The 72,089-nt window shown below is 34.5% G+C and overlaps 4 protein-coding genes and 2 pseudogenes across 4 annotated transcripts; 2 read left to right on the forward strand and 4 right to left on the reverse strand.

Annotated features, from left to right (window-relative positions):
* Positions 1 to 879: 879 nt before the first annotated feature.
* LOC131642204 (transcription termination factor MTERF4, chloroplastic-like) lies at positions 880 to 7,072 on the reverse strand. Its single transcript, XM_058912475.1, has 2 exons — positions 5,462 to 7,072; positions 880 to 4,889 (listed from the first exon to the last, which is right to left on the reverse strand). Exon 1 carries the CDS (start codon positions 6,843 to 6,845, stop codon positions 5,646 to 5,648), a length of 1,200 nt encoding a protein of 399 aa, XP_058768458.1. The 5' UTR covers positions 6,846 to 7,072; the 3' UTR covers positions 880 to 4,889; positions 5,462 to 5,645.
* A 318-nt stretch (positions 7,073 to 7,390) lies between these two features.
* On the reverse strand, positions 7,391 to 10,487 carry LOC131642201 (uncharacterized). The gene has a single exon (XM_058912472.1). It carries the CDS (start codon positions 10,395 to 10,397, stop codon positions 9,294 to 9,296), a length of 1,104 nt encoding a protein of 367 aa, XP_058768455.1. The 5' UTR covers positions 10,398 to 10,487; the 3' UTR covers positions 7,391 to 9,293.
* Positions 10,488 to 12,039: 1,552 nt separating this feature from the next.
* On the forward strand, positions 12,040 to 15,413 carry LOC131642203 (zinc finger BED domain-containing protein RICESLEEPER 1-like; annotated as a pseudogene).
* Positions 15,414 to 17,532: 2,119 nt separating this feature from the next.
* LOC131642205 (uncharacterized) lies at positions 17,533 to 20,132 on the forward strand. The gene is made up of 4 exons (XM_058912476.1): positions 17,533 to 17,710; positions 17,792 to 19,342; positions 19,430 to 19,548; positions 19,638 to 20,132. The coding sequence occupies exons 1-4, from the start codon at positions 17,533 to 17,535 to the stop codon at positions 20,130 to 20,132; spliced, it is 2,343 nt and encodes a 780-aa protein (XP_058768459.1).
* Positions 20,133 to 28,390: 8,258 nt separating this feature from the next.
* On the reverse strand, positions 28,391 to 30,481 carry LOC131642202 (uncharacterized). Its single transcript, XM_058912473.1, has one exon. The coding sequence runs from the start codon at positions 30,355 to 30,357 to the stop codon at positions 29,257 to 29,259; it is 1,101 nt and encodes a 366-aa protein (XP_058768456.1). The 5' UTR covers positions 30,358 to 30,481; the 3' UTR covers positions 28,391 to 29,256.
* Positions 30,482 to 40,225: 9,744 nt separating this feature from the next.
* Positions 40,226 to 42,915, reverse strand: LOC131642206 (zinc finger BED domain-containing protein RICESLEEPER 2-like; annotated as a pseudogene).
* Between the last annotated feature and the right edge of the window lie 29,174 nt (positions 42,916 to 72,089).

Here is a 72,089-nt window from a genome sequence, read left to right on the forward strand (position 1 = left end):
CAACATCTATTAAAAATTATTAAATTTTTAATTACTATTAACATCTATTTAAAACGGTAACAATTTTTATTTTCCAATTTTCATTCAATTTTTGTTATATTTTCAGATATTCTACCCATTTATTATCCTCACATATTTCTCCTATTTTTAATCAACCATTTTTCTAATATTTTTTTCATTTTATTTTCTGATTTTCTTTTAATTTTTGTTATATTTTAAGATATTCTACCCATTTGTTACCCTCTCATATCTCTCTCCTTTTTTTTTTTTAAATCAACATATTTTTTTTAAAACTAAAACATTTTCCAATGAATCACATACTTAGTAATTATTATAAAATAATATTATTATTTTTCATTTAGAAATTTTTTTTCGTAAAACTTTAAAAATATTTGAAAGACATAATATTTATCAATTTTTTTTCATTTTTCTATGATATATAATACTTTTTATGTACATAATTTAATATATTGAATTTGAGTCGATTACACACCAAATCAATAATTACTAATTTGATTTCAACATCTATTAAAAATTAGACTAAATTACAGCTTAGCCCCCTATTTTGTCTAACTTACGAAATCAGTCGCTCTATTTATTTTTTAAATAGTTTTGGTCTCATGTCTATTTTTTATCCAAAAAAAAATACTGATGTGTAATATTTTTTAAATACGCATATATGTTGCTGACTTGGCATGATGAAGGTTAAAGAATCATTTTCCATATCATTTTATTAATTCATTTATTTATTAAATAATTTAAAACTTATTGATATTATGTTTATCAAGTTTAGAAATCAAAGTGAAAAGTTTTCTGAGAGGGAACATGAACACGATAAACTAAAGATGAATTTGAGATCTACCTTTATGCTAAGTTTAGATTATTCTCTCTTTTCTGTTTTAACTATCTTTTTCATTTTCATCATCTTTCTTTCTTGCAGTAATTATGCGTGTATCTCAAATTTTGATTTGGGTTTTAGGGATTTGAAATTCATATTTAAAGATTCAGATTTGAGTTGTATGCATAAATAATTTGGATTTGTAATATGGATTTGGGATTTAGAGATTCATAATTTGAATTCAAGATTCAAATTCAGAATTGGATTTAGAGATTTTATCAGTTTCAACAAACTATTTTGAACAAAAAACTAAGAAATTTTTTAGTATGTATCTCCTCTACAATTCCACCATGGCTGAACAAACTGAGAAAGCTTATCTCAAGCAACCTATGAAGCGCCGACACGCCATTCAGAAGGCGTGTTGCCGCATCAGACATGGATACCCGTACGATACGCGTATGACACGTATCTGACACGTCTTTGCAGTGTCCAACAAAAAAATATAGTTAGATGTGTTCCCTCCATAACTAAAAACCTCACGAGTGTAATAAATTCTCAAGAGATAACAATACTGCTGATAAATGCCTTGTTAAATTACAAGTATATGATGTTGTCCTTCTAGAAGGTCGTGCTGGAAGTGATGACCTTTATGAGTTACCTCCTATAGCCATGTCTAATCCTGCTAAGTCCACTATATTGTCTACTTCTATTATGTTAATAAGGTTGTACTTAGTGCTTATTCTACAAGTGTAGATGCTAATTAGCCTAACATGGGGCATCTTAGACTAGGGCATCCCATTGTTCATGCGACACTTGTGTGGCAAAGTTGTAATACTTCTTTTAATTACAAAGATTATACTCTATTTTATTCAGCCTGTTGCATGGGTTAAGCCCGTAAACTACACTCACTTGCCTCACACTCACATATTCTCAACCTTAAAATAAAATAGGTATCGTGTTGACAGTGCTCTGTAATAAAAATAAAATTTTCACATTTGAAAATAAGAATTGTGTCTCAAAAAATGCAATGATTAATTAAAATAAAATAAGTATTTTGTTGAAAATGTCCCGTGAACAAAAGTTATATTTGAAAATAAAAGTTGTGTCTCAAATAAAGGCAATTGTTAATTAAAATCAAAAAACATTTTGCTGATAGTGGCCCATCAGTAAAGTAGAAATTTTGACATTTAAAAATAATTTTTTAATAATTATGAATAATTTTTAATAATCATAAAATAATTATGTTTTCGGTTGAGTAAATTTTTATGTATTCCTCTTCGTTCATTAAAAAAAGATTTAATTTGTTAATTTATTTATGGTTAGAAAAATTAAAAGGGAAAAAGAAAATTGAGGGACAAAAAAATTAAAATAAAAATTGTGGTGTGTAGGGTGTTTAATAGAGAAAGTGAAAGATATAATTAATTTAATTTGAAAAATGAGGGAAAATATAATTTGAAATGAGAAAATGGTTTTGTATTGCCAAGTGTCAACACTTTATTGAATAGAGAGTGTGATTATATTGATCTTTATGTAAATACTCATATACCCTTTTTATTTTGTAAATTATAAAAGAGTGAAGGGCCTTTTAGGTAGAATGGTGGCATCTTTCATTTCATTAATAGCTAGATAGTAGACTTCAGACTTTAGCACTAATTATTCAGTAAAAAAACAACTCAATTTAGCTCTCAAAATGGCATGATGACCAAAGTTAATTTAGATCAGAAAAGGAAAAGGCCCAACAATATTAATCGACACTAATTCAACATTTCCAACAAAGCTTTTACTCCCATATTTCTACCTCCACGATCAGATCCTCATATTACAATTGACTAAATGAAAGTGAAACTTACATTATGTGTACCATTATTTTGGACAGCACATAAGGCATGACTCATTGAAGGATGTTTGAAGTGAATGACTAAAGGTTCCATAATTTCTTGTCAGGAACAAATGAGTACCCGTGAGAGTGAGTAAATTGAGAACTACATTTGCTTAAGGGAGTTTTTTATATGGTGAAATTAGAGACAAAAATATATGTTTTTCATCTTAGAGAATGGGGGAAAATATGATGCTTCCTGCAGATATATGGTATGACATACATTGTCATTTTCTACCAAAAAATATGTTTTATTTGCTAATATGCCTGTTGTATGACATGCATTTCCATTTCCTGGAGAAAAATATGAGCTACATATTATCATAGAGAATAACTACTCCAAGGAGAAAAAGGTGAGAAGGTCAAACAACTCAAATAACAGTTGGCTAGCCAATATTTGGTCTAAAAAACATAGTTTGTCATATAGTTAATCTAGAGAAAAGAAAGTGAATGCAAATCAATTATGGCAATTTCAAGGAAAAACAAACTATACTTGCTTAACGAAAATAAGACAGCTTTACAAAGTTTCATAACAAAATTTACTTGGTAGTGATTAAATTTGTATACTTTAAACAAAATGTTTAGGCAAAAATTTGTACTAAAACATGGTAAAAGAGGTACCACTGTTAGATTGGGATCGTCAACCTTAAAATCGAGAAATATTGGTAAAGAGTTACAAAATATCCTATATACAAAAATGACACATTCATAATTCTTAAACTGCATAAATAAGGATGTTTGTCTTGGTAATGAGATGACAACAACAACACAGATAAAGAGTAGTGAGAGCGGGAAGGACAGTGGTTGAAGCAGATATAAATGAAAGTAAAGTCTAATGATAAAAGTGAAAAAGGTTTAGTGAAACTGAGATAGAAAAAAGACTACTTTATATTACATCAACTCTCTTTGTCATTTGTCAACACAAAGTTAAAGTCTCCCCTGCCACTTTCAGGCATTAACTGTTTCTAACCTTGAAGAAGATTATTAGTTTTTCACCCATTTTTTATAAAAAACTTAGTGCTTTCAATCAAATAACTGTAAAGAATCAGAAACAAATTAACATTGAAACAGTATTTTCAATCAAATAATTAGCTTAGTTTACTTTGATAAACTAATGAGGGAAAAGAAACACTAGATATCTCTAATACTTCGGCATGTATGATGGAAGTATGTCTGAGCCTAGGACCTATGATGTTAATCTCAGATAGAGTTGCTTAGCATCGACCCCCTAAAATGCGATAGCGACATAACAGATGGCGGGATAGCCGCTTTTCTAAAGACTAAAAAACAGTATATAAAGAAAACAAAAACTACTAAAAAATAGACTAATTCACAAAATTAAAGAGATCATCATACTTAATAGTTAAAGAATCTACGGTATTTGTAATAAAACTTAAGCAGAGAAGAATAAAACAAAACTGAACTAAAAATTGAGGAAAAACATAACATTACTCTTCAAAGGGTTCGGATTGTAATTTATTCCCTTAAAAAAGACAACGGTTTTAAAAAAAATTGAGAAATTTATATCCAAAAATCTAATTGCGGCTGCGATAGCGGTTTGGGGCGCAATTAACGGCCGCTACAGCTGCTATTGTTGACAGTGGTTCACGGACCAGAAGCGTTGCGCCTAAGCCCTACCACCGCTACACTATTCCGTTATAGTGGTGCTATAGCGTGCTATTGACAAGATTGCCTAGGACCTCCAGCTGTGCTTACTGTCCAACTCCCTCACCACTAGAACAATCATAGAGATTTTAGATTTAGCTAATTTGACTCAGAACAAGGAGCCTATTAGGGAAATCACATTATTTTTATTCATGAAAAGGGAAACCTCATGATAAAACTATTAGGTAACTATGAGCCTAGAGCTATGACTTGTTATAAGGGGCATTCAATTTTGTTCTAGTAATGTTAGAGCAAGTAAATTTGTACTATAACACCAACAGACCATAAAATAATCAAATATTCTAATTTTGAAAATAAATAATTCTAATTATGTAATAAACTCCATACTATTGACGATATTCAAGAACAATGCTATATAAGCGAAAACCCAAAGCCTAGTAGATAGTATATTACATAATCATCTCATGGAATGGAATCATACCTCTAAAAAGATTGCTTTTGCAAAGTCATGCCATTTTATGCCAAATCGCTCTCCAATTTCAAAACACACTGCATATTGTTAGAACCAATAAATCAAAGTACTAAGAAAACTCTAGATTCTGATATGACCTCTGTTCTCAAGGTACCTTTGTTCTATAACACCGTGAATAGTTTAGGTGTTTTTGAGTTTTCATAGCAGAAAAAACCATGTACGCCCAAACGATTGTGCAAAAAAGTTTTTGTATTTGTAAAATCATTATGGCAATATAACTATGGCAATATAACCATGCAAAAGGTTACTGAGACAGGGCACAAATTTTTTGTCACGCTCAAACATAATTTACATAATAAGTTTAAATTCAATGGTTTTAAGATATTTCAATTTTGACCAAAAACAAGGATAGAACTTATATTAGCAAAAAAATCATTATAACTACCTGAATCAGATTTAAATCATTCTATGTGCGGGATGATTATTTAAACATATTGATTTCCTTCAATAGAATTAGAAATGGTACGCACAGATATGCAAATAACACAACTCACAAGAGATTATAGCATCAGTGGCCTAAAGGTATTTCACAATTTCAACATATTTGTTCATCTCAATGCTATAAACCTATATAAGAAAGAAGCCTTACTTGTATACAAAAAGTAAAGACATTTTTCTTCCTAGTAGAGTCGGCTACATGAACCAAACCAGATCATAAACTCCTGTCCTCGTTTAAGTTTAAGCATTGTGATAGATAGGATCCAAAAGGAAAGATGAATTATGTAACACGGTAAATTAAAGAAAATGAAATGAATTCAAAACTTATCCAAGCACTATATGCTAGCATCCTTCCCCTGATATAGCCTTAATAGCCTAGAGGCTTCTTCTTCCTCATAACAACTCACATATTTTTTCATGAACAACACATCAGACAAATTAAACGGTGTATACAAGCTAGCACTCTTTTTTATCAAACCTTTGGATAACAGATACCACACAACTGAAGCCCTTGGAACAAGCCTTTTCTCTAGACTAAAACTGAATAGATCTGGTGCTGCCAAGAGCACTGAAGGATCCCATTCAAGCTGTTTGATCCAAAAACTCACGACCGCGTTGAGTTTATCCGCAGACTGTAACATAATCTTAGGGTTCCTTTTAAATGCATTAAAAATTGCATCTTCAGAATAACCCCAGCTCTTCAAGGTATCAACTTTGGCATCCCATTGGGATTTGGTGATAGCCCTTTTGGCTAATAATGCAACACCAAAACTGATTTTGGAAGGGTGAAACCCTAATTCCTTAATGATTGAAGTAATGGCTTTTCTCAAATCATTAGAACATAGTACAGAAGGTCTAGAACAAAGCAAACGGTAAATACAAGAACGGGTTACACCGAAATCAATTAAAAATTGAAGATTTGGTTTCATGCGACTATCACAAACGAAAGATGGACAGAAAATGATCGGATTTGGTTTCATGCGACTATCACAAACGAAAGATGGACAGAAAATGATCGAAGTAATAGCTTTTTGATCAGACGGACAGAAACTTCTTACTAATTCAAAAGTTTGAATAATGCGTTTGAGGCTTGATCTTAGGAAATGGGGGCTTCCGGTGACAGTGGCGACTATGTCGGTGGGAGAAGCGCCTTTGGAGGCTAAAAATTGAAACTTTGGGAGAAGAGTTTTGATGGGGTTGGAGAGGATGAGCTGAGGATTCCTGCATATAATGGATTGTATCTGGTCATCGGAGAAACCGTGGGTTTTGAAGAAGGCGATGACGAAATTGGGTTTTTTGGGGGTGTTGAAATTGATGCGTTTTGATGCTTTGAGAGCTTCTTGTGGAGATATACCACAATTGTTAGTGAGGTAGGATATGGTGAAAGAATTTTTATCTGAATCTGAAATGGTGGTGGTGGTGGTGGTGGTGGAGAGGAAGTTGAAAGAGTGGGGTTTGAGAAGATGAAGGTAACATTTTATTTTTGGGGTTGAAGAAAGTTTGTTGAGGTGTAGAAGAGGTCTGATATGAAACATGAGATGAGATGATTCAGCAAGATTAAGATTACAACAACTGCCGCAGTAATTTGTGGCGACTCACAAGCTTCTCTCTTGAGACGGGCAGACAGTGACAATGAATCATGAGATAGTGATTTTGTTTTAACTTAAAAATTAAATTTGTTCGGTAAAGTTGGACCAATGGTGTTCAGTGGAAAGACTTGCAGGCGAATGTGGGCCAGCGATTGTGGATGTGATGTAATAGAGAATTACATAAGCATACTTCCAAAGATCGCATAGTCCAGGGCAGCATGTTATGCAAGGCTAAAGGAACCAATATTAATATAATGAAAAGATTAGATCTCTTGCATGAATAAGTTGGAAGCCTCTAATTAGATCTCTTTTGTTGCTGAATTATGGAGCGTTTGGGAAGGGTTAAATTATGCTTTGAGGTTTGAATTGGATGGTGTGGAGCTGAATTGATTCCATGGTAGTTGTGAATGTCATTAAGAAAGGAGCCTCTAGCAATCCTTAGTCAACAATATACATCGATTATTAGATTTTTACAGTGGGAGGTGATTGTTGTTCATTCGTATAGAGAGGCTAATCAATGTATTAACGCTTCAGCTTTCATTTTATTTAAATATTTTTATTTTAAAAAAATAATTTAAAAGAAGTTGAATTTGAACTTAAAAAAAAAATCAGATTGAATTCGAAGCGAGTTTCAAGCTAAACTAATGTACTTTATTAGTCGAGCTGAATTGAGGTGAGTACGACTCGACTCGATTCCAACCCTAAGTCAATGTTCAAGAATTACGTTTGCAATAAATTGAGAGAGACAGGGGATAGTGAGGCTTATGGAGGGGGTCATTACTCGTGATGCTTTGCAATGATATTGTTATTTTTAATTAAAATTCTTTCTAGCTATTGGTTTATTTGCTTTAGTTGTTAGATGCTCTTGAATTGCTTTGTTGATTTGTCTGCCCCCGGCTGTGTTTTCTATCTTATCCAAATCAAAGCATAAGGCATGCAACGCTACACCCAATTAAAACCCCTTATCAAACAAATCAACCCAAAACAGAATGAACACAATTGTTATCACTAGAACTAAAATACAATCACTGAAACTTTTGAAAAATCTCCCACTTCTCCAAGGACATTAAACCACCAAAGACAAACATAAATTGGTTTTCATGTTAACTGACAGCCAGCCTCCAAACCACACAGCTCAGAACACCTGCTCACAAGGAATTTTCCGGTCGGACCAAATTACCAGCTTGGCTCCACTCGATCTAGATCTGCAAGCGAATGATTAGTTCTGCTGATGCCAAACTCAGAAGCAAATCTGCTGAGACTAATCAGTCTTTTGGTGATGCGGCCAACAAGAATACACTGCTGAACCAGTCTGCAACATCAGACTGCAACACCATTGAATAGGAAAACAGCAAAGAATCTACATCCTATCGCAGGGAGCAATAAAGACAGAATCTTAAGCCGCAAAACTGTGCAGCTAAATAATACAAACCAAACTGAACGCATCTAGCTGCACAGAGCACGTGAAACTCGCCAGAATTAATCAATCTAAATCAGAGAGGCCTGCTGGAACAAAAGCTCACTGCCCCCCAAATATAAAGACATTTACATCTCCAACAAGTAACTACCAACTGCAGCACAATCACAGAGAAAACACATGGATAACAGAAGTTCAAATTAAAATTTTATGACGCCTAGACAAACCCTTGGATTCAAGCACCACACTGTTGTATTGTACTCCATGCTATTTGCTTTGAGAAACACTGGAATCTGACCTGAAGCTATTAGTCTTCTTTAACCCCGTTGTTAGAATGCAAAGTCATATGTAATAGATTTCAAATAGTAGTATGATTTTATATCAGACAAAACTGCTGCTTATCAGCAATTTACATTCAAATCAAAGACAAATAAATACATCACAAGTAGAAGAAAAATGCTAACTCAAATAGCATGTAAACAGACACTAATCTGATATAAATCAGTATACAACAAATTGCTCACCATTCCCTTGCTCTCATTATAATCATCAAGAGCCTGTAGATATTATGATGAATTCAACCCACACCAGTGAGCTAAATGGTCATCCAAACTTGAATTAGCTTCTAAAGAAAAACCTGAATCAAAGATTTATATTCTTCTACTATCTGATATCAATACAAAAAACAATAAAGAGCAATATATGCTTACTCACACATTCTAAAAATATTTCTACTTTCTTGATCTCCAATTCCACACTTATTTTTTTTGTTAGAAACTAAAGCATTGTCCTAATTCCCTAGTACATGAGGATATAAGTCAAAACTGTGACCAACGACAAAAAAGGTTCCAACTTACTGAGCAAGTGGAACAGCACAAATAAAGTATGACAAGATGAATAAACATAATATGGCTGGTTTATTCAGTTACAACAAAATATGTTTTTGACAACTTATCCAAACACCAGATGCTAGCATCCTACCCTTGATATAGCTTTAAAAGGCTAGATGCTTCATCCTCAAACCGTTTCACATACCTTTGCAGGAACAACTCATCGGACGGATAAAACGGCGTTACTAAGCTAGCATCCTTCTTCATCAAACCATTGGAAAGTAGATACCTAACAACAGAAGCCCTCGGAATAAACCTTTTCTTTATACTAAATCCAAAAAGATCCGGTGCTGCCAGTAGCAATGAAGGATCCCAACCAAGCTCCTCGACCCAAAACCGCATCACCGCGTTGAGCTTGTCCGGCGACCGTAGCATAAAGTTAGGCTGTCTTTTAAAGGCATCAAAAATCACATCTTGAGAACAACCCCAACTCTTCAAGGCATCAACTTTAGCATCCCATTGGGATTTAGAGATAGCCTTCTTAGCAAGTAATGCCACACAAAAATTGTATTTGGAAGGATCAAACCCTAATTCCTTAATCTCCTCCACAGCCTTTCTCAAATCAGTAGAACAAATTACAGAAGGTCTAGAACAAAGCAAACGGTAAATGCTGGAAGGAGTGACACCGGAATCGAGTAAAAATTGAAGATTTGGTTTCATTCGGATATCAGAAATGGAAGAGGGACAAAATATGATTGAAGTAATAGCTTTTTGATCAGAGGGACAGAAACTTCTTACCAATTCAAAAGAAGGGATAATACGTTTCAGGCTTGAGCCGAGGAAATGGGGGCTTCTGGTGACGGTGGCGGCTATGTCAGAGGGGGAAGCGCCTTTGGAGGCTAAAAATTGGAACTTTGGGAGAATGGTTTTGGTGGGGTTGGATGATAAGAGTGCAGGGGCCTTGAGGATGATGGACTGTATCTGGTGATTGGAGAAACCGTGGGTTTTGAAGAAGGTGAGGACGGAGTTGGGTTTTTCGGGGGTTGTGAAACGGAGTCGTTTGGATGCTTTGAGAGCGTCTTGTGGAGATAAACCGAGATTGTTGGTGAGGTAGGAGACTGTGAAGGGTTGTTGAGATGAATCTGAAGTGGCGGTGGAGAAGGAATTGAAAGAGTGGTGGAATCTCTGAAGAAGGTGACATTTTGGGGTTGGGGAGTAGACCAGAGTTCTGAGACGGTGATGAAGAAACATGAGATTGGGGATTCTGCTAATTGCCGCTATTGGGTCTGGTTCAAACGAGAAGCAGCCTCAGAACTGAAGTGAACGTTGTGGAACAGTGTCTCTCTCTCTCTTTTTTTTTTTTTTTTTATTTAGACATATAATTTTTTTTTTTGACATGCTCCATTTTAATTTTATTTATTTATTTGCAGTATCTGAAATGAAATTTTCACTTCCTTCTGCTCCATTATGCACTATTTTATTATATTTAAGATATTTAATCAAAGTTTAATTACCTCCTAATATTCTTAGTCACGAATCTTTAAGACAGTAAAAACTTATTTGTCTTGATAAATATTGGGATGAAAGATTAAAATATAACAGAAGAGTTTGTAGATACATTTACGGAATATTATATTTTTAGGACGTTCCGTAGTTATATTTATGAAAGTTTCTATGAACTAAATTAAATTGAATTGTTTTCAAATATTAACATAATCGCCCTAGATATTTAAGAGTAACAAGAAGTAAATTGAGATATTACAGAATTTGAAAAGATCATAAACATAATATGTATAAATAGCAAATGGACTAAAAATGGGTAGGAAAACTATGGAATTGGATCCTCTCCAATTTTTTTTCTCATGTCCTCTCTCGTGTGCAATTATGAATGGTTGGATTAATCCAATAGTTGACAACAAAACAAAAAGAAAAGAAAGCATCATTTAATAAAGAAAGAGAAATATATATTAGTTTTAATTTTCCTTTTTAACCAAATATTTAAGAGACAAAAATGAGTACATTTAAAAATAAGAACTTTTCATATTTGTTTTTATTTTCTTTGATTTTTGTGGTATTTTATTTCTACAACAATCAATTTATTATGAATAAATATTATTGTGGATGTCCATATATATTCTTATCTTTCATCTTCATATTCCCTATTAAGTGGTATAGTAAGGTTATGATTTTTCACCTTCCTAATATCCTATAAATAGAGACCACTTTGTAATGTAAAGCTATCTACTTGAAAGATAATAATACAATATTATTTTTTCTCTTCTTTTCTCTCATTCATCTCTCCTTTATCTATATTGTTTTGGTTAATTTCATAACACGTTATCAGCACGAAACTCTACCAAACTTGAAAAAAAAAATTGAAGCCCTAATTGTTAGAGGTAATATTAGTTTATTATTTTATTATTTTACTTTCTCATTATCCATGTTGAATTTTGATGTTATATCTTATTAAATTATCAATAATCCCTAAAGGATTACAAAAACAACGTGTTTGTTATATAGTTCCTGAAGAACTTAACAAATATCCATTAAAGATAGTATTAAGTTTGTTATATATATGGGTGTTCAGATCCAATCCAATCCAAAAAAAAACCGAAAACCGAATCCAAAAAAAACCGAAATTGTTTGGATTTGATTGGACCACCAAATAGCATAACCGACCGGTTCGGTTCGGTTTCCGGTTGGCTGCAAGAGAACCAAACCGGTCCAAACCGAACCAGTATTTATTCCAATTCCTTATCATTAATTCTCAGAATCTCCCAAATTAGGTTTAGCCGCCGTTCCATACATCTTCAACTCTCTGGGATTCTCAATCGTCCCACGCCTAAAATCACGCTTTCATATTAACAATCATATCCTCCAAATTAATTTCACAATGAATGACATTGATTATAGCCGTTTCAATCCGCCGATTTTTCTTCTTACAATTCTCAATTTAAGTTCTAGTTTCCAGCGGCTCTTCTCATCTCAATTCTCAGTTATCAGTTCTCAATTTTTCATCTCAATTTTTGGTTCTCACTCTCAGCTCATCTCAATTTCTTTTCTGGTTTTGAATCTCAGTCTGAAACCATCATTCCACAAATATCAGTAAGTTGTTCTAATTCATTTGAATTTTCTGATATTTGATTTTGAATTTTCTCAATATGTTCTAACTTTTATTCGTTCAAATTTTAAAGGAATGAGTCAAGAAAAGTCCTCTGATCCAATTGCTTCATCAACTCAATCCGATATTATTAGCAATCATACTCAGGTATCAAAACTTAATTTTAAGTAGTTTATTTTTACCTTAATTTTTCTCAGACTGATACACTGAATTTATCAATCAAATTGATGCTATGGGTGGCGGTGCTAGTCCTTTTGTGATTGATACAATGAGTTAACTTATGAAATTGAAATTGTAGTATATTAGGCGAGGAACAATTATTTCATATGCATGAAATAATGTATTCTATAATTGAAACAGGGAACAGACTAGAAAAACAGAGACTTTTATCTCTTTTAATTTTATTTGTTGTCATTTCATTAGCTTGTGCATCCTGCTGCTTTTTGGGTTGACTTTTGTAGTATTATCTTGAATTTTTACATGTTAAAAAAATTCTCGTGTGTTTCCTATTTTACAGGGTGAAATAACCGAACCTCCAACTCCATTGGAACCAAGTAATGAAGTGAATAATGATGAAGAAAATGCTAATAATAAAAGGAAAGTTGGAGAAGCTTCAACGTTGGCCACATCCAATGATCCTAATGTTGCTGCTGGAGACTCAGGTAACAGAAAACCTATTAAACCTAGATCTTGGACTTGGGAACATTTTACAAAAATCGGATCAAGAGCTAAGTGTAATTGGTGTGATGTAACATATGCCGCTGATTCACAAAGAAATGGCACTAGTAATTTGAAACACCATTTGTTGAACCAATGTAAGAAGTTTCCCAAAGAGTCTCTTGATCCCACTCAACAGACTATTGTTCTCAAACAACTAAAAAAAGAAGAAGGGAATGGATCTGGTAGTGTTCTCACCAGTTTCCATTTTGATGCTGAGGCATGTAGGAAAGCTTTAGCTAGGATGATTATTGTTGATGAGTTAGCTTTTAAGTTTGTAGAGGGAGAGGGGTTTCTTCATTTTATGAGTGTCGTACAACCTAAACTCTCGATTCCTAAAAGAATTACAATTGCTAGATATTGTTGGGATTTGTACAAGAGTGAGAAACAAAAGTTAAAAAGTGTGTTAAACAAATCAAATCAATGTGTTTGTCTTACTACTGATTGTTGGACATCTGTGCAAAATTTAAGTTATATCTGTCTCACTGCACATTTCATTGATCATGATTGGAAAATCCATAAAAGGATTCTAAATTTTTGTCCAATTGTGAATCACAAAGGAGTAACCATTGGCAAAAAAATTGAAAAATGTTTGGAGGAATGGCTAATAGGTAACATTTTCACCTTACGGTTGATAATGCTAGTTCTAATGATGTCGCTATCACTTACTTGAAAAATACAATGAATGATTGGAATTCACATCCATTGAAAGGGGAACATATGCATGTTTGCTGCTGTGCGCATATTCTGAATCTTGTAGTCCAAGATGGACTCGAAGACTATCATTCTTCAATTAGTAAGATTCAGAATGCTGTCAGATATGTTTGTGCATCTCCGGGTCGTATGGATAGGTTTAAAACATGTATTAAGGAAGCTAGGTTACAAGAAAAGTCGATTGTTCAGTTGGACGTTTCCACTAGGTGGAATTCCACATATCTTATGCTTGAAAGTGCATTGAAGTTTCAGAAGGCATTTAAGAGATTGAGTGAGAACTGTGTTGATTTTGTGCTGATGAAAGGTGGTATTCCAAATAATGTAGATTGGGATAATGCAAAGTGTTTTGTTAATTTCTTGAAAATATTTTTTGATATTACAAAGAAAGTTTCAGGTTATACTTTTGTAACCTCTTCTCAATATTTCAACGAACACATTAGGATATTGACTACTTTGAAGGGGTGGATAGAATTAAGAAGTTCAGATAACTTGCTTGGAAATATGGTTGAAAATATGAAAGTTAAGTATGATAAATATTGGGGTGATATTGAGAAAATGAATATGCTGATATTTGTTGCTGTTGTGCTTGATCCTCGACATAAGATGGAGTTTGTTAGGTGGGGCTTGAATAGGGCATATGGAAAGGATGTTGCTGAATCATTGTCTAAAAAAACAGGAGACAATATATAAAATATTTGAGAGCTATAGGATTTTCCTTGGTAAAGGTCAAACTGAAAATCCTACACATTCTTTTCATGAAGTGGATTTGGTAGAACTTAAAGCACCTGAGGATGCATTTGCTTTGCAGGTTAAGATGGACATTAATCTTAATGATAGCATGCAAAAAAATGAAGTGGGTTTGTATCTCATGGAGAATTTGGAGAAGAAATGTCCTGGTTTTGATATCTTGAACTGGTGGAAGGTGAATTCCAACAAGTATCCCATTCTTGGTAAAATGGCTAGAGATGTATTGGCCATGCCTGTGTCTACTGTAGCTTCGGAATCCGCTTTCTCTGCCGGAGGTAGAGTGCTTACATGTTATAGAAGCTCTCTCACACCAAAAACAGTTGAAGCTTTAATTTGTACACAAAATTGGTGTAAATCTTCCCCGGTTTCAGTCGATATTGAAGAGCTTGTGGATGAGTTAGAAAATCTGGAATTAGGTAAATTACTTATAACTTATTTTTTTGTTGGATTACTTGTATTAATTATAAATTTGTTTTTTGTTAAATCTTCCCTCTTATGACTTAATACTTTATATTTTGTAGAACTTGCTCCAATCCCACAATTGAATGAAGGTCTGTCTGATATAGATTCTGATTAGTTGCTTCAATCCAACCTGCTGCCTACTATTCTTCTGCTATATGATGCTGTTGTTTTGTTAGGCTGGAATATGTTAAAAATGCTGTTCTGCTATGTTGGAATCTGGGGAAAATGTTGCTGCTGTTCTGCTATGTTGAAATCTGTGGAAAATGTTGTTGCTGTTCTGCTATGCTGGAAGTGTTGTGCTGCTGTTGTAGAACTTATGCTTTATTTTTGTTACTTTCTATTTGTTTCTGTTGAAGTTATTATTTCAGTTGCTTTATGATGTTTCTATTGAATACTTATTTGTATCAAACTATGAATTATGCAATTTGATATTTAATAGTATTATGCAATTTGATACTAAACTTGATACTGAGGTTGAATTTGATATTAATTTCTGCTTTGTGTAACTGGAATTTGAAGTTGGTATGTTACCATACTGACTGGTGGCGTGGAGTACAATTCATATGAATTGGAATATGAATTGGAATACTTGGAGTACTATTTACCATACTTGGCAGTTAGTTATCATACTGACTAGTAATTTTAGAAAATTCATATGCCAATTTTAAATAGTTATTTTTTTCTGTAATATTTTGCAGTTGCTTTTATTCATATGTTTTTCTTCTGTCAGTGGCATTGAAACTGGCTTTTTTCTATAATATATGCCAATTCTCATAAGCCAAAGTGTTAATCCTCCCAAATATTTGTAGTTACTTTTATTCTTTTACTTTTACATACAATTTGATCAATTCTTATAATATAATGGTGGCAGAATTTTTAGAATACATTACTTGTTTCACTTTGAAAAATTCTTTCAGTTGAAGCCAATAGATTCAGAATAGTTTCTATTTAAAAACCGAATAAAACAGAATAAACCGAACCGATTAAAATCGATTACATTGGATTGGATTGGATTGGATTTTTTATTGTCATCCAAAAACCGAACCAAACCGTATACTTATTAATCTTTAGATCGGATGACTTTTTGTCTCAAAACCGATCCAAACCGGACCGTGAACACCCCTAGTTATATAGTTCTTGAAGAACATATCAAATATCCTAGAAGGATAATATTGAGTTTGATATATAATTCCTGAAGAATTAAAAAAAATGGTGATTGTGATTGAGTTCCTGAAGAATTACACAAAAAAAAAACTTTTTATCACTACGAAGATTAGTTGTGATATATAATTCCCGAAGAGTTAAAGTTAATTATATGGTTGATACTTATGAGATCATCGATTCTAAATTATATATTTGAAACACCCAAACTTTGATATTAAGATATTTATTTGCATTAAGCCAACAAGATACTATATCTTAGTCCTCCCTAATTTATTCTAATATTTCTCATCTTAGTGAACATTTGGATGTGTTGTGTATATTCCAATTGCTCCAATATAATACATTAAGATGAGTCATGAAAGAATATTGGAAAAATATAATTAATATGACTCTCAATTTTGAGGATATAATTTGAGAAAATAATCAAATACTTGATTGCAGCCCAGTAGGCTGATTATCACTTGATAAATTAATTTTCCCAATATTAGGGGGAGGAAAATGAACAGCTGAAATCATGAACAAGAAGTTCAAATGAACAAGTTAAAATAAATTGTTGTCTTGATCCTCGTACAAATCAATATGAACCAAAAGTTCAAAATATTATTCATTTGCAAAGTTTATGAAATAAATTATCAGCTGGTAATACTCCACTCAAAGTGGATTCTCCTATTGGATAATATAATATTGCAAATGAGTTGTAGTTGCGCCTGAAGCGTGGTATGAAAGTCAGTTCCAATGTTAAAAGTCCTCTACTAAGAAAAGAAACTAAAGATGACTCAAGCGAGGATATGAAAATGCAAAGAGCACTTTGATCCTATGTTGTTAATATCGGCTGGCGCGGCCGCTATAGCGGCGCGGAGCGGGAAATTTGAGTCAGCCGCTTCAGGCTTGACCGGTCCAGCGCGTTTGGGTGTAGCGGGTGTATCGGCCGCGATATCGGGTGGCGAAGCGGTGCTGACGCGGCTGTATTGGGCGCTTCTCACATGGAGCGGGTCGGGTAGGCCCAGAATGTTATTTTTTATTTTTTATTTTTTAAATATTAAAACCCTAAATCTAAACGTTACTTTCTGCCTCTCTCACACTCACCAAAAGACAAGTTCCTAACATAACGGCTCTTTTGCTCTCTCACACTCACCGTCGCCCTCTCTCACACTCACAGCCTCACCTCTCCTCTTCTGCTCATCTTCCGTCAACTTCCTCATCTCTCCAGGTATGATTCTTTCCTCTATTTCTTTCTTTCTTTCCTCTATTTCTTTCTTTCTTCCCTCTATTTCTTTCTTTCTTCCGCTACTCTTTCTTCCTCATCTTTCTATTTCTCTGTTTCCATGGCTCTGTTCTGACTTCTGATATCCATGGTTCTGTTTTTCTGTTTTATATGCCTCTATTTTGATTGTTGAATTTCTGCTATGGCTCTGTTTTTCTGTTTTATATGCCTCTGTTTTGATAAATCTTTTATATGCCATGGATCTGTTTTATGTTCTCGCAGCAGCCATGGAAACTACCCCTCCAACTACTCAGCCATCATCATCTGATGTTCCATCTGTCGGTTCTTCTGCTGCTAAGATCCACATACCAAGCGGTGATATTGGCTGGAAATTCAACCATTTGAAAGACTTGAATAATAAGAGGAAGGTTACATGTAACTTTTGTAAATAAACGTCGACCGGAGGTATTTCTAGGGCAAAACAGCATCAATTAAGAATAAAGGGAAATGTGAAAGCTTGCACTCAAACTCCGGAAGACGTTAAGTTGATTTTGCAAGAGCATGAAGATAAAAAATTGGCTGCAAAGAAATCAATGTCAGGTGACGTCCACGAAGATGATGATGAGGCATCGCACTTGCTAGAGATATCTAGGATTCGAGCGGGAAAAAGGCCAGCTGAAGAGGGAAGTATGCCGGCTGCCAAGAAGAATGTAAAAGTCCCCTTGGATGTGAGTTACTATCGAAAACCCGAGGAAACTTTGAAAAAAGGAAATCAAACAAGCTTGAATGATGCATGTGATAAGAAAGCAAGATCGAGTTGTTGCAAATACATAGCGCGTTTCTTTTATCGGAATGGAATTGCTTTCAATGTTGCAAATTCTAAAAGTTTCAAATTAATGGTTGAATCAATTGGTATGTATGGTGCACATTTGAAGCCTCCAAGCTACTATGAGTTGAGAGTTCCTATGCTTCAAGAAGAGTTGAAATTGACACATGAGATGTTGAGTAGTAATAAGAAAGAACAAGAAAAGTATGGTTGCTCTATAATGTCTGATGGTTGGACTGATACAAATGGAAGAACATTGATCAACTTTTTGGTGAATTCTCCGGCAGGTACAATGTTTGTTAAAAGTGTTGATGCATCTGCTAACATGAAAACTGGAAAAAAGTTGTTTGAACTTTTGGATAGCTTTGTAGAAGAGATTAGTGAAAGTAATGTTGTGCAACTTGTTACCGATAATGGAAGCAACTATGTCTTGGCTGGTAAGCGTCTTCAAATATCGAGGCCAAAGATATTTTGGACTCCGTGTGCTGCTCATTGTCTAGACTTGATGCTAGAAGATATCGGAAAAATTGCAAGAGTCAAGAAGGTTATACAAAAAGGAATGACTCTCGTGGGCTTTATTTACAACCATTCTTTGGTTTTAAACTTAATGACGGAGAAACTAGAAAGTGAATTGGTTAGAACTGGAGTCACAAGGTTTGCCACAAACTTTCTTACTTTGCACAGATTGCACTCTTTAAAGTCAAAAATTAGACCCATGTTCACTTCTGAAGAATGGTTGAACTTGAATGCAAGTAAGGAGGTGAAAGGAAAGAAGGCGGCTGCTATTGTTCGTCAAGTCTCATTTTGGGAGGATATTGTGTTTGCTCTTAAAGCTATGAGGCCTCTTGTAAAAGTACTTAGGCTTGTTGACAATGAGAAGAAAATGACAATGGGAAGCATCTATCATGCAATGTTGGAAGCCAAGGAGTTAATTAAAAAAAACTTCAACAATGAGGCCAAGTCCAAAGAAGTCATTGATATTGTTGATAGAAGATGGAGTATTCAACTTCATCATCCATTACATGCAGCTGGGTATTATCTTAATCCGAAGTACTTTTATAGCAATCCAATGATTGAGAACGACGATAAGTTGTTGGATGGCCTTTATGCATGCATTAACAAGCTTTCTGCAAGTGATAAAGTTATTGATGACATCCATGGAGAATTGGCGAAATATAAGATGTGTACAGGCCACTTTGGATTGAATGAAGCGGTGAGGCAAAGAGCCAATGTAGCTCCTGGTAAGTAACTATGTCTATTTCACAATAATTTAACTACATAAGCATTTTTGTGTAAATATGCTAATGCAAGTAATTGTTGCATTGCAGCTGAGTGGTGGAGGAGGTATGGAGCAAAAACACCAAATTTGCAGCTCCTTGCTATTAAAATATTGAGTCTTACTTGTAGTTCATCGGGTTGTGAGCGGAATTGGAGTGCTTTTGAGTATGTAAGTAGTTGTTATTAAGTTATAGATTCAAATTAATACTTAAGTATGTATATTTATTTCTTTTAACTAACATTAAAATTATAATATAGATTCACTCCAAGAAGAGAAATAGACTTGAACATCAAATGTTGCAAGACTTGGTTTTTATCAAGTACAATCAAAATTTGAAAGAGCGCTTTGATAGCGATGATTTGATTGATCCCGTGGTTTTGGAAGATGATTTTGATACTCATAACCTATGGTTGTTGGGAGGTGAAGATGAGGCTCAACCCAAACCTGATAATGATATGGTGTTTGATGGTGAGGATTTGTCTTGGCTAGATGTTGAAATTGCAAGTGGTGCTGCTGAGCCTGCAATCAACACTAGAAGCCAAGCAACATTGCAAAAGAATGCGGCTGCTCCTCCACCACCTCAACCACCTTCTTCATCTAGATCTAAGCCAAAAGAAAAGGAAGTGGTAATAGTAGATGATGAATTTGGTGATGGAGAATATATTGGAGAGGATGAAGAGTGTGAAGAGGATGAAGAGGATGCTAGTGAGGAAGGAAGTGATGATGAAGACTTAGATTTTAATGATTCGTGAACTTTTATTAAAGTTTTCATGTTTAGTTAATTTAAGATTTAGATGCTTAAGTGTTTATTTTCATGAATTTTATTGCTATTTGAAAGTTTGTTGCAATGTTTTGCACTTTTGATTAAGACATACCTTTTAATGGTATTTGGAATTGGAAGTATGGTATTATTTATTTGGAATTGGAAGTATGGTATAATTTATTTGGAAGTATTTTATTACTTAAAGACTTATGAAGTTTGAGTTTATTTTTTTAGTATGTTTAGTAGTATGTTTTTGGCTAGTAAGTGTCTATTTTTTAGTGTCCGCGCCACAAAAAAAGCGCCCGCGCCGCTCCCCGCAACCGCGCCGCTCCCATTTTCGAGTTGATCACGCCGCGCCGCTTTCCGATATTAACAACATAGCTTTGATATAATTTAATTTTCAGTTCCAGAAGAACAAATCAAGTACTTGAAATATGAAATAAGGAGATCTCGATAAATTATGTCATGGATGAAATGGAATGGAACCGAAATTGAGATAATTAAATAAAGTCAATATTGACAATGTCTTTGTATACAATATAGCGCTAAAAGTGATCAATGATAACGAGGATCATGAGTCAAAGTCTATTAAAAATTAGAGACTAAGTGAGAATTGGCCAAAATAAATATATTCAATTGAATAAGAATTAAACTCACTTTACAAGTGACTCACTTTTGGACTTGTAGTCCGAACACCTCATGGTGTGAAACTAATTGAATATAAATGAGTTTTTGTGAAAAAGAAAAATAAGAATGATATAAAGTTTGATTTATTTCTCAATGATTTTCACAAAGACCTAAGATTGATTTTAATAAAACATATTCACCTGTAGTGGATTCAATTGGTTTTTTTTATAATTAATTAGCCTTGTAACACATGAAAGGCTTAGTTTGAACATGATGGATGTTATGACATCTTATTTATATGGTTCACTTAATAGTGACATTTACATGAAACTCCCTGAAGGGTTCAATATATCAAAGGCACGTAATTTTGAATCTCAAGAAAACTACTCCATCAAATTGAACAAGTTTCTCTATGGGTTGAAACAATCTGGATGCATGTGGTATAATCACCACAGTGAATATTTACTAAAGGATGGATATACAAATAACTCAATTTGTCCTTGTATTTTCATAAAATGATATGGAAAAGTATTTGCAATAATAGTTGTCTATGTGGATGACATAAGTATTATTGGAACTCCTGAAGAGCTTCCAAAAGCTATAAATTGCTTAAATAAAGAGTTTGAGATGAAGGACCTAGAAAAGATAAAATATGTCTAGGTTTACAAATTGAGCATGTGGACAAAAGAATATTTGTACATCAAGAAGGCTATATAGAAAAGTGTTGAAATGATTCTATATGGACAAAGATCTTTAGATGAAAATGTTAGATCCTTAGATGTGGAGAAAGATCTTTTTAGGCCTCGAGAAAAGGATGAAAATTGTTTGGTCCTGAAGTACCATATCTCAGTGCAATTGGAGTACTAATGCACCTTGCTAATTATACACATCATGATATATCATTTGCCGCCAATCTATAAGTAAGATAGAATTATTCACCTACACGAAGAAATTGGAAAGCGGTCAAACATATACTTCGTTATCTTAAAGATGTTGGTTACTTGTCAGATTCTCACAATGGTAGATCAGAAAGAGGTTATTTATTTACATGTGATGGTACAACCATTTCATGGAGATCTGTGAAACAAATCATGACAACAACTTCATAAAGTCTCGCATAACTATTAGCACTACATGAAGTCACTTCGAAGAAGACATTTTAAGTAACTACTACAAATAATATCGTTTCACATATAAATGTATGTATGAGGGGGAGAAATAAATATTTTCTGCACTCTTTTTCCCTTCACCATGGTTTTGTCCCACTGGATTTTTCTGGTAAGGTTTTTAACGAGGCAGTTCACATTCAAAGGATATTGTACTCTTTTTCCTTCACTAGATTTTTTCCAATGGGTTTTCTCTAGTAAGGTTTTAACGAGGCATATCCTCAATGGACATCCAAGGGGGAGTATTATGAATAAATATTATTGTGGATGTCCATATATATTCTTATCTTTCATCTTCATATTCCCTATTAAGTGGTATAGTAAGGTTATGATTTTTCACCTTCCTAATATCCTATAAATAAGACCACTTTGTAATGTAAAGCTATATACTTGAAAGATGATAATACAATATTATTTTTTCTCTTCTTTTCTCTCATTCATCTCTCCTTTATCTATATTGTTTTGGTTAATTTCATAACACAACTTATATAATTCAACTTATATAATGTGGCTAAATAAAAAACTTGATTGTGGCTAAAGCAAAAACGTTTCAAAATTTATTAAAGAAGATTAAAATAATCATTCCTGTTGTAAAAAGATTAAAAGTTTCATAAAAAATAAAATCTATTTTTTAATATTTTATTAAATAAAATTATTTTAATTATTTATTTAGTCGTTCCGTATATGTTTTTATAATACGTTATAATAAATATGTTATAACTTTCTCATTTTTAATTAGAAAATATATAAATTAGCTAATTAATTATAATTTACTATAATGTATTATAAAAACATATACAGTAGGAATGATTATTTTAATCTTCTTTAATAAATTTTGAAACGTTTTTTATTTAGCCACAATCATGTTTTTTATTTAGCCATAAGTTGATTGTTGTAGAAATAAAATATCACAAAAATTAAAGAAAATAAAAATAACCATGCGAAAAGTTCTCATTTTTAAATATATTCATTTTTGTCTCTTAAATATTTAGTTAAAAAGAAAATTAAAACTAATATATATTTCTCTTTCTTCATTAAATGATGCTTTCTTTTCTTTTTGTTATCAAGTCTTAGATTAATCCAATCATCCATAATTGCATATGAGGGAGGGCATGAGAGAAAAAATTGGAGAGGATCCAATTCCGAAAAATATCACCAGCTGCCATTACTCTCCTGCCATCCCTATTCCCTACTGCCTCTTATCCAGTGGCTGTGAATTAATTAAATCCTTAATATATTAAAACATAATACTATGTACCATTTTAAGCGCCTAAATACAATCAATTCCCGCCTAAACCTATTTACTTAATATTTATAATATTTTTTTTATCTCAACCACATTTATCAAAAAAAAAAATGTTTGTTGTTCCAGGATTTCCTTTTTTTTCTCAACCACTTATTCTCTTTTCAATAAATCTGATTTCATTATTAATTATTAATTATAATTATAAATTGTGAACCATTCTCAATGAGCCATTCTAAATAAATTTTTCATCCCATTAAATTATAATAATTAAAAATCTATTTCATCAATTTAATTTATTTATTTATTTATTTATTATATTATTATTTTTTATTATTCCCTTTTTTATATCAATCATTTATATTCTTTCTCTTTTTATTTCAACCATTTATATTTCATTTATATTTTATAAATAGCTCAATATTTAAAATCACGATTTAATCTATATTTTATATTCTTTCTCTCAAATTATATTTTATAAATAGCTGAATATTTAAATAACTTAATTAATTTTAACAATATATTTGAAAAAAACTTTGATGTTAAAAAATATTACATATTTAATGTAAGTAACAATTTAAAATTTTGATATTCTTAACTTAATTATTTTTCACAACATATTTAAACAAAACTTTGATATTAATAAAAATTATATATTTAATGTAAGTAACAATTTAAAAATTTGATATTCTTAAAAATGTTGTATTAAAAATATGAAAATTTTAAGACGTTATTTTATCAAAAAAACTATCTAAATTAATTTATTATTTAATGGAGTCATTCTATATTCCCTTTTTTATCTCAACTACTTACACTCCCATTCTATATTCTCTTTTTTATCTCAACCACTTAGGGTCTGTTTGGTAAAAATAGCGGTTGACTGATAAGATAGCTGATAACTTATAGCTTATGACTGATGGCTGATGGCTGATGACTTATAGCTTATAGCGGATGGTTGAGACTGATAGCTTATAAGCTCATTGAAGTGTTTGGTAAAATCAGCGGTTCAATTAACTTATAAATGTAAAATGACATAAAAGATATTTAATATATAATTATTTTATTTTAAATTAAAATAAACTATAAGGGTTAAAAATGGATTTTAATTGAAATAATAAGGATAAAAAAGGAAGAAAAAGTAATAAGCTATAAGACATAAGCTAAAACGCTATTTGAAATAGCGTCTGGAAAATAAGCTATAAGCTAGTAAAATAAGCTATAAGCTCGTGATGAAAAGACCGTTATCAAATGGGTCTAAATTACCATATGAGCTTATAAGACATAAGACATAAGCTATAAGCTCGAAAAAATGTCTTACCAAACAGAGCCTTATACTCCTTTTCTTTAACTCACGTTCACCTAAAAAAAATTGACATATCAATTCATTATTATTAAATTGATTAATTGATTAGTAAATAAAATTTTCATCACATTAAATTATAATAACTAAAAATCTATTTCATCAATTTAGTTTATCTATTTATTGTATTATTATTTTTTATTATTCCCTTTTTTATCTCAATCATTTATATTCTTTCTCTTTTTTATCTCAAACATTTATATTCTATTTATTATATTATTATTTTTTATTATTCCCTTTTTTATCTCAACCATTTATATTCTTTCTCTTTCAAACAAATGTGATTTAATTTATATTCTATATTCTTTCTCTCAAATTATATTTTATAAATAGGTCAATATTTAAAATCACAATTTAATTTATATTCTATATTATTTCTCTCAAATTATATTTTATAAATAGTTCAATATTTAAAATCACTTCATTATTTTTAACAACATATTTAAAAAAAATTGGTATTAAAAAATATTATATATTTAATGTAAGTAACAATTTAAAATTTTGATATTCTTAAAAATGTTGTATTAAAAATATGAAAATTTTAAAACGTTATTTTATCAAAAACTATCTAAATTAATTTATTATTTAATATTTTCTTTTAGTTTATTACTAAATATTATAAAATAAGTATTGACAAAATTTTATCAATAATATATATTATTAATCAATTTATAAAATATATCAATCATTTATTTATTTTTCTTCTCAATAAATACAATTTAATTGTATATTATTAAATTATTTATTTATTGACCTATGAACTTAATCATTTATTTACTATTCAATCAATCATTTATTTATTTTTCTACTCAATAAATACAATTTAATTAGGAACTATTATAATAGATTGTGATTTTGTTTACTAATACGTGTAACATTTGTTTGGAATGTACAATCCAATAAGTTGTTATGTATTCCCTTTTTAATCTCAACCATATTATTTCTTTTTAATTAATTTTTAGTAAAAACATAAGATATCTGCACTTGTTGCTCAAACAATTCATTGAAGAAAAAATCCTAAAGTTTGCCTACTTTACCTTCTCACCCATTCTTTGAATCTAACCCTTCATTTCTTCTCCATTTTTAATTTTAATTCTGCAGTTTTCAACTTCCAATGCGAATTCCAAACCTCTATCAATTATCTGTACTTATTGTACCTATTCACATTGCCCTATCATGATTTTAGTACAAATAGATCCAACCTCTACGTTTTTTCTATATTCTCCAAATTCTGAACATAAAGGTTACATCAAGGTTCTTCAAACTTTAAGTAATGAAAATATGCATTGGGAGTTCTTAACCCAAATATATTTTCACGTTTTGGCTTCCTCTATATCAATTAATTGTCTAAATTTTTTCTTTTGCACTTTATGCAGAATGGCACTGTGTATCAGTATGATTTCCGACATCGTCCCTCCAAAACTGAATTGGCAGATTAAAGTTCGTGTACTAAAGTTGTGGAAAGTCCATTCTTGGAATAACCACAATACTATTACCAGTTTAGAAATGATTTTGCTTGATGACAAAGTGAGTGTTACAATTGTTGTTTATTAGCTGTAATATGTTATTTAACTTTTTTTGTTAGTTTACCAAATTATTACATTTTTACCTCTTCCTGTGTTATTTTTCCATGTTCAAGTATCCAAGCTTCAGTGAAATCGGCCCTCATCGGTGAATTTGACTCAAATATTAAAGAGGGATCTTGCTATATTATTTCTAATATATTGGTTGGATTGCATGATCCTAAGTTTATTATGACAGATCATAAGTACAAGATTAACTTCATCAAAACCACAAGTTGTACTAAGATTGGAGATATTCCATCCATCCCTAAAACTTATTTTAAATTTGTGAGTTTTCCTCAAATTTTGTCTGGCCTTGACCAATCCCGTGCCATAGGTTAGTCATACTTCAAAATTAGATTTTGCAATTATATTTTTAAACTTAACACAATTCTATTTAATCATATTTTGTCATATGTGATTGGTCACGCGATTAAAAAGTTTGACATGTAGGAAACAATGCGAAGTGGAATTAGAGTTAAACTGTTGGATATTACGTTGGAAGATTTGGAGTAAAATTTTGAATTATCAACTAATTATTATGTTTAAAGTATAGACTATAGAATAACAACTATATATTCATAGGAAATAATGTTGATTGTACTTTGTGGGCTGAACATGCTGAACAAATGAACCATTATATAACTGATAATGGTTATGATAAGTCGGTAATAGTCATTTTACAGTTCTGTAACTCTAAAAATTTTTAATGTAAGTGACGCATATTTAAATAGATTGTATTTTTTAATAGCTATACTATCTATACATCATACTAACAGTTTAGTTTCTATTTATATTTTTTCAGCAATTCATGGCATTTCAAATGCCTTTCATGGTACAAAAATCTTTATTAACAGCAATCTAAAGAAATCTCTTGAATACAAAGAGAAGTAATTTCTATAATTTGCCTACAATATCTTTCTACGTTTTTTTTTTATTGATTTTTTGTTTCAATATATGTTTGGAATTATATTTTTGTTAATTTTATCGTCAGGTTGGAGAATGAAAATAATTCACTGAACCAAGTGATTAGTTATGTATCTGGCCAAAACAACAATGCTTCAATGGATAATTTTCCTTCGCAGGTTTAGTTCAATTATTGATTATGCTATCGAATGATTTTCGGATGGTTAGAAAATTTTTACTTCAATACTTTTATATCTCAATATATAAATATATAAATAAATATATGATTTCATTAATTTGTGTGATGTTTACTTTTTTTTTTAAATAGGTGGATAGTGCCAATTACAAATTAGAAAGGTTTTGCTCCACATTACATACATATTGTGTAAGTTTGTTTAAATTACTATTTTAATTCACTTTCAACATATGCATAATGAATTAGGTTATATGTCATTATCAGTGCTATAAAAAGTTTTACATTCTCTTTTAAATTTATTCTTTTTGCTTTCAAGTTTCAAAGATTAATTTACTCTATTTTTGTTCAATTGCAGGGAAAGTCGGAGAAAGATAATTTATGTTTCATGTTCTTATTGTATCAGTGAAATGTACTTTTTTTTTGTAATATGATTTTTTTTTTTATTTTCATACATTTATATTTTTACATTAAAATACAATATATATCCACATTTTGTCCCGTGCATTGCACGGATAGAAGTACTAGTATAAATAAAAGAAAAATTTTGATTATGAAAGAGGTAGAAATGTAGATGAATGGTCAAGATGGGGCAGAAAGGGCAGCAGCACCAAAAGGGCCAGAGAGGATCCAGATCCAATTTAATTATATATATTATCGATGTAAAGAATTTTTCCCTAATATTTTTTTATATTGGTATTGTATAATAATTAAACTCTTCTAAAAAACAACAGAAGTGAATAAAAAATCGGTTCTCCCCAATGTTTAATAAAAGTCAAACGCTAAAAATGTCCTACAATATTTATTGTTCAAAAACTCAGATATCACTCTCATACCAATATTTAAAAGGTGTAATTAATTTGAGTTTAAATAGTGTTAATATGAAGGGAAGAAAAAGAAAAGTGTTGAATCAAGTGTAAAAGACGATTTTTGCATATGTATGCATGTTGTTGAAAATGATGGTATCAAATGAAAAATAAAGGAAATAACTAATTAAATTGAGTTAAGTTCCTAAGTTGGATTTATCAATCACCATTTCAAAGCAAGGCCGCATATTGTTAAAACCAATGCATAAAATTACTACCTCTTAAGAAATTTTAGAAAACTCTGGAATCTGATCTGAAGTTATTAGTCTTATTTTACACCATTGTTAGAATGCAAAGTTATAGAAACAGTATCAGTTTTCAAAAGCCATGAAGAGGATGTGCTATCATCATTAAATCACCTGAACCTTTCTTCTTAAACTTTTACTAAACACTAAATGATTCTCTGAGCACGCATCACCTGACAAAAACAAGAACTGAACCTGTCAAGAACATCCTCGTTTTTTGAATCGGAATGTGGCAAGAAACCTATTTGAATTATGCCAGAAAATGGTTCAGAACTGATATCAGAAAGTCCTTGACTCAGCCTGACAGTTGAGGATGCATACAAGGGCCATATTTGATCATTTCATTGGTAAGGTGAAAGGTAAACTTGATAAAGTTATTATTTGAAGAGAAGGAAAGAATTACATGAATAGCGGAAATGTCATAGAAACAATCAAATAGTGAAAATAGGGACTTCCTCTTAACATATTGTTAAAACCATTGCACAAAATTAAATGTTCATATAGGACAGCGGCATATCACTTCTACTCAAAAGTTTATTAGTCTTCTAGAACTAAAGGAAAAGAGTTGCTAGTTCCAATATAGATATTCTATGTAATAGATACCAAATAGCTTGTATGATTTTCCATTATAACAAATATGTCTACTTTTTTGCTCTACAATTCCACGGTCATTCTTTTGTTAGAAATTCAAGCATTGTTCTAAAATCCCATAAATCCATATATCACCAATCGTATTCTCCAACCACAACACTAATTATTCTATTGTGTCAATTACTTACAAATTTAAAACAAAATTAGGGATATAAGTCAAAACTGTGACCAACAAAAAAAAGGGTTCCAACTTACTGAGCAAGTATAACAAGATGAATAGCACTATATGGCTGGTTTATTCAGTTGCAACAAAATGTGTTTTAACAACTTATCCAAGCACCAGATGCCAGCATCCTACCCTTGATACAGCTTTAATAGCTTAGACGCTTCATCCTCAAAACATTTCACATACCTTTGCAGGAACAACTCATCAGACAGATAAAATGGCGTAATTAAGCTAGCACCCTTCTTCATCAAACCATTGGAAAGTAGATACGTAACAACGGAAGCCCTCGGAATAAACCTTTTCTTTATACTAAATCCGAAAAGATCCGGTGCTCGCAGAAGCAGTGAAGGATCCCAACCAAGCTGTTTGATCCAAAAACTCATGACCGCGTTGAGTTTATCTGGAGACAGTAGCATAATCTTAGGGTTCCTTTTAAATGCATCAAAAATTGCATCTTCAGAGAAACCCCAACACTTGAATGCATCAATTTTGGCATCCCATTGTGATTTAGTGACAGCCCTTTTGGCTAGTAATGCCAAACAGAAATTGTATTTGGAAGGGTGAAACCCTAGTCCCTTAATCTCCTCCACAGCCTTTCTCAAATCAGTAGAACAAATTACAGAAGGTCTAGAACTAAGCAAACGGTAAATGCTGGAAGGAGTGACACCGGAATCGAGTAAAAATTGAAGATTTGGTTTCATTCGGATATCAGAAATGGAAGAGGGACAGAATATGATTGAAGTAATAGCTTTTTGATCAGAGGGACAGAAACTTCTTACCAATTCAAAAGAACGGATAATGCGTTTGAGGCTTGAGTTGAGGAAATGGGGGCTTCTGGTGACGGTGGCGGCTATGTCAGAGGGGGAAGCGCCTTTGGAGGCTAAAAATTGAAACTTTGGGAGAATGGTTGTGGGGTTGGATGATAAGAGTGTTGGGGCTTTGAGGATGATGGATTGGATTTGGGGAATGGAGAAACCGTGGGATTTGAAGAAGGTGATGACGGAATCGGGTTTTTCGGGGGTGGTGAAATGGATGCGTTTGGATGCTTTGAGAGCGTCTTGTGGAGATAAACCGAGATTGTTGGTGAGGTAGGAGACTGTGAAGGGTTGTTGAGATGAATCTGAAGTGGCGGTGGAGAAGGAATTGAAAGAGTGGTGGAATCTCTGAAGATGGTGACATTTTGGGGTTTGGGAGTAGACCAGAGTTCTGAGACGGTGATGAAGAAACATGAGATTTGGGATTCTGCTAATTGCCGATATTGGGGCTGGTTCAAACGAGAAGCAACCTCAAGAACAGAAGTGAACATTTTGAAACATTGTATGTCCCTTTAGTTTTGACAATATGTTATTACACCCACGGAAGTGAACATTTTGAAACATTGTATGTCCTTTTCGTTGTGACAATATCTCATTACACTCCTTAATCTTTTAGGTATTTAACAAAATTTTGATATTACTCCAGCCTACCGCTTACGTAGATCTACGGAACATATTAAAAAAAATTCGATATTCGAAAGCATTTCTTTTTTAAAAAATTGGCTTTTTTCATACGTACATCTACGGAACATGTTAAAAACAAAGTGTTTCGTAGATGTACCTACGAAACATTTGGTTATATTTTCAAATCAAACACATTTCACTTCGAAATTCAATTTTTATAACAAAAATGGAACATCAAATTATAGTAAATTAAAGTAATACAATTTAAAGACAACGGAATATAGTACACCAAAAAAATACATCGTATAAGTCATCGGCCATAATGTCAAATACAAAATCAAAGTAACGTACATAAATGAAATCAAAATACATATATCAAAAAAATCACAGGCATCACTACTATTGTGTGTGCCGGACAACATCCTCCGCCTCTACCCTGCCTCTAGCCCCACCTTTACGTCCACGTCCTCTGCTAGCTACTATTGTCTATGCTGCCACGGTTTCAACGGTACAAAAATGTCCTCTCTGCCACCCCCATGATACCATCTAGTACTTGCTTGTGATAAGACCCCTCAGGGAAGAATCTAGCGGCAATGTATGTCTGCGTCATGTCAAGTATCTCACGATAGCGAGGAAGAACATCGTCAGTGTGGTCCAATTGAGATATCATCTAGTTGTCGATAGGTCATGGCAATAGGAGTGGATACAAAAGGGTGGCAAGGTATTGTCTGTTGGTAGCCTAACTACCGCATGACGTGCTCAGAAAGATAACGAACAATGATGGTCGAACTGGCATCCAACCATCCAGAATATAGGGCAACGTCATCCCACGCAATCGTCTCACGGTGAGCAGCATATCAGTCGTATCAGGCGTCCTCTACAACAATGCGGTCAAGATAGGGCTTATAAGGATCCGACACCTGGTTCCCTTAGAGAGGGACGGAGGCTCTAGCACGCGGCATGGCCGAGGTGTAGTCTGGCACCTCTCCCTGGCCAATAATGTTAGGGAAGTGTTGTAATATCCAATCCTAAAAAAAAAAAGAACGGAGATCAAACATATTATCACAAATATATAATAAACTTTGAGAAAAAGTATAATGATATAAGATTGTTACCACTAAGAGGGTACAACTGTCAGCCACAGTCCTTGCCTTCCATAGGCATCCCTCTCCGAGTCCTATGTTACGTAGATACATCCACAAAACATTCTGAAACCTCTAAAACGCAAAAATGACGTCTGATCACTGTTGTAGAGGGTTAAAAACTCATGTTTGTGGTTTGATCGTCCGTTCGACACATCAAACAATACCTAAATTGTCTCTAAACTATGTTTCTAAAAATAACTAATTATTTCTACACTAAAAATCGATTCAAACTCTATTACCGAAAATACTCTAAAATAACTCGAAAACTCAAAAACTTACCGATTAAATTGAATTTAGAAGTTTTTGGAATAACGTTAATGGCCGAACTCGAGAGAGAAAAAATAACTTCAGTGAAAGTTTGATTTTTGAGGTTAAGAGAGTTTGAGAGTTTTGAAATAAGAAATGTGAAGAATGAGGGAGGGGAAGAGTCTGACGCGAATATAACATAAAATGTTTCCGTAAATGCATATACGGAAACTTCCGTGTGTGCATCTGCGAAATAAAACAAAATTTAAACAAAAAAAAGGTGCTTCCAAAGATACATCTACAGAAGCAAGGGGCATTTTAGGCAACTCGCTTGGTGCATAAGAAATTCACCCATAGGATGAGATAAAATATTCTCTTAGTTTTAGTAAGCTATAGATGAAATGAAATCGACTTTCTCTATTTTATTATATTTGTATCATTTTTTTTATTTGGACATAAAATTTTTTTTGTCATGCTCCATTTTAAAAATATCTAAATAACAAAATGAAATTTCCATTTCCTTCTACTCCATTATGCACTATTTTACTATATCATCATATTAAATTATAATCCTACAACTTCTTCCCTCCAAAATTTTCCCGCCAAAACTTTTTTTTAATTAATTAATAATATAATTTATTAATTAAATATTAATAATAAATATAAGAATTATTAACATTATTTTTTTAATTAATATTATTCAAAACTTCCCACTAACTCACGTCATAATAACTTCCCACACTTTTTTTTTTATCACAACAAACTCAATGTAATTCATTAATCAAAAGATGTTCAATACAAAGAGGGCCCGATACTAACATACTACGTCGAGCCCAAGAATTGGCCGCCCTTGCAAGAGAGTGAGCAACCGAATTCGCTTGACGTTTGACAAACTTCACCTCAAAGTTTGGAAAAGAAAGCAATAAACTACGAATGGACTCAATAATAGCATAAAACTCATAATCACCCTTCCTGTTGGAATGGATAGCATGTGTCACAATTTGGGAATCACTCTCAAAAATAACAAACTCCAAATGCGTTGAAAGAGCTCCAAGGATAGCCTCTTTAAGAGCCAAAGCTTCGGCTTCAAAAACGGGGAGTGTTCCAGGATCCCATGAAGTACCTGCATAGATAAAGTTACCAATGTGGTTACGCACACACCACCCCCTGTTCGTAGTGCCATTATTATTATTGAAAGCCGCATCCACGTTGCATTTAAGCCAGCCCATAGGAGGGGCACATTATTTAAAACCTCCTACTAATTCAAAACTTCCCACTAACTCACATTATCATAACTTCCTACTAACTCACTTCATCTTAATTTAACTCACGTCATGTTAATTTAACTTAATCTCTATTTATAGGTGCCATCAAATTCAATCAGCTCCTCATATTTTTCATGGTAACAGTTCCACCTCTTATCTTCTTTTCATCCTTCTAACTTTTGTGCTTTTATTCTAAAATTCTGTAATAAAGATTCTATTCTCATAAGATCTTCTTCTTCCTCCTCTTTTTTTTTTCTATTTTAAATTTATTTATTTTACTGTACTAATTTTATTTGCTCTCTATTTATAGGTGTCATCGAATTCAATCAGCTTCTCATATTTTTCCCGGTAACAATTTCATCTCTTATCTTCTTTTCATCCTTCTAACTTTTGTTTGCTTTTATTCTATAATAAAGATTCCATTCTCATAAGATCTTCTTCCTCCTCTTTTTTTCTATTTTAAATTATTCATTTTATTGTACTAATTTTATTTGCGCTATTGATGCAATTGCAAGAAATATTAAATTACAATTGTTATCTAATTTTAATTTGATTAATTTTGAATTTGTTTATTAATTTTTATTTCATTTCCTCCTTTTTTTTTTCTATTTTAAATTATTCATTTTATTGTACTAATTTTATTTACGCTATTGATGCAATTGCAAGAAATATTAAATTACAATTGTTATCTAATTTTAATTTGATTAATTTTGAATTTGTTTATTAATTTTTATTTCATTTTCTTAGTAATCAATAATATAAAATTAATTCTATATTTTTCAAATAAAATACAATATGTGCTATAGAACTCCACTTTACTACATAAATTCTATTAGTTATTAATTAATGATAATGTGATTAAAAATTATTATTAATTATTAATTTAAAATATGACTAAAATATAAGACAATATTTTATGTATTTTTATTAAATAAATAGTACAAAAATAAAATAGGTCACGTATTCAATCCACTACTAATTAAAATTAATTAATTAATTAATTAACTAATTAATTAATTACTATTGTTAAAATCAAGCAATAAAACTTCTATTAGTTATTAATTAATGATAATGTGATTAAAAATAATAATTATTTATTAATTTAAAATATGACTAAAAAATAAGACAATAATTTATGAATTTTAATTAAATAAAAAATATAAAATATAAAATAGGTCACGTATTTAATCCACTACTAATTAAAATTAATTAGTTAATTAACTAATTAATTAATTACTATTGTTAAAATCAACCAATAAAAACAAACCACTATCTATTAAAAAACAGTGCAAATACAAATATTCAAATAAATTGTTATTACAACAGACACATAATGTAATTTATGTTAATGAGCTTTACACATAAAAACAACTGAGTTATATTATAAATTAGAGATACAAACAATATAAAAATTATCTTATTAATAATTTTAAATTATGATAAGCTTTACACATAAAACAACTAAGTTATATTATAAATTAGAGAAGCAACTAATATAAAAATTATTTATATTAATATTTTTAAATTACAATAGTTATCGTTAATATTTAAATAGAACATAATCGTGCATCCTATGTGCTCTAGAACTCCACTTTATTAAATAAATTCTATTAGCTATTAATTAATGATAATGTGATTAAAAATAATTATTAATTATTAATTTAAAATATGACTAAAAAATAAGACAATAATTTATGTATTTTTATTAAATAAAAAATACAAAAAATAAAATAGGTTACTTATTCAATCCACTAATAATTACAATTAATTAATTAATTACTATTGTTAAATTCAACCAATAAAAAAAAACTACTATCCATTAAAAAACCAGTGCAAGTACAAATATTCAAATAAATTGTTATTACAATTGAGTTATATTATAAATTAGAGATGCAACCAATTTAAAAATTATCTTATTAATATTTTTAAATTATGATAAGCTTTACACATAAAACAACTAAATTATATTATAAATTTGAGAAGCAACCAATATAAATAATACTTATATTAATATTTTCATATTAATAGTTTTAGATTATAATAGTTATCATTAATATTTAAATACAACAGATGCTAGTTTAATATATTTAACAAAGCTTAATTACCGCCTAATGATATCGTACCCTCACGTGAGCATAATAATCATTAAATAATAGTCCCTTTTCTTAGCTTAACACTCATAACTCATAAGGGTTAGAAGATGAATATTTTGTAGGAACAAAAATGTTGGTTGTCCATGAGAGTTTGGGCCAGTTTGTTTCAGTTTTAAAAAAATGGATTTTTTCTTTGTATTTTTGAAAATAGATTTTCTAAAACTGTTTTTCAAAATATTATAAGTTTTTTTATATTCGTTTTTTCTAAAATGAAACATTAATTTTAATATCTTATAACATAAACATATATAACTGAAGTAAAAAACTTAGTCAAAATCATAATTTTTTTAAAAAGTTGTATTTCAAAAATGATTTTTATGAAAATCTATTTGAAATAGCTTCAAAATTAAGTGATTTTTTGAAATTTTGATATCCAAATTTTTTTTTCATAAATAGATGAAATACCTTAAATCACATTTTAAGAATAACTATTCAAACAAAATTTTCATTTGAAACTTTTTAAAAAAGTTTCTTTGTAAAAAAAAATTTCACAAAATTTGATAACACTATAAAAATCATTTTTAAAAAAAGCCAAAACAAACGGACCCTTTATCCAGTGATAGTGAAAGGTGTCATTAATGATAGTAGTGGTGATTTAGTATTTTTTTCATCAAGATTAACAAGGTTGTTTATGACTATCACCATTTTATAAAGCGTCGATTTATGTGATAAAGTGGCAAGCACAGATGATAAAAGTTGGGTCCACACTTTCCATGTTGGTAAGTGATGTCGACATAGTGCTAGATTCCTGTTTGGATGATCAAAATTTGTGCATTCACTATTTTTCCAGCGGAGATATTGAAGGCTATTAACATTGCACCTTCCTAACTCCATTCTAATAGTTCGGCTTTGTATGTGGTTTTGAGATTATGTGTAGAGGCCTTGACACTACCCTTATTATGGGTATTTTTTCTTCCTTCTACGAGATCAAAAGGGTTAGCAAAGGGGGTTGGCTTTATGTTATTTCAATCCTTGGAATGACCCTTATTCCTTATCCATCTAACTATAAGAATTGAAAAGATGAGTACATCCGAGTTCGAGGTGTTGTCAACTGCCCCAAGGTTATTTTTAATAAGGACAACACTTATCAGTTTCTTATCTACTAGACATGTTCCCCTTTATCCATTATTGGTTATAATTTGATAAGTTTAGTCAGACCGAGAAAGGCGAGGTTAACTTCTTGAAGCAATTTCGACATTTGAGTGTGAAGGATTTACTGAGGTATGAGAGAGACTTTCCTTCTGTCATGATTTTTTGGGGTAAGTAATGCTTTTTGTTAACTCATATAAGTTACATTTAACATTTGTTTTTAAGTCGAGTTCCTGTTTTTCTTTATTTTGCTGGAAGAATGATTCCCTTGTTTGTTAAAGACAGGAAGGAAATGATGGAAGGGGCATATACCAAGAGAAATGAGACGAATCCTCTAAACACAAAAAATGACCCTTTTGGTCTGATGACTCAAACTCTTAAGTAAAGGAAGACGACAATTGAAGGGAAAATAATTCTGGTTGTTCCTTTAACCATTTAGCAACCTATAACAAACCCTGAGGTGAAACTATTTTCCACGCCCAATAAGAAGAAGATGGATCCTAGGAAATGTCGCATTGTTTAGGAGATTCCTCTTCTCTTAACTAAAAAAGGGTCATTCTAAGGCAATGGAGGTAACATTTCTTCATAAGAAGGTGCCTTTGAGTTACATTTTTGATAAAAGAATTTTGATGGGATGGATTTTATCTATGATCACCTTAATGCATCTTGTAATGTGAACATTGCAAAAAAATTGGTCCATAAAGGATGATCTAATTGCTATGGACATATTTGATGAGAAATAGTGTGCTGGAAAAAGCGATAATTAAAGCCACGGACTTCCTAAAACTAAGGGAAGCGAATAAATTCCTTCTCAAGTAACTCTTCTAATTGACTCTTCAACTCAGTCAACTCAGATGCCGACATACGATAAGGTGCCATCAACACAAGACTTGTTCCAGGAATTAACTCGATAGCGAATTCTACTTCTCTCTCAGGTGGCAACTCTCTAACATCTTCTGGAAAGACCTCCGGAAATTCACACACAACAGGTAATGTACTATTCACCGTTTTTCCTTTCACTTCCATAGATGCAATTAACATGAATACCGCAGCCCCGTCGTTAACCGCCTCCTTCACTTGCCTAGCAGTCATTGCCAAGCCCTCAACACTGACATCTTCGGGAAAAATAACCGTCTTCGTGAAACAGTTGATATGAACCCGGTTGAATTGTAACCAGTTCATTCCCAGAATAACATCGAGTTGTTCCAACGGAAGACACACTAAGTCCATTCTAAATTCTCTACCAAAAATATCAATCGGACAGTTCAAACAAGCAAACGAAGTAGTCACTGAACCCGACGCAGGAGTGTCAATAACCATACTTCCATTTATATTAGATATTTCTAAATTCAATCTTTTAGCACAATCCATAGAAATAAAAGAATGAGTTGCTCCAGTATCTATAATTGCAATTAAAGGTGTGCCATGGATAAAACACATACCTTTAATCAATTGATCCTCAGGAGTAGTCTCGGAACCAGATAAGGCGAACACTTTACCACCAGCTTGATTCTTCTTCGGCTTAGGACACTGTGGACTAATATGACCTTCTTCCCCGCAGTTATAACAATTCACAGCCTTCCCTTTGCAATCCGCCAAGAGATGACATGCCTTACCACACCTATAGCACTTCTTCTCTTCACTTTTGCATTCTTGGATACGATGTCCAATTCCACCGCATCTATAGCACCGAACAAGAGCACTCGAGTCTCCCCCACTAGGCTTCTTCCAACCACCAACCTTTGGATTACCTCTACCATACGGCTTTCCCTTATCCATCGGTTTCTTCCCCTTTTTGTCAACTAACTCGCGAGAGTGAGATGACTTCAGCTTGGTATTATCCTAGGGATGTAAATGGATATCCGTGGGGACGGATAATATGATATCCGTGTCCGCCTCGTTGGATAAATTTGATATCCATATCCGCCTCATATCCATGCGGGTATCTCCTAATCGGGTAATCCACGTATTTTAAGATATCCGCGGATATTTACAGATATCCATGGATAATATTTTTTTCTATAATTATTTTAAAAAAAACTATTTTCAATTTCTTTTAGAGGCAAGAAAAAAATATTATCACATAGCATTCATATAATAATTCACTCTCAATTGAACAACAAAATTTCATCATATTAATATTTGTCTTTTTCACCAAAACACAATAACTTCCCTATACAATATCCATAATTTTTAACCAAAACAATATTCATCATAGCATATAATAATTGTTCCAATCAAAACAAAAAGTAGTAATCAAATAGTTTTCATCAATCATAATAAAATTCCATGTTATGCATTTCTTTCTTCAACAATCCCACTTTGATTTTCTAGCTCCTGAAATAAAAGCATAAAAATGTTAAAATAAAAATCTAAATAATCAACAAAATAATGATATTTAAAATGAAATCTTTAACATTTCACTAACAAGGTCAACATCCATATCTTCCAATACTGAATTAATTTCAATGACCTCAGCTTTTGATTTTGTATAACCTGGAAAAAGAAAAAGAATAAGTCAAATACTAAGTGGTTATACTTTTTTTAAGAAGCAAGGAATTGTCATAATTTAACACTAACTTACAGTACCGCAGCAGTGTTAACACTGTCACTAACTATGCTAGGCATAAAAGGTAAAGTAGTACAAGGAATTGATCCAGAATTTAAAACTAAATTGTAGTAAATCATAAAAGGTAGTACAAGGATTGCATCCCCAATGTTCCAATCAAAACAAGTTTTACTTCAAAACAATGTTACAACCAAAATAAGTTTGACTTCAAAAACAAACTAACTTGTTATAATTAATCATTGAAAGAAAAACTTGTTATTAATTTAATTACCTTTCACATTAGTCCATAGCCAATCTTGAACACACGTCAATGCCTCCAAAGTATCTGAACGCAATCTACTACGATGAGGGGTAACAATTCGACCACTTGTGCTAAAAGAAGACTCTGAAGCAACTGTTGAAATAGGAATTGCTAAGAAATCTCTTGCAATCATTTGCAAGATTGGATATTTTAATCCATTAGCATTCCACCAACCTAATATATCAAAATTTTCATCATCCGGCAACACTTTCTCCTCTATATATCCATCAAATTTAGACTTACAAGATGTGACACTTTTTTTTGCACTAATATGTTTTGCAAAATTAAACCTCCAAGCTTCTTTTTTGCCAACAACAATTGCATCAGATACATTTTGAGTTTGATTTGAGGATGAAGAAACATTCTCCTTCTCTTTGAATTTCAAATCATACTCAATTACCATATTTTGAAAAAAAGATTTTATCTTCTCAATTTCATTCACAGCTTCATCTCCATAAATTAGAGGGAAAAATTAATCTAACAAATCAACTTTGTACCTTGGATCTAACGCAATGCCTATTGCCATCACTCCATTGACTACCTTCCCATATTTGTCAAACTTAGAAAGCATACTAGAAGCCATATCTTTAATGACACAATCACTAGAACCAAGCCATTCATCCAAAGCTAGTTTTATTTCACATACTTTAGGAAAATAAACATTTGCAGTTGGATACTTTGTACCAGAAAATAATTGTGTAACATCATAAAAAACCTCTAACCTTTCACAAATTTCTTTTGCTTTCATCCATTCATTTTCACTAGGCAAGGTTTTATATTGAGTATCTCATTTTTCCAATCGACCAAACACATCTTTATATTGTATGGCAACATTAAGCATTAAGAATGTAGAATTCCACCGAGTCCTGCAATCTTGAACCAACTTTTTATCATAAGAGATGTTCAATTGACCACATGTCTCTGAATTTCTCCTCTCTTTTCGGTGTTGCTGTCCAATAGACAACACTTTCTCTAATATTTTCAATGGCACCCGAGATTATGGACAAGCCCTCTTTCACAATTAAATTCAATATATGTGCAGAACAACGCATGTGAAACAATTTACCACCCAATATCAATGACCTAGGTGTAATCTTTTTTAAAATGTGTTCAATCATAGCATCATTCGTAGAGCAATTATCAAGGGTCAATGTAGACAACTTTGTATCTAGATTCCAATCCATCAAACATTGACTCAAGGTATCAGCTAATGTTTTGCTAGTATGAGGAGCAGGCACATAAATGAACCTACCATAAATTAAAATTTCAATAATAATATTACTAACACTATACAAAAAATAATAAGAATACCAAAATAATTTATTGTTATTACCTTACAAGTCGACTTTGAAGGGTCCACGAATCATCAATAAAGTGAGCTGTAACTGTCATATGGCCTTTCTTTTGGTTACTTGAAGTCCACATATCACTAGTAATTGCAATACGACTTTGATTCTTTGATAGCAACTTCATTGTATTCTATTTCTCCTCATTATAAATTTTCATGATGTCATTCTTGATAGTGTTACGAGAAACCACCTTAAATAAAGGTTGCAAAGAAGCACACAATTCTTTAAAACCAATGTGTTCAACCATTGCTAGAGGATACTCATGAAGAATTATCATCTTAGAAGCGACACGCCTTGCTATGTCTTGATTAAATGCATAAGAACCAACCACTACATTTTGACTATTAACTTGTTCGGTTTTGATCAAAGCTTGCTTTATATCTCGATTTGTTCGACGTGGACATGACTTAATGTGTGACTTTAAGTGTGACGTTCCTTGAGTTGGAACACCCAAGAGTTTTGCACCACAGCAGTTGCAAACGGCCTTCATCTTTCCATCTATTTTTTGCCTTTTAAAATGATTCCAAACTTCAGAAGTTAGCTTTCTTTTAGAACCTCCAGTCTCAACTTCACATGAAACTTGACTTTCAATTTCATTAGGAGTTGAATTAACTTCTACATTCTGAACATTTGGAGCAGCCACATTAGACTCGTCCGCGTTGGAGGGTGCCAAATTTTCTTGCACAACTTCGGTAGGAGTAATGGTTTTTTCCAAAGACATTCTAAAAAAAGTAAATGTTTGTTAGGAAGACATTATAAATCACAACTAATAAATTAAATTAGAGCAAGTTGCAAGTTTTTGTTTCTTTCTTTATCTGGCAGAACAGTTATGCAGCATTTGTCAGATTCCAACTTCAGTTGGCATTCTATCATTAAGTTCAAACAAGACAAATACAAAAGAGTTTCTTTCTTTATTACGTTTCATTGAAAGAGTATGAGAGTCCATGCAAATGCAAAAACATCACTATTAGCTTTCAAATGAGCTTTTTGTCCTCTCTTGTTCACTATCCTTTTTTACAACCAGTTGACATTTTATTAAGAAATATTTCATAAACAAAATTATAGGCAACATTGAAATCCAAACTAGCAATTCACAAGTCATTTTATTTAATATAATATGAAAATAATTATTAAGCATATAGAAATGGAAAAGAGAAAAAGTAATGGAGATAAAAGATATATTTATTGCTTACCTGTGTGAGATGAGAGGATTGATTATGAGTTTCGACGGAGCCGGTGAAAAAATGAAGATAAGATGGATGCTGTCATACCCAAAAATTTGCCCTCATATATTTGCAAATGTCATTTTAATTCGAATAAGTGATGCAGCATAGTTGGTAAGGACTTGAGGTTAAAAGGCGCAAGAGCGAGAGGTCCCGGATTCGAATATCACTTCTAACATTTCTCTTTTTTTTTTAATTTTTTAATTTTAGTCCTAACTTTATTTCCATTTATTTAAATAATCACAAAAAATAAGTTTTTCATTATTTAAATAGTATTTTCGTTTTTATTTAAAGAGTATTTAAAAAAAAAAAATTATTTTGAATCATTATTTTATGCATATTTCAACCAAAAATCATTAAAAAAAAAAAATTTATACAAGGTAGATTTCTATTTAGTTTTTCTAATAAATTAATTTTATTGCATTTTTGATTTGATTATTCTATTTCTAGAAAGAATTGAAGCATCTTTGATTTTTATCTTAATAAATTTTTTATTACAAATTATATTTTCCATTTTAGTTAACCTAAGTTTTTATGTATAAATAGACCAACAATAAACCCTTATGAAAGACATTGATACACACGTACATACTCACCGACAGTACACAAACCAACAATTTCACCAAATCCTAATTTTTCTTTCACGTAGAATTCTCCTCACAGTTTCTCCCACACCATTAACAATTTTCTCATCAAAAACTTTTTTTTCTCATACACTAACAAACCAAAATCACATTCTTGAGTCAATCCCAAAATTCTAATCACTGCCACGGTTTATATTTCATATACTTCTGTTTTTTTGTTGTTGTTTTTCTGCAGAGAAATTGAGAAGGAAAAACTCCTCCGCGAAGCACTTCAACGCCGACACAGTTCCGGTGAACAACAATCGCCTCTTGCAAACCAAACGAAGCCCCTGAGCCGCTCCGACAACGACACATACGAGCCACCGCACATTGCTTTTTTCCTCCGACCGATCTGACACCTACCGCGTAGAGCACCTGCAGTCATTGACGAATCCGACGGAACAACCTCCGATCGGCACCACCCATCCGACGAAGCGACATCCCTCAATGCCGTCAGCTACCATCGATGGCCAGCCTTCCGAAGTGGCGCCGACCTCCGTCCAGTTTTGACAACAAATATCTGTAGCTCTCGTCTCCGGTCAGCCTCCGTTTTGTGCGCTAGCACGGACGCCGCTCCACCCCTTGCCGTATCTATCGGTAATTCTCTTTTTCTGGTTTTGATTGTTATGTTAGAGTTTTGTGAAACATTTTGAGAAGTTGTTTTGAAGCTGATGAATAATTGAAAACAACACTTTAAAAAATCGAGGAAAAAGAGATCTAATACTTTGTTCATCGTGTTGGTATTTGTATTGTAATTGTTTTTTTGTTTTTTCATTATTTTTTTCTTTAACTAAGTGATATGTGTCGCATTCCTAATGGTCTATATTTCAATTAAAAAAAGAAGAGAGGAAGATATAGTGAGTGAGAGAGACCAATCGTTAGTTGGTCCAGTGGTGATTGACGCTGGACTTGGTAGGGAGAACCACGGTTCGATCCCCCGCAACTGCGATCGGGAGGGGGATGGAACCACTTGATGCCAGAACTCGCCCCCGAACCGGACTAAACAGGTGGTATAAAGCCAAAAAAAAAAAAAAGATATAGTGAGAGAGAGAGACGTGAGTTTAGCTTTAGGATTACTACTATCTTGCTTTTTATTTCATTTATTCATTAAATAAATTTGTTTTTTTTTTTTATAATTTAATGGAGACACCAAAAAACCTAGTCCTATTTATTTTAATTAGTGGTAGTAAATCACTCTAACTAAAATATCTTATTGTCGGTTAATTACATGAAAGTTTTTTTTATTTTAATCGTGCATCATTTAATATATTTTATACTGACATTTTTTTTTGCGAGGTACTACCATCGTGAGCATTGGACTGTTTTGCAGACATTCATAGCTTATACATGCGTGGATTAATCCAACGTTTCAGAGCATGCAGTTCCATGGTGAACCTTCAAGATTCGACCACACATGATTCTCGCATCCAGGTTTTATTTATTTATTTCTTTATTGATTTTCTTGAGTTAATTCTTTATTTATTTTTTTAGCCATTAACCTTCAAGGTTTAGGTTTGCCTTTGCAATTAAACATTGAATTTCTTCATTACCGCGAACTTCTCTTCTCATCCCATACTCTGTGATTGTCGAATGTCTTCTTTAAATATTTTGCCCTTCTGCCCCAAAGCCTTGTAATGGCTTCTTATATTCCTTCTATATTTTGCCTCTATTTTTCCTGCAGGTGTTTATTGTAATAATTTAGATTTATATTTCTGCCTTTAATTTTCCCGCATACAGGTGTTTATTGTAATAGCGTAGGACTTTTAAATTCTGCCTTTAATTTTTGTTTATTTTAAACTGCGTGGTTAGTAACCTTAGGGAGTGATAAACCATGAACTGAACGTAGAATCACTAATACTACAAGATAAATGTAATCGAAGTTAACCACGTGATTGTGCACCCACACACCTTTAGGGTAATCCCTTCTTGTTGCCTATTGCCTTATTACAGTTGCTTGTTGCCTCTAACTATACTAAATAGTCAAGTCCCTCGATTCCGAGGATACCTAAAGCAATGTTGCCTTCAAAGTTATTGAAACTCCCTCGAAGTTGCCTCCGTCAAAATGTGATGATTGTCCCAAATTGCTAAGGTATTCTCGCATGATGCCTAAAGATATTAAATGACTATTATATCCTTAAACATCCAATTGAAAGACTTCCTGCCCTCTCATGGTATGGATAGATCCTTTCGTCCGAAAGACTAAAAGAACAACCTTTCAAACTTAGGGTCGTTGCTATTAATTGCTTGCTCTAAATTCAAAACTCTTTTCCCACTCTTTTCAAATCAAATTCAAAAAGACTACGCTTATTTACAAGCTAAAGTTCTTCTTCGAAAATATTTTCAAACAATTCAAACATTTCTAACAAAGTGAGATAAGCAATTAAGAGCCCATGGATAACCATGGATGCAAAGGGTGCTTTACACCTTCCCTTTGTATAACTTACCCCCCGAACTCAAAATCTTTTTAAAAGGTCTTTTCCTGTTCTTTTAGCCTTTCCTAAAATTGGATAAAATAAAAGTCGGTGGCGACTCATGCTTAACCGCGACATTTCGATTAAAAGTCAGTTCACCGTATTACAGAACTGGCGACTCTGCTGGGGATGCTTTCGAATAAAAGAGGGGTTACCTTAAAGTTTATGATCACTTTAAATTGTTTGTATTGTTTGATTTATTTTTAAGGGTACTGTTTGGGAATGCTCTTGTGTGAAAGATCCTACACCCGGATCTAGTGTACCTTAGGTATGTGGCATTAGACCAGGGAGGTTGTACGACATGTATCGTTATGGTTGAACTGGTGGCCACCGTTAGTGCGATGCTTTGGTTTGTCTTGATGGCCCTTGAATATGATCGAGGAGACATTTGGCTACCGCGTGGTGTCATAAGCACTAATTCGCCCTTAGAACCCTAGTTGAACTTGACTTTGGCCTATAGGAAGTAGTGAGATAGGTGGCTTTGGATTCCTAACTGAAGCCGGTTGATACTCGATGCTACACTCATTGAGATTGGACTCTAGGGATGCTTTTGGCTGGCCGATCGAGTGCCATGTTGAGACAATGCCCGCGAGAAAGATCAGGGATATGAGCACCATTGAACCCTGTTACTATTCTAGGACAGGTTGAACCAACTAAACTTCAGTTGGGAGGGTACTCACCTACAAACTTCATGCAAGCCTTTAAACCTAAGGACATTTGTGTGACTTGTCTGTGCTTGCTACTAACCCTTTGGTTTTCTTGCAGGTTTTTCTTGTGGGACTCCCTCGTCCTTACTATCTTACGCTTTGCCTGATGCATCGCATTCGCATAACATCATGACATCATGACATCATAAGCATAACATGATCTAACTAACCCTTTCAAGGATATTAGGGATTTAGGGCGCACTATTTCAGGTGCTCTTATCAAGGACTGAATCCCTATCAAGGGGCAAGAGGATTTATTTTCCTCTAGCCACATACCTTCCAATTCAGAGACTCGATACCTATCAAGGGGCAAGAGGATTTATTTTTCTCTAGCCATGTACCTTCAAATTCAGAAGTATCCCGAATCAGAGGCGATGACCCACTCGATATGGTGAGCTTGATTCTCAAAGAAGGACGTTCGACGACAAAAGTCAGAGTTCTTCAAACAAAGACGCGATCAAACCATTTTCTAATGTTGCTAACTAGAATCCTAAAGATCCTTGAAAATATTGCATTTGCATTCATAACATCGCATAACAGGTTTCTTACAATAAGTCTCTCATCCTTCCTCACTGTTTATTTCAGCATCGTGAATCTTGAACAATCAGTTAAAGATCTCCAAGCTCAAAATGCTGAATTCCAAGCCTTGATTCTGAATTTATCCAAGGGACAAGAAGAGCTGAAAAACATGCTGACTAAAAAGAAGAAGAAGGGCAAGAAGACTCTGAGGAAAAAGCTTAGTCCAATCTTGCAACTCAAGGAAGTTGAAGTCTCTGAAGATAGTGACGACGATGAACAAGATGATGATGCTAGTATCAAGACTGAGGCAAAAAGTAATCATGATTCTGCCAAGACTTCTGAAGAAGAAGAGGACTATTACCATGAGGACGAACATCTCGATGACAAATACAAGTTGTTGGAAGAACACATGAAAGCCATGGAAATTCAGAAGACACCTGTAATGGATATTGAGGAATTAGGACTCATCTCTGGAGTTGTTATACCTCCGAAATTCAAGATTCCAACTTTTGCAAAATACGATGGAGTCTCTTGTCCTAAGCTGCACTTGAGGTCTTATGTAAGGAAGATTCAACCTCATACTACCGATAAGAAGCTACGGATCCACTTTTTCCACGAGAGCTTATCTGGAACTCAACTCGAATGGTACTATCAACTAGAGGGTACCAACATCCGTACCTGGGAAGATTTGGTTGTTGCTTTCTACAAGCAATACCAATACAATGCTGATCTCGCGCCAACTCGCATGCAACTACAAAGTATGTCTATGGGGCCGAAAGAAAGTTTCAAAGAATGTGCTCAAAAGTGGAGAGACTTAGCTGGCAGAGTTCAACCTCCCTTAGCTGACAGAGAGTTAGTAGATATGTTTATGGGTACACTGACTGGTCCTTTCTATAGCCACTTGCTGGGAAGTTCATCATCTGGATTCACTAAACTTATACTGACTGGGGAACGTGTCGAGAATGGCATCCGAAGCGGTAAGATTCAAGCTGCTACATCCTCAGGTGCTACAAAGAAGCATTTCAATGGGAATTCATAGTCAAATGATGTGTATGGTCAGAAAAGGAGTAACCATGACCAATCTGTTGGGGCAGTCCTGATCTCCACACTGGCGCCTCAAAAAGGTCGTCAAAACAAGCAAGACATGCCTAAGAGACAATTCACAAAGATCAACATGTCACTGGCTCAAGCATTACAACACCTATTGAAGTCAGAGTTGATCACTTTAAAGGATCCCCCTAAGAATCCTAGTACTTTTGCTCGTAGCTATAATCCCAATGTGAGGTGTGCATATCACTCTGATAGTCCCAGTCACGATATGAATAGCTGCTGGACATTGAGGAACAAGATCCAAGATATGATCGATGCTGGGGAAATTGAATTTGATCCTCCTGAGACTCCTAACGTAACTTCTAATGCTATGGATGGCTAGAAGGAGGGACTTTCAGATCATTAGTTTTATTTTCATTTGCAAATTTCTATTCTGTTTGTTTAAACATTTGACTTATGATAGACATTATTTGTCTTAATAATCATCATCAGTGCATTGCATATGTTTGTCTTGAATAAATTATTTCGCTATCACTCATTTTAAACTGCATCTTTACTTTGCATATGTTTTGTGATGCTCAACTCCTGCTAAGCTGTAAGCCTTTTGAGGGAGGATGACGAAAACAATACCACCAACCTCATACAGTATGCTTTTGAGCGGACTATGCTGACGATGTACAGGCATTGTTTCAATCCCTAAATAGTGGGGATATAAGGATGTTAATCCCTCGTCAACCCCTTTGAGCCTAAGAAGTAGAAGTTTCTTTCTTGTACTAATTAAAACCCTTGAATATAACCTGGGGCAGGATAGTTCTCAGTTAATTTGGCTGTGCATTCTATCTTAAAATAATCATTCAGTACACCTTTCAACAAAGGTTTCAATCACAAGCGTTCATCCGCACACATCAAAGAAGTGTTGGAGATGTCAATCAAAAGCCAATGATGGTTCATCAATCATTAAGCAAGGAAGTCAATATCTTTCAAAAAGAAAAAAAATGAAAAAACATATATACAAAGAAAAGCCTGCTAAGTCAAAAATCAAAAAGATGACTTAGGCAAAAATCAAGGCATCCCGCTGACTATAAGCTCAAAATAGACAGTTCAGGCAAAAGTTAGGGATATCAAAAAGATGAAAGAAGAGAAGTCAATAAATTCCTGAACAACACAATGTTGTGACTACCAAAAGGAAGAAGTGACTGCCATCTTAAAAGTTCTCTCTGCTTGGGAACCATCATCATTATCAAAGGTGCAAATCCAAAAGTCTCTGGGAATCTGAATGCATAAGTTGAATTAACTGAACTTAGGACTGAAGATCATCACGAAGATGGGTGGGTACAAATAAACTTTGAAGCCTTTATCCTTTGTTTCTTAAACCGTGAACCAAGCCACGTTACAACCCCTTGAAAGTCCTAATTGAAGCATGGTTAGTTCGAAAGCATACTGTCACCAAAAAGGTATCCCGACTCCTCAAGGTTTATCACAAATGCTGAGTCGATATTTCACTTCTACAAAAATAACATGTTTTTACAAATATCATGATTTTAGATCTCTTGCTTTAATGTTTTTTCAAAAAACTCAAGACAGACGTATGCATTGCATCTCATGAATTCATTATTAAACATATTCTGCTACATAATTTCAAATGTTAGCAACAGAAAGAATTTGCACAGGGTACAAATAATGACTGGAAGTTATCCCGACAGACAAGACTACTCCGAAAAGTAATGTCTCCTACATATACAAGGGGCATGGCACGCTTTGCCCAAATCAATCTGGGGCAATCAAGTCAAGATTCGAAGAATCTCTCAAGGGCGCCAAAACAATCAGGGGCATGCATCCAAATAGATCTGAAGCTACTTCCCAACCAACATGGGATATTGTCTTTGGCCTATGATTACTAGGGGCATGTTGCCCATAGTGCACATCTCATAAAGTCCTCGCAAGGCGAATCTTGTCGAAGTCTCTACTAGCGGGGACAAATCTATGCAAGTCCAGTCTGACATCTTGATCAATACTCATCGGTGTGTCCTAATCACATCCAAGAATGGTAGTTACTATAATACTGGGGGCAACGTTCAAGGCATCCATGCCTTCCCACAGCTCCGATTTCACAAGATCATATCCCCACAGAGCAATTCTCAAGAAGATATCTTCAAACATACTCGTCCCGACAAAGACATGACTCCCCAACAGAGTTTACACCTTCAACGCTACCGGTTCTCCAACATTTTGCTCTTCTCCAACATGGTGTATTAATATCTCTAATCCCCAATCAGGGTACATCAAGTTACTGATCATCCCCAAGCAGAAATCATAAATCTCCAGCTGAGCATCTTCAAGACAAGATTAGACAACAAAATTACAAGGACATAGAGATTTATTTTCTCAATCAAGACAACATAAATCATATTCACATATCATATGTCATAAACATATTCATACATTGCATACATTACCTCATAATGAATTCATACATAACACGCAAGTTTCTCATTTATTTTGAGAGACTCGTCGCATAATACATGCATCATGACATTACATAAAGACTAACTTTACCTTTTTCAGGATACAAGTACAAGCAGATGAACAAAATCTCCAATTTTCAAAGATCTAATTCAGTTACTACGAACGGTACTGACACGGTCAACTCTCAAAGATCTAATTCCGTCATCATGAACGGTGTGGACACAATCAACTTTTCCAAAGTCTAATTCAGTTACTACGAACGGTGCTGACACGACAAGAGATCTAATTCCATCATCACGAACGGTGTGGACACGATCGACTTCTCCAAAGTCTAATTTAGTTACTACGAACGGTGCTGACACGACAAGAGATCTAATTCCATCATCACGAACGGTGTGGATACGATCGACTTCTCCAAAGTCTAATTCAGTTACTACGAACGGTGCTGACACGACAAGAGATCTAATTCCATCATCACGAACGGTGTGAAAACGATCAACTTTTCCAAGGTTTAATTCAGTTACTACGAACGGTGTTGACACGATCAATATTCCAAGATCTAATTCTATCATCACAAACAGTGTAGACACGATCATCCTTCAAAGATCTAATTCAGTTACTACAAACGGTACTGACACGATCAAAGAAAGAGAAAGATTTAATCATGACACTCAATTCAGAAAAGACCACGACAATGGAGTCACGACAACTGAGTCACGATAATAGAATCACGACAACTGAGTCACGATAATGGAATCACGACAACTGAGTCACGATGATGTAATCACGACAACTGAGTCACGATAATGGAATCACGACAACTGAGTCACGATAATGGAATCACGACAACTGAGTCACGATAATGGAATCACGACAACTAAGTCACGATAATGGAATCACGACAACTGAGTCACGATAATGGAATCACGACAACTGAGTCACGATAATGGAATCACGACAACTGAGTCACGACGATTGAGTCACCACAAATGGAGTCACGACGATTGAGTCACATATCTAATCTCGGTATTCAGTTCAGAAACAAGCATGACAATAGAGTCACGACAATCAATTCACTTATATGATCTAGAAGCTCAACGCAAGCGAGCCAACAACTTAATTCTGACACCACAGATACAGTCTAACATACGACTCATTCTGACACACGTCAATACATCAACTGATGGCATCTGCAAGCCCGTCTCTAATAACTTTCTGTCAACGTCCATATGACATCTTTAAGTCCATCTCCAGGAAAAGTCCCTACATCAGCAAGGGCAAATTTCTCGGTATTCTAGTGTTCAATCCTCTTCCACCTTCAGATTCCGATAGGCACACAAGCCAATCTACATCCTCAGGTTTAAGACAATTGAACAGGGGCAGTTGTCATACCCAAAAATTTGCCCTCATATATTTGCAAATGTCATTTTATTTCGAATAAGTGATGCAGCATAGTTGGTAAGGACTTGAGGTTAAAAGGCGCAAGAGCGAGAGGTCCCGGATTCGAATATCACTTCTAACATTTCTCTTTTTTTTTTAATTTTTTAATTTTAGTCCTAACTTTATTTCCATTTATTTAAATAATCACAAAAAATAAGTTTTTCATTATTTAAATAGTATTTTCGTTTTTATTTAAAGAGTATTTTAAAAAAAAAATTATTTTGAATCATTATTTTATGCATATTTCAACCAAAAATCATTAAAATTTTTTTTATATAAGGTACATTTCTATTTAGTTTTTCTAATAAATTAATTTTATTGCATTTTTGATTTGATTATTCTATTTCTAGAAAGAATTGAAGCATCTTTGATTTTTATCTTAATAAATTTTTTATTACAAATTATATTTTCCATTTTAGTTAACCTAAGTTTTTATGTATAAATAGACCAACAATAAACCCTTATGAAAGACATTGATACACACGTACATACTCACCGACAGTACACAAATCAACAATTTCACCAAATCCTAATTTTTCTTTCACGTAGAATTCTCCTCACAGTTTCTCCCACACCATTAACAATTTTCTCATCAAAAACTTTTTTTCTCATACACTAACAAACCAAAATCACATTCTTGAGTCAATCCCAAAATTCTAATCACTGCCACGGTTTATATTTCATATACTTCTGTTTTTTTGTTGTTGTTTTTCTGCAGAGAAATTGAGAAGGAAAAACTCCTCCGCGAAGCACTTCAACGCCGACACAGTTCCGGTGAACAACAACCGCCTCTTGCAAACCAAACGAAGCCCCTGAGCCGCTCCGACAACGACAGATACGAGCCACCGCGCATTGCTTTTTTCCTCCGACCGATCTGACACCTACCGCGTAGAGCACCTGCAGTCATTGACGAATCCGACGGAACAACCTCCGATCGGCACCACCCATCCGACGAAGCGACATCCCTCAATGCCGTCAGCTACCATCGATGGCCAGCCTTCCGAAGTGGCGCCGACCTCCGTCCAGTTTTGACAACAAATATCTGTAGCTCTCATCTCCGGTCAGCCTCCGTTTTGTGCGCTAGCACGGACGCCGCTCCACCCCTTGCCGTATCTATCGGTAATTCTCTTTTTCTGGTTTTGATTGTTATGTTAGAGTTTTGTGAAACATTTTGAGAAGTTGTTTTGAAGCTGATGAATAATTGAAAACAACACTTTAAAAAATCGAGGAAAAAGAGATCTAATACTTTGTTCATCGTGTTGGTATTTGTATTGTAATTGTTTTTTTGTTTTTTCATTATTTTTTTTCTTTAACTAAGTGATATGTGTCGCATTCCTAATGGTCTATATTTCAATTAAAAAAAGAAGAGAGGAAGATATAGTGAGTGAGAGAGACCAATCGTTAGTTGGTCCAGTGGTGATTGACGCTGGACTTGGTAGGGAGAACCACGGTTCGATCCCCCGCAACTGCGATCGGGAGGGGGATGGAACCACTTGATGCCAGAACTCGCCCCCGAACCGGACTAAACAGATGGTATAAAGCCAAAAAAAAAAAAAGATATAGTGAGAGAGAGAGACGTGAGTTTAGCTTTAGGATTACTACTATCTTGCTTTTTATTTCATTTATTCATTAAATAAATTTGTTTTTTTTTTTTATAATTTAATGGAGACACCAAAAAACCTAGTCCTATTTATTTTAATTAGTGGTAGTAAATCACTCTAACTAAAATATCTTATTGTCGGTTAATTACATGAAAGTTTTTTTTATTTTAATCGTGCATCATTTAATATATTTTATACTGACATTTTTGTTTGCGAGGTACTACCATCGTGAGCATTGGACTGTTTTGCAGACATTCATAGGTTATACATGCGTGGATTAATCCAACGTTTCAGAGCATGCAGTTCCATGGTGAACCTTCAAGATTCGACCACACATGATTCTCGCATCCAGGTTTTATTTATTTATTTCTTTATTGATTTTCTTGAGTTAATTCTTTATTTATTTTTTTAGCCATTAACCTTCAAGGTTTAGGTTTGCCTTTGCAATTAAACATTGAATTTCTTCATTACCGCGAACTTCTCTTCTCATCCCATACTCTGTGATTGTCGAATGTCTTCTTTAAATATTTTGCCCTTCTGCCCCAAAGCCTTGTAATGGCTTCTTATATTCCTTCTATATTTTGCCTCTATTTTTCCTGCAGGTGTTTATTGTAATAATTTAGATTTATATTTCTGCCTTTAATTTTCCCGCATACAGGTGTTTATTGTAATAGCGTAGGACTTTTAAATTCTGCCTTTAATTTTTGTTTATTTTAAACTGCGTGGTTAGTAACCTTAGGGAGTGATAAACCATGAACTGAACGTAGAATCACTAATACTACAAGATAAATGTAATCGAAGTTAACCACGTGATTGTGCACCCACACACCTTTAGGGTAATCCCTTCTTGTTGCCTATTGCCTTATTACAGTTGCTTGTTGCCTCTAACTATACTAAATAGTCAAGTCCCTCGATTCCGAGGATACCTAAAGCAATGTTGCCTTCAAAGTTATTGAAACTCCCTCGAAGTTGCCTCCGTCAAAATGTGATGATTGTCCCAAATTGCTAAGGTATCCTCGCATGATGCCTAAAGATATTAAATGACTATTATATCCTTCCCTTAGACTACCTGCCCTCTTTATGGCATGGGACAGTCTTATGGCGAACAATTATTCTCGATGACCCTTAAACATCCAATTGAAAGACTTCCTGCCCTCTCATGGTATGGATAGATCCTTTCGTCCGAAAGACTAAAAGAACAACCTTTCAAACTTAGGGTCGTTGCTATTAATTGCTTGCTCTAAATTCAAAACTCTTTTCCCACTCTTTTCAAATCAAATTCAAAAAGACTACGCTTATTTACAAGCTAAAGTTCTTCTTCGAAAATCTTTTCAAACAATTCAAACATTTCAAACAAAGTGAGCTAAGCAGTTAAGAGCCCATGGATAACCATGGATGCAAAGGGTGCTTTACACCTTCCCTTTGTATAACTTACCCCTCGAACTCAAAATCTTTTTAAAAGGTCTTTTCCTGTTCTTTTAGCCTTTCCTAAAATTGGATAAAATAAAAGTCGGTGGTGACTCATGCTTAACCGCGACATTTCGATTAAAATTCAGTTCACCGTATTACAGATGCCCTTATCTTTATGAATGGCTGATAATGTTGGAGTGGAATGGGAGAAGTCAAGAAAAGTGATCATATGAAAATTAATTATGAAATGGAAAAATAAAGTTTATATGGAATATAAATGGTTTTTTTAAGAAAACATAAAAAAGAAAAAGAAAAGACCGGTTTCTTTTAGAAGATGAAAAGATTAGTAAAATATAAAATATTTATAAAAAAATTATGGTTAATTAACGGATACGGATATCCGCGGATATGGATATCATTAAACCCGCATCCATATCCATTAAGTAACGGATATTTAAATATCCATTTATTTTATCCGCGGATATCCATCAAGCTACCCGTCTCATATCCGTGACGGATTTTATCCGCGGATATCTGCGGATACGGGTATTTTTGCCATCCCTATATTATCCTCTTCATAGATTCTACTACAATCTACCAAATCAGTAAACCGATGAATCCTTTGATACCTGATACCCTGCATAATTTCATCCCGGAGACCATTCTCAAACTTAACACACTTCGAGAATTCGCTAGCCACGTCATTGTTGTAGTGGACATAATACTTCGCCAGCTCAACAAACTTGGAAGCATACTCCGGCACTGTCATGTTACCTTGTGTCAGCTCCAAAAATTCAATCTCTTTCCTGCCCCGAACATCTTCAGGAAAGTACCTTCTCAAGAATTCTCTCTTGAACACGGCCCAAGTAATTTCTACACCAGCAGCTTCCAGTTCATCTCTACTGGCAACCCACCAGTCATCAGCTTCTTCAGATAGCATGTGAGTATCATATCTCACCTTTAGATTTTCAACGCAATCAACCACTCGGAAAATTCTTTCAATTTCCTTCAGCCACTTCTGAGCGCCTTCAGGATCGTGAGTGCCTTTGAACAACGGAGAATTGTTCCTCTGAAAACTATTCAGCTGCCTGTCAGCACCAATTCCCACTCCATTGGCATTCCCTCCCAAAACACCAGCAATCATGCCCAAAGCCTCAGCAATCGCATCATCGTTTCTTCCACCTCTTCCAGCCATTGTTCTGCTAAATCACAAAATAATTCCATTAGACTAAAGAGTATCGACAATGTCTACCTTACACTAGTCGCATACAAGGGAACACTGACACTAAGGCTCTGACTCCAACGACCGACTATGCTCTGATACCACTATTGTAACACCCTTCTAAAACCCCGCAGATTAATCAAATAAAGATCAGAGTAAAACATAAAAGAAAGGTATTACAACCCCAAAATACTTAAAACCATAACAATGTCACGCATTAGGGAACATCAACACATATTATTCAGTAATTATGTTAACACAGCGGAAATTATCTCAAACTGAATAAATATAAAACATCGGAATTCACATCCAATTTCACCGATTCAAACCAACCAAAACATTATTCCAACATAAGAAAAATCCATAAATCAAGAACTAAAATAAACGTTCCCCCAGTGTTACAAGACCATAGCATGACACCGACACAACCGAACTAACGAAGTAACTCTACGAGTTATCCTCACCTAGCACAAGCCGCTAATCCTTAATCTGAAAAATAATCAACAGTAAGGGTGAGTCTCATTCGCAATTAAACAATGTTATCAGTTCATAAACGATAAAATATCAACAGTATAATATTCACTCAACATCGACATATATTCAGGCTATACACACATACATCAACACATAACATTATAACATTGGACAACTTCCATTCATGTTATAAGAAATCAACACCTAATGCAATGAAACTACATGCATGTGGTACCAATCATGGGTTTAACTCATCTCACCGATCCACCATCGTCAAGGATACAGCTACTTCTCTCACTAATTCCACACAGTGGGAATTAGCTACCACTGATCCCTCTCCATCTGGATACAGTCAACATATGATTCAAACAAATGCATGCCTCATCTATCACATGCAATTCACTAATTTAATCATATGCACAACATTGTCATAATTCAAACTCATCACACAGCATAATGACAATCACACAATTCACAATCGAGTACCAAGTACAACAAACCAACACAACAACAACGAGGAGTTACGTTATCACCATATCACGTAAACACACATCCATCACACTTCACCATCTCAACAAAATGAGCTACTGCTCTTTAAGTTATTTCAATAGATAGAAAATGAAAATATTGACTTAACGCCGAAAACGGCACCCAAAACGGATTTACGATTCAAAAGATATGAATTTTTGAAAATAATTATTTTTCATAAAAGCTACAGCGTAACGGGTTATAGAAAAAGCGTAACGGGTTACGATTTTTTTTTCAAAAACAGCTTCAGCTGTAACCGGTTACAAGGAAACCGTAACCGGTTACGCTTGTCGTAACTATATTCACTATTATTTTTGCTTGACCGTAACCGGTTACGAACAACACCGTAACCGGTTACGAACTCGTAACCAGCCCAAAAACCCCATTTTTCACAGCCGTAATCGGTTACAAGCCCGACCGTAACCGGTTACATCACCTGTAACAGCAAAAAAAGCACTTTTGACAGCAACTTATTTCCATCCAACACAAACCAAATCGAATCATTTCGACTATACACGAAAAACAGAATCAATTCACAATTAATACATGTTATTTCATGCCTCAACAGCACATCCAAACATAATCAAACATCTCAAACATGCATTTACACATAATTTATCAAATTGAACCTAAATGTCAAAACCCCAACCTAGAACATACTTCTCTATTGAATCAATACCATACAAATCTTAATCCTATCATCTACAACCCGATAATAGAGGTTAATCGGAAGAGTCCCCCCTTACCTCGAAGGTTGATTTGAGATTCTTCCTCCTTTCCTTGCTCTTCGCACTTTCACGTACTCTTCTTTCTCCCAAAATGTTCTTCTTTCTTCCTTTTTTCCAAAATTCCTTATTTTATGAAAATGCCACGTAACTTTAGTAATAAGGCCTTAGCTCTTGTACCCTCCCTCTTACTAACTACAACACTGGCCCATTACTACATACTCCAAATTTTATTATTTTAATCACCGCATAATTACATAAATCCAATTAATTAAGTTAAAATTCAATTAAATTAATTTACGAAATTACGGGTGTTACAACTCTCCCCACTAAAAAAGTTTTCGTCCTCGAAAACATACCTTAAGCAAAGAGTTCCGGATAAGAATCCTTCATCTGACTTTCCAGTTCCCAGGTAACATTTCCACCTGCTGATCCTCCCCAAGCTACTATGACTAATGCTATCTCCTTGCCACGCAATTGTTTTAGCTTCCGATCTTCAATCCTCATAGGCAAAGCTTCAACTATCAGATTATCCTTTACCTGCACATCATCTACTTGGATCACATGAGATGAATCTGCAATGTATTTCCTCAACTGTGATACATGGAATACATCGTGCATGTTCGCAAGCGTCGGTGGCAACGTAATGCGATAAGCCACTTCTCCTACTCTTTCCGTAATCTGAAACAGACCAATAAAACACGGAGTCAATTTCTTTGACTTTAGAGCTCGCCCAATACCAGTCATAGGAGTAACTCTCATGAATACGTGATCTCCTTCTTGAAACTCAAGTGTTCTCCGCCTCTTATCATGATAACTCTTCTGACGACTCTGAGAAGCCTTCATCTTCTCCTGAATCATCTTAATCTTTTCCGTCGTCTCCTGGACAGTTTTCGGTCGAATCACAACACTTTCGCCAGATTCATACCAACATAATGGTGTCCTACACCTCCGACCATACAAAGCTTCAAACGGAGCCATACCAATACTCGAATGAAAACTATTATTGTAGGTAAATTCAATCAAGGGTAGATAACTATCCCAAGCACCGCCTTTTTCCAATGCACAAGCACGCAACAAATCTTCTAATGATTGAATTGTCCTCTCTGTCTGGCCATCAGTCTGCGGATGATAAGTAGAACTCAATCTCAACTTAGTACCCAAAGCTTTCTGTAAACCTTCCCAGAACTTTGACGTAAATCTTGGATCTCTATCTGACACGATACTCGAAGGAATACCATGTAGACTCACTATTTTCTCAATATACAACTGAGCCAACCTCTCCATTGAATAATCCATTCTCATCGGTATAAAGTGAGCAGACTTCGTCAACCTGTCCACAATAACCCAAATAGCTTCACAATTCTTTACCGTCCTCGGCAATCCAGAAACAAAATCCATCGATATACTATATAGAGATGCAATTCTTCACAATTCTTCACAATTCTTTAACGTGTAAGTCATCTTAAACCTGAACTTGTAGATAAGGTATCTCATGCTCAATTAAAATTAGCCTTTGAAGAACTACATAGAGATGCAATTGAAGCTTTCAAACTTTTGGCCTCAAATAAGAAATTTTTTTCGTATCTTGAATCAAAAGTTGAGAAGACCGAAAAGGACATGGAAGCTTTGAAACAATCTATGCTAGATATTCAAAAGGATAAAATTGAGGAAGATCCTACATCATGGTTTGGTTGTGAGACATGTCATATTTGGCAAAAAGAAGTAAGAGATCTAAAGACCAAATTAGATAAGGCTCTACAACCAAAAGTGACGTTTGCGGTTGATCCAAATAAGTTCAAAAGATCGTATACTCCTTTATATAGTAAATACACTTTTGTACCAAAAGTATCAACTAGCAAAATAGCATACTCTCATCATATTACTTGTCACTATTGTTGCAAAAAGGGACATACCATTGAAAAATGCAAATTTAGGAGGATTTTAGTTCCTAAAGGAGTATTTCAATGGTTGCCTAAGTGCAAAAATTTCTGTACTCACCACCTAGGACCCAATGAAGATTGGGGACCTTCCATTCTAAATTAATTTTGCAGGAAAAGTGTCTTGACATCGCCGAAAGGTGGTGGTCCCTTGATAGCTGATGCTCAAGACACATAAAGGGAGACATATCACTTTTGGTATGTCATCTATGAAGACAACAATAGAAGAACTTCCTAAGGCCTGGACAAATGTAAAAGATCATCCAATCGACAACATAATAGGGGACATCTCAAAGGGCGTGACAACACGCTCCAAGATAAGTAACTTTTGTCATCATTTTGCTTTTGTTTCACAAGTTGAACCGAAAAACGTGAAGGACGCATTACTTGATGAGCATTGGCTAATGGCCATGCAAGAAGAATTAAACCAATTTAAACGGAATGATGTTTGGGACTTTGTCTCTCATCCGGGAGATCATCAAGTAATCGGTACTAGATGGGTTTTTCGTAACAAACTTGATGAAAATGGAGTTATCACTAGAAACAAAGCTAGATTAGTTGCTCAAGGTTACAATCAATAGGAAGATATTGATTATGAAGAGACATACGCTCCTGTAGCACGTCTCAAAGCTATTCGCCTATTACTTGCCTATGCTTGTTCAAAAGACTTCAAACTATTCCAAATGGATGTTAAAAGTGCCTTTCTAAATGGCTATATAAATGAAGAAGTCTATGTGTGGACCGTCCTTTCGGGCCATACCCCTCCGTGGGTGGGATACGTGAACTGACTCTTTTTTGTCGATCGGACGCTTTCGCGTCACTTTTGAAAAAGTTTACAGAGTCGCCACCGACCTTTTATTTTATCCAATGAAGGAAAGGTTTATAAAAGAAACAGAAAAAAGACCTTTGAGAGATTCTGGGTAAGGGGGTAGGTTATACAAAGGGAAGGTGTTAGCACCCTTTGTATCCATGGTTATCCATGGGCTCTTTAGTTTGCTTAGCTCATTTGCTTTACTTTTCAATTGATTCGGAATGCTTTACCTGTGTTTTTGAAATACCTTTGCAAATAGAATTTGTAATGATCCTTGTGCGGATATATACAAATGCTTGTTTATCTTTCGAAAGATGTTTTGAAAAGATCGTTAATTTTGTAATGATCCGTGTTTGGATGTATACAAAATATTGTCTTTTGGAAAATTCGTTTTAAAAAAACAACAGTGTATGAGAATTTTGTTTGTTTTGATTTTGAACAAGCAAACTAGGAGGTCTACCCTGAGTTAGGAGGTCTTTATCCTTGTTCCCTTTAAAAATCTATCCATTCGTCGGATATAAACAAAAGGTTCGATTTTGTACTCGAAACAGTAGAAATGTAACTTTGATTTTGAAAAGAGTGAAAAGGGGTTACCCTAGGAGGTGCAAATGTGATTGTGATTGAATTCAGATATTTATCTTTGAAGTTAGTGATCTGACGGTTCAGTTTTATCTTTGACATACACGCAGTTTATATGGGTGCTGGAAATTAAAATGCGGAAATGTAAAGTGCAGAAAGTAAATCTACGCTATTACATCGATTGTGCGGGAAATGTAAACTAGCCTATTTACATGAATTTGACATCCTATACATTTATCTAGGAATCTTAAATTGCAAGAAATAAAAGGCATATTTTTGTATTTTTGTGATTTATTTTAAATATAATTAATGCATTATTAATTAATTTAAAATAAAGAAAAGATGGAAATATGATTAAACCTAGCAAATAAGTTTAAAAATATGTACAAAATGTTTGTTAATTGATTTTAGAACAAAACTAATTTTTTTGGAATTTTTGAAATTGTTTTTGGATTTTTTAAGTTAATTAAAACATAATTATATAAATAATTACACAAATAATTAAGACTTAATGATAAAATTATCCTAAATATGTACAAAATTAGTTTATGATATATAAACAATATTTAACACAAAGAACAATTTTTTTATGATTTTTTGACTAATTAAAATAATTAATAAGCAAATATATAAATACATACTAATTAATTATGAAAAATATTGAAATTTTGAAGAAAAATAAAATATTTTTATTTCAGAAAATAATATATTATTTTAGAAGTTTAAAATATTTTTTGGGGAATTTTTTGAATTTTTAAACTATTTTTAATTAATTTATCAAAGAAATTAAAATAAAATAGAAAATAAAAAAGGATACTTATTCAGTGTGGAAGTTGACTGAGGGAGCATGGTGTAGCTGCGTGTGTGAGGCGTTGGATTGGAGATTGAATTGATCCAAGGGTTCAGATCTGAGGTCACATGAAGCACATGATTAAAGCAAGGCATGGGATTAGTGGGAGACCAAAGTCAGACTGGTCCCCACCCTCGCCTGCATGGACCAATGGAAACAGAGGAGAGAAGGTTGAAAAGTTGACTGACGAACCACGCTCGGACGCGTGGTCGTCTTCAACCTCCGTCCCATGCATTTTTTCTAGACAGATAGCGGGGGTTTTGAACCCCCTCTATTTTACAATAAGAAAACGTTATTTTTGGTAGCTTCCCAAACCTGCAAGAACACACGTTAGCAACACATGAAAGCAACCCAGATCCACTAAACATGATGCCCTGAATCCAAATATGTCATTAGTTTCGTGATTTGAGGCTCGTAGCTATAGGTTCGAAGATGTTAAAGTATGAACACTCATAAGCTTATGTTAATGGCATATGGCTATCCTCACGTGGGAGTTGGCATGTTAAGACCCAGATCACTTATGTAGGACCTCATAAACATGTTAGGGTGGTTAGTTCATATGGAAATTAATTGCAAATATGAAAATGAAAGTTAAGGCATATATACATGAAGAACACTTATATGCACTATACGACTCTCATAGGCCTATATTTAGAGTTCAATCTTACTCTATAATGTTTGAGAAGATGATTAGAAAGCTTGGTTTGTATTAATGTTGATTGGAGAATTGAATTTGAAATTTACAAAGTTATGGAAATTTTAGAGAATTTTGGTGACTTTCTTGACTATGCCTTGCAATATTTCGTGTCTCTCCTTGGCTCTTTTTTTTGCTCTTCTTGTTGCTGAAGTATGATAGCTCATTTATAGCCCAAAGTTGCTTGGAACTCAAGCTAAGAAGCTTTGTTGCCTTTGTTGAAAGTTTGGTTCTTTAATATTAAAAAACCTTGAATTTTTGACCAACTTTGACTCCATTCAATGCTCTTGCCTTGGACACCAATCTTCTGCAGAAAATTGAAGACTTTGGAGGTGAGTCATGCTTAGAGATCAAGCTACTAATTATCCATGCATTTTCCTTTTAATTTTAATCTTAAAGTAAGATAAAATTATGCAAAAAATGGCCAATAAAGATGTGGGCTTTGTCTTGGTCGTGGGAGGCCCATAGTAACATGGCAAAGATGTTTGGACCATAAAAACTTGGACTCATTTGGAAAAAAAACATTTTTGAGCAATGTTGATTTCATGCATTTTCCCAAAATTTAGCCAACTTCAACAAGGTGTAAATCCTTCAATTTTTGTCATATGAAGGAGATCTTGCACTTTTTGGAAACCTCAAAGAGTCCTCTAACCAATGTCTTTGGTCTCATATCAAAATGATTTTTGGTTCTCCTTGTGTGTCCATTTGAAAAAAGTGTCTTTTTGTTGACTTTGAAAATGACCTGTAATGTCTTTGGCCATATTTTTCAAATGGTGAATGCTATGACCATGGGATCAATTGCATTTGAAAGATAATTGAATTTCCTTCAAAATGAGCTTTGGTTGACATTTTTTGGATGAAGGATGAGAGAGTTATGATCAGTCAAAGTTGAGTTGACTTTTCAGGCAAAAACCCTAATTTTGAATCTTAGGGTTTTGTTGATTTTTGATCTTTCCTTGATGAATTGTGATCATCCAATGATCAAATGTTGAATCCTTTGACAAAATATGGACTTTGACAAAAAATTTCATTTTTGACTGTCAGTTGACTTTTTTGGTCAAACGGGTCGTCTGTTGACTGTTTGAGCTGCTGACGGTGCGTCTGAGTGAATTGAAGTTTGAAAATTTGTATGATGGTACTTTGAGATGTATGGATGTATATGAAATCCATTTGAGCTCTCAAAACTTGTTGCTCCTGTTAAAACAAGAAAAACCCTGATTAGGGACTGTCTGTATAGGAGGCAGTTAAGCGTACCTGATTTTTGTGCAGTGTTGAGTTTCTGCTAATCATGTGATATTCAGAAGACTTCTAACACAAAAATCTTGGAAATTTGAATTGTGAATGATTGATTTGATTGATTGTACAAATCACTGTGAATTGTACTGTCTGCAGTTTGTCTGTCAACCGACTGTTCGTGTACTGAAGCAGCAGTTAAAGTGAAAAATCAACCGTCAAAGTTAATTTTCTTTTTTTTTTTTTTGTTGTTATTTTTGTTTTTGTTTGGTGTGAAGCATGAAAATTTATTTACATGACTTGTTAGAAAACAGAAACATAATAAATAACTGATATTTACGGTATGCGGGCAAAATTACCGATAATAACCTGAAAATTATTTAATGCACAGAAATAGAAATATTTGACTGGCAGAAAATACACAAAATATTATCTTAGTAATTAAGCAATATTATGACAAATAGCACAACATTTAATACTGACAGTACAAATATTACATACTATATTGAACAGTACGACGAATGAACGGTACATTTAAGAAATAAGAAATACGGCAAATTTTAAGAATGACGATTAATGACCCATGCTATGAACAATAACATGTAGATGATTGGGAGCATAGCCATTGCAAGTCCACACTCCTCAGGACTATGCAGGCAGAAGAAAGTCATGATCACCGTAGCAATGGTGATGACTGTAAGAAGTAGTGTCTCTATCCATTTTGCCATTCTTGTTAGGGAAGAAAAGGAGATGGATATGAGATAGGAATTTGAAAGATGAGTTAGAATTTGATGTGAGATTTTATGGAAGAAAATGAGAGGTATTTATAGAATGGAAAGAAGGATAGAGACGTTGGGGAATAGCGTGATTCCGTACAAAAGGAAAATTTGAGTGGAAGTAAGATTTGAAAGAAAGTGGAGATAGTGTTGGAAAAAAGAGAGATTTGATTTTTGAAAAAGAGATTTGAAAAGATTTTTGAAAATAATGGAATATAGTACAAAAATTAGTGGGAAACAAAAGATAATAATAATCTACTTGTTACCAGTACAGTCTGAGTTTCCTGATTCTGCGCCTGCAAAAAGATTTAACTCTGTACCAATTGTGTCAGTACTATTTATCTGTAAATAAATAAATAGCATGTGTGAAGTAATAAACAGTATTTGGTGTTTGCGTAAGAATAAATTCAACTGCAAGCCAAATTACTGTATAAGAAAAATTCTAAAAACTAAGTATTTCATATGTCAGGATATTTGTTGAAATAAAAATCCATGATTATATGAGACCCTTAATTTTCAGATTGGAGTTTTCTTTGAAAAATATGTGGGCAAATTTTGGGGTATAACAGTTGCCCCTATTCAATCTTCTTAAACCTGAAGAGATTGTCTGAAATCTGAGGGTAGAAGATGATTGAATAAATAGATGCCCTGAAAATTTGCACTTACCTTGATCAGCAGAGATGTTGGAAGTTGCATTTGAATGTTGTCTGCGAAATGTTGTTGGCAGATTGAAACATTACCTGAGATGGGCTTTTCAGATGCCATCTGGAAAATGTGTTGAGGGTTTGTTCATCAGAATGAATCCATTGATTATATCTTGATGAAGGACTTGAAAGTTGATCATTGTGGAACCGTCTGAGGTATCACTTTAGATCTGCAAGATTAGATCGTTCTGGAACCGTCAGAGGTATCGCCTTAGATCTGCAATGTTAGATCGTTCTGGAACCGTCGGAGGTATCGCCTTAGATCTGCAATGTTAGATCGTTCTGGAACCGTTTGAGGTATCGCCTTAGATCTGCAATGTTAGATCGTTCTGGAACCGTTTGAGGTATAGCCTTAGATCTGCAATGTTAGATGATAAATGAGTTGAGAATGAGAGTTCTTCAGAGTGAATCTTTGGTTTGATTGTATCTGAAAGGACTGCTTGTCTGAATAAGATTCAGGATGAACACTGCATGTGAGTGAGAACATCTTTGCTGAAGACATCTGTCTACCTGAAAAATCAAGTTAATAATATGCGATGTCTATGATGCATGTATGATATGAGATCCTCGAGCTAGAGGAGAAATATGCAAGTTATGTTGTGTATGAATATGCGTATGATGCATGATTGTGAATGTGAATATGAGTGTGAATGTGATGCATGGTTTATGCAGCTTAGAGCGTGTCAAGCTCCTGATTGGGAAAATAAATCCCAGCTTAGTCGTCAAGAAATGAAGGCATTGTGATTGTTGATGATCTTCTGTCTCGCTTGAGTACCCTGGGTTGGGGAAATTCTTTGAGAACCAGGATGTTCTATTGAAGGATCTTTGACTACTGCTTGGGGAACCAAAGGTAACTGGAAGTTCTGATGCCCTTTCAAATGGGAATGAGGAAAATGCATAATCCTCCGATGCACTATCTGACCAAGTCCGGGTGCGGGGATCACACCTTCTGAAGATAGTAATCTGGAACAATCCTGCTGGGGAATAAGACTTCTTTTGAAGAGAAAATCTTTTTGAGGAATTTGCTGAGAAATGCGTTTCTCTTGGTAATTTTCTTCTGATGGGATAATGTCCAGATGATCGGGACATTTCCTGAATGCCATTCCTGTTTTTCCTGGTAAACATCAATCATATTCAAATGCATATGTTCATTCAAAATATCATTGGGATGCTCGCGTATTCAAAACAGAAAAAATGAAAATGTTAGTTATAAGCTGCATTGATTTTTGAAAAGGTGCCGTGATAGGCGGATTAGTATAGGGAGACAACAATCCTAGAAGTAGGAAATTGTCAGAAAGTTTTGAAAAGTATTTATGAAAAGAAATAGCTATGTGAGAACGATCCAGTCAAGTTTCAATTCTGCTATTGCCAATCTGTCTTCGAGCATCTCATCCCTCACTTGTTGGAAGAAAGTGATTGGACTGATCGGTGTCTTTGAGGTGTTGAACCTTGTCGGTGAGTAGGCAGCTGAGCGGGACATAGTTGTATGCTTTATTCCCTAATTTTTGCCTAGGCTGCCCTTTCAGGTTTTCAGCCTACCGGGATTGTATTTGTTTTGTCTCTAATTTTTGCCTGGATCGCCCTTTCGGGTTTTCAATCCACCGAGACGCTCATTTTTGCCTAAGTTGCCCTTTCAGGTTTTCAACTTAGCGAGCTGTATTTTTTTTTAAGCAAAGTACTTTTTGACTATGTCCGCATTCACAGGGTGTGGGAAATCCTCGCCATCCATGGTGGTAAGCAACATGGCACCGCCGGAGAATATTTTCTTGATTATGAATGGTCCCTCGTAGGTGGGGGTCCATTTGCCTCTGGGATCACCTTGTGGTAAGATGATGCGTTTGATAACCAAGCCACCAGTTTGGTATGCTTGACTTTTGACTTTTTTGTTGAAGGCTTTGATCATGCGCTTTTGGTATAGCTGGCCATGACAGATAGCTGCAAGTCTTTTCTCATCGATCAAGTGTATTTGGTCGAATCGAGTTTGAATCCAATCGTCTTCGTCTAGATCGGCTTCTTTCATGATCCTTAAGGAAGGAATCTGGATTTCGATTGGGAGAACTGCTTCCATACCGTAGACTAACGAGAATGGAGTTGCCCCTGTTGAAGTACGCGCAGATGTGCGATAACCATGAAGAGCAAAAGGTAACATCTCATGCCAGTCTTTGTAGGTTACTGTCATCTTTTGTATGATTTTCTTGATGTTTTTGTTGGCGGCTTCGACAGCGCCGTTCATCCTTGGTCGATATGGAGAAGAATTATGATGTTTGATCTGGAACTGCGTGCAGAGTTCAGTAATCATTTTGTTGTTTAGATTCGTGCCATTGTCAGTGATGATCCTTTCGGGGATGCCGTACCGACAAATGAGATTGTGCTTGATAAACCTGGCTACCACATTCTTGGTGACAGAAGCATATGAAGCTGCCTCTACCCACTTTGTGAAGTAGTCAATAGCGACCAGGATAAAGCGATGTCCGTTGGAAGCAGTAGGTTTGATTTCTCCAATCATATCAATACCCCACATTGCGAAAGGCCAAGGAGCCGTCAGAACGTTTAATGGAACTGGAGGTACATGCACTTTGTCGGCATATATCTGGCATTTGTGACAAGTTTTGGAATGATGATGGCAATCTGTCTCCATGGTAGACCAGTAGTAACCTGCTCTCAAGATCTTTTTAGCCATTGTATGTCCGTTGGAATGAGTACCGAAGGTACCATTGTGTATGTCTTCCATGATTTGTTCTGCTTCCTTCTTGTTTACGCAACGAAGTAAAGTCGAGTCATGGTTGCGCTTGTACAAAGTTCCATTGCTTAGGAAGAATTTGGAGGCAAATCTCCTTAGAAACTTTCTGTCGTTAATAGATGCCCCTTCAGGGTACTCCTGGGTTTCGAGATACCTTTGTATTTCATGGAACCATGATTTGTCTTCCATTTGTTTGGTATCGATCTCATTGCAATAGGCTGGTTCGTCTTGCCTGTAAATGGTGATCATAGGAGCTTCGTCGTCCCAATTGACTTTGAACATGGATGACATGGTAGCTAAGGCATCAGCTAGTTGATTTTCTTCGCGTGGGATGTGTTCGAAAGTGATCTCCTCGAAGTAAGGAATCAAACTCAACACATGTTCTTTGTATGGAATTAGATTTGGGTGCTTTGTGTCCCATTCCCCTTTGACTTGGTAGATTACCAAGGCCGAGTCTCCGTAGACTTCAAGGAATTTGATTTTTAGATCAATTGCAGCTTTGAGACCCAGAATGCATGCTTCGTATTCGGCTATATTGTTGGTGCAATTGAAACACAATCTGGCGGTGAAGGGTGTATGACCTCCTGTGGGGGAAATGATCACAGCTCCGATGCCATTGCCGAGCGCATTAGAAGCTCCGTCAAAAACCATAGTCCATCGGGATCCTGGTTGTTTGTAGTCATTGACTAGCATAATGTCTTCGTCTGGGAAGTCAAAGTTCAATGCCTGATAATCATCTACTGCTTGATGAGCTAAATGATCAGCTACCACACTTCCTTTGATTGCTTTTTGCGAAGTGTATTGAATGTCATATTCTGTTAGGATCATTTGCCATCTTGCAATCCTTCCAGAGAGAGCAGGTTTTTCGAACACGTATTTGATTGGATCCATCTTGGAGATCAGGAAAGTGGTGTGATTTAGCATATACTGTCTTAGTCGGCGAGCCGCCCATGCTAAGGCACAGCAAGTTTTTTCGAGTAGTGAGTATCTTGTTTCACAATCGGTAAACTTTTTGCTAAGATAGTAGATTGCGTGCTCCTTTCGACCGGAATCGTCATGTTGTCCGAGTACACACCCCATTGAATCTTCTAACACAGTTAGGTACATTATCAGAGGTCTGCCTTCCACAGGAGGTAACAAGATTGGCGGTTTTTGAAGGTATTCTTTGATTTTATCAAAGGCTAACTGGCATTTGTCATTCCATCTTTCCACTTGATCTTTCTTCAGTAATTTGAAGATTGGCACACAAGTAGGAGTCATATGGGCAATGAATCTGGCTATGTAGTTTAGACGTCCCAAGAATCCTCTGACTTGTTTCTCGGTACGGGGTATAGGCATTTCTTGAATGGCTTTGACCTTGGCAGGATCAACCTCAATACCTTTACTGCTGACGATGAAACCTAAGAGTTTACCGGATCTTACTCCAAAGGTACACTTGTTCGGGTTCAGTCGCAATCTGTATTTCTTGAGTCTGTCAAACAGCTTGTGTAAATGACTCAAATGTTCTTCTTCGGTGTTGGATTTTGCGATCATGTCATCGACATACACCTCTATTTCCTGATGAATCATATCATGAAATAGTGTTACCATTGCTCGTTGGTAGGTAGCTCCAGCATTTTTTAGACCAAAGGGCATTACTTTGTAACAAAAGGTTCCCCAGGGAGTTGTGAAGGTTGTTTTTTCCATGTCTTCGGGTGCCATCTTGACTTGATTGTACCCTGAGAATCCGTCCATAAAGGAGAATACCTTGCATTGTGCGGTATTGTCAACTAGTACATCGATGTGCGGTAAAGGGAAATCATCTTTAGGGCTTGCCCGGTTCAGATCTCTGTAGTCTACACACATTCTGACTTTCCCGTCTTTTTTGGGTACAGGCACGATGTTAGCTATCCAAGGAGGATAACTTACAACTTTTAGGAATCCGGCATTGAATTGTTTTTCAACCTCGTCTTTGATCTTTTTTGACATATCAGGCTTACTCCTTCGCAGTCTCTGTTTGACCGGAGTGCTTCCTTCTTTGATTGGCAGGCGATGAACTACAATGTCCGTGTCAAGGCCAGGCATATCTTGATAAGACCAGGCGAATATCTCGGCGTAGTCTTGCAACAATTGAATCAGTCTTTGCTTGACACTGTTTTCTAAGTCAGCCCCAATTCTGACCTCTTTCTTTTCTTCGTCACTGCCCAAGTTGATGACCTCAATCGGCTCCTCATGAGGCTGTATGGCTTTTTCTTCTTGTTCTAGAAGTCTTGCAATTTCTCTTGGCACTTCACAATCTTCCTCACTTTCGTCCTCAGTTTGGTAGATCGGATTTTCAAAGTCATGACGGGCAATAGCAGAGTCGTTATTGACTGGATCCAGCGTGTATGTGAATCTGCATGGTAGATATGTGAGTGTGTATGAAGAGAAAAACATAGCTATTTGAAAGCGAATAAAGAAAGAAAAAGGATCACAAAATTTTGAACATGCAAGCATCCCATGATTTTATTGAATGCACATAATCATGATATGACAAACCCTTTTTATAGAAGGACCGTTGTGCTAAGGCACACGGCTTTCAAGCTCATGGTTCGATTGTTCAGGAACCACTTTTATCTTTGCACATTATACACAAAGAAAACAGGAAATGGCATTTACTCCTGGTCAAAGGAGATCACATCCTCAGCTTTCCAGTTGTTCAATCCACTGTTGTGAGCAGGGGGTACCCAGCTGTTCCAATTGCAGTTGTCTTTTTCATCTTCCACAACATTGATTTCATTAGTGGGAAAATGAGCAGGTGATTCCTCAGGATAAGTTGGATGATTTGTTGGATATGAGAATCCAGGTGGAGGTCCCTCTATTGGCTGAGCGAGATGCTCGATAAGGCCGTCCCATGCAGTAGGAATGATGTTTTGAATAGAGACTTGTGCATCCTGATAAGGAGTGTACTGTGACAGAAAATAACCTTCGTTGTTTGGCATCTTCCTGGCTTCTTCAAGAGCGAAGTTGTCGTCGTACTGTTCGTCCCATCCAGTCGGGACAATGTCTTTGATGGGAGTTGAAAAGCTCGGAGGAGCGGAATATTTCACCATATAGTCGTATTTGCCGCTGGGTTCTCCTAGCGTGTCCCATACTTCTTTGGGTGGATTTTGATATTGCTGAGTGACGGGACTTGTGATACTTCCGTCATTTTGATTACCCTCTTCTGTTGGAGTAAGATCTTCCAGAGCAATGTAAGAATTCTGAGGTGTGATATACTGGTAGTTGTAACCGTCATTTGGTCCTCCCACAGCATCCCACATTCCCATGGTAATGGGTGGAATTTCGTCTGGATATGGATGAATGATGTGGTTCAAGTATGTCCCTTCATCATCAATGGCGTTTACTTCTTGGCTGGCGAAGTGTGATATTAACCCTTCAGAGCGAGGATTTTGATCATTCTTTTGATTTTCACCATTATAGCCCAGACCTAGCTTGTCGGACTTGTAGGGTATATCAGGGAGTTGTCTCCATACTGTGCGATCACCCTGTTCAATCATGGCTTTGGCATCTTTGAGAGAAGCCATAGTTGTAGCTGGAGTAGCAGGAATATGCTTGGTGGTAGAGATATCTGGAGATACAACCTCAAAAGCTTGATACGGAGTTTCGATGGATTCGCCCTCCATCTCAACATACTTGTCGTTGCTCAAGTGACTGACCATATATTCTTCTTCGCCATAGACTGTGACAACCTTTCCTTTTACTGGGTATTTTAACTTCTGATGCAGGGTAGAAGTTACAGCGTTTGCCCCATGTATCCAAGGGCGTCCTAGTAAACAGGAGTATGTTGGAAGAACGTCTATTACGGAAAAGATAACATCGAAAGTTTGAGAGCCCACTCTGATTGGGAGCTTAACTTCTCCGTACACCGTTCTTGTTGACCCATCGAAGGCTCTTACAACCACATCACTTGGTTGTAGCACAACTCCTTTGAAGTCAAGTTTTTCCAGTATTACCTTTGGTAACACGTTTAGAGAGGAACCATTGTCTATTAGCACATGAGACAGAGTGGTGCCGTTGCATTTGATAGAGATGTGCAGGGCCTTGTTGTGATTTCTTCCAGCAGGAGTTAGATCCACATCAGAGAAACCAAGACCATTGGGCACTGTAAGACTGGCGACACAATTCTCAAATTGGTCGATTGGGATTTCTTGAGGCACATGCGCAGCTTGAAGGAACTTCATTAGAGCTTTAGCATGAGCTTCTGAATATTTTAGCAGAGATAACATTGAGATTTTTGAAGCAGTATGCCCCAGTTGTTCGACAATATTGTAATCACTTTTGCAGATGATTTTCAATATTTCGTCCATCTCTTGCTTTGATGGATCCTCAGCAGTGATCTCTACCGGATTTTGAACTGGTTCGATCAGTGGCTCTTTGCCTCGAGCGTTGACATTTTGATTAGGAACTGGGACTCGGACTGGACCAGCAGCAACATTTGGAGAAATTTCTGGTGAAAAGATTCTTCCACTTCTCGTGATTTTGCTGGTACCCACAATATTACCCACAGTTGGAGTAGTTAACTTTGCGGTCTCTTCAGTCGAGGTACCCTGCTTAACTCCATGAATGTAAACATTAGTGTCATATCCCCATGGGACAGC

The sequence above is a fragment of the Vicia villosa genome, unplaced genomic scaffold (genome assembly GCF_029867415.1).
Source record: "Vicia villosa cultivar HV-30 ecotype Madison, WI unplaced genomic scaffold, Vvil1.0 ctg.004630F_1_1, whole genome shotgun sequence".
NCBI lineage: Eukaryota > Viridiplantae > Streptophyta > Magnoliopsida > Fabales > Fabaceae > Vicia > Vicia villosa.

What these genes read in the sequence shown, in the direction of transcription:
- LOC131642205 (XM_058912476.1), top strand. Translation starts at nt 17,533, where the DNA reads ATGGATCTGTTTTATGTTCTCGCAGCAGCCATGGAAACTACCCCTCCA. An exon ending in TAATAAGAGGAAGGTTACAT is followed by an intron (nt 17,711 to 17,791) that starts GTAACTTTTGTA and finishes GAAATGTGAAAG; the next exon opens with CTTGCACTCAAACTCCGGAA. An exon ending in AAGAGCCAATGTAGCTCCTG is followed by an intron (nt 19,343 to 19,429) that starts GTAAGTAACTAT and finishes GTTGCATTGCAG; the next exon opens with CTGAGTGGTGGAGGAGGTAT.
- LOC131642201 (XM_058912472.1), bottom strand. Translation starts at nt 10,397, where the DNA reads ATGTTTCTTCATCACCGTCTCAGAACTCTGGTCTACTCCCCAACCCCA.
- LOC131642204 (XM_058912475.1), bottom strand. Translation starts at nt 6,845, where the DNA reads ATGTTTCATATCAGACCTCTTCTACACCTCAACAAACTTTCTTCAACC.
- LOC131642202 (XM_058912473.1), bottom strand. Translation starts at nt 30,357, where the DNA reads ATGTTTCTTCATCACCGTCTCAGAACTCTGGTCTACTCCCAAACCCCA.